The 63,513-nt window shown below is 34.9% G+C and overlaps 5 protein-coding genes and 1 non-coding gene across 7 annotated transcripts in view; 3 read left to right on the forward strand and 3 right to left on the reverse strand.

Annotated features, from left to right (window-relative positions):
• Positions 1 to 3,883: 3,883 nt before the first annotated feature.
• Positions 3,884 to 9,780, reverse strand: LOC127860688 (uncharacterized). Its single transcript, XM_052398928.1, has 2 exons — positions 9,480 to 9,780; positions 3,884 to 9,376 (listed from the first exon to the last, which is right to left on the reverse strand). Exons 1-2 carry the CDS (start codon positions 9,778 to 9,780, stop codon positions 8,256 to 8,258), a joined length of 1,422 nt encoding a protein of 473 aa, XP_052254888.1. The 3' UTR covers positions 3,884 to 8,255.
• Positions 9,781 to 9,815: 35 nt separating this feature from the next.
• LOC127859698 (uncharacterized) lies at positions 9,816 to 12,792 on the reverse strand. The gene is made up of 3 exons (XM_052397205.1): positions 12,041 to 12,792; positions 11,229 to 11,932; positions 9,816 to 9,844 (listed from the first exon to the last, which is right to left on the reverse strand). The coding sequence occupies exons 1-3, from the start codon at positions 12,790 to 12,792 to the stop codon at positions 9,816 to 9,818; spliced, it is 1,485 nt and encodes a 494-aa protein (XP_052253165.1).
• A 2,185-nt stretch (positions 12,793 to 14,977) lies between these two features.
• Positions 14,978 to 25,205, forward strand: LOC127860691 (uncharacterized). The gene is made up of 6 exons (XM_052398930.1): positions 14,978 to 15,085; positions 20,552 to 20,749; positions 20,941 to 21,047; positions 23,038 to 23,161; positions 23,380 to 23,505; positions 24,352 to 25,205. The coding sequence occupies exons 1-6, from the start codon at positions 15,025 to 15,027 to the stop codon at positions 24,573 to 24,575; spliced, it is 840 nt and encodes a 279-aa protein (XP_052254890.1). The 5' UTR covers positions 14,978 to 15,024; the 3' UTR covers positions 24,576 to 25,205.
• A 400-nt stretch (positions 25,206 to 25,605) lies between these two features.
• On the forward strand, positions 25,606 to 25,695 carry Trnaf-gaa (transfer RNA phenylalanine (anticodon GAA)). Its single transcript is given in 2 exon segments — positions 25,606 to 25,642; positions 25,660 to 25,695. It is a non-coding gene; the product is annotated as a tRNA-Phe (tRNA).
• A 4,987-nt stretch (positions 25,696 to 30,682) lies between these two features.
• On the forward strand, positions 30,683 to 36,250 carry LOC127860630 (uncharacterized). 2 transcript variants are annotated; one of them, XM_052398843.1, is made up of 2 exons: positions 30,683 to 30,849; positions 31,623 to 36,250. In XM_052398843.1, the coding sequence occupies exon 2, from the start codon at positions 31,807 to 31,809 to the stop codon at positions 32,764 to 32,766; it is 960 nt and encodes a 319-aa protein (XP_052254803.1). In that variant the 5' UTR covers positions 30,683 to 30,849; positions 31,623 to 31,806; the 3' UTR covers positions 32,767 to 36,250. The 2 variants fall into 2 exon arrangements, with proteins under 2 accessions (XP_052254803.1, XP_052254804.1); XM_052398844.1 differs by having other exon boundaries at positions 30,689 to 30,849; positions 31,824 to 36,250.
• Positions 36,251 to 62,512: 26,262 nt separating this feature from the next.
• The window catches only part of LOC127860184 (uncharacterized), a 6,558-nt gene continuing 5,557 nt past the window's right edge, over positions 62,513 to 63,513 (reverse strand). The window contains exon 4 of the mRNA XM_052398074.1: positions 62,513 to 62,903. Within this exon, the coding sequence (XP_052254034.1) occupies positions 62,745 to 62,903 (159 nt within the window). The 3' untranslated portion in view covers positions 62,513 to 62,744. The remainder of the gene's footprint in view (positions 62,904 to 63,513) is intronic.

Below are 63,513 nucleotides of genomic sequence, written 5' to 3' on the forward strand. Positions count from 1 at the left end.
ATAGCGCCTTTATTAGTAACTAGGTGGTTGCTAGGATAGTGGAACAAAGAAGATTTGTTTTTATACAAAACCAGAAAGTTTCACCGGTTCGCATATTTGCCCAGTCCCTGTGATCTTTTATTATTGCCCAGTCCCTGTGATCAGTTATTAATTAAAAGAATTAGCTTTGCATTATTGGCAATATATGTTGTAGTAAATGTAATAGGCACAAATGCAGTACTTATTTACACTAGTTTACACAAAAAATCACCACTATGCAAGATATTTTGACAACAAAAATATATACATTGATCCGTAAAATAACTTCTCCTCCCATAAGCGAACAAAAACGTATAACATACTACTCGTCGCACTATAGTGCGACGCCAATAAGCGTAACATGCGTCTTAGTACCAAATAGTTGACGATAATAATCTGAGCCTCGCTCGGAGAAATTAATAGAAATTACAACAGCGAATGATTCAACACTTGCGTTGTCATAATTCATGCTTCTCACAGGATTGTATATATGTGAAAGTAAAACGACATAGGTTGCGTAGCCTCAGGTGTTATACGCTTTTTGCAACAAATAGAATGTCACCCTGACATGTCTTTCGTTCACTCACACACGAACAACGATGCATGTGGCAAGTATACAATACAAGTATTTTAGATGCATTTGACAAGCGACGAGTATTATATGTTGCTATCACGTTCTTGTCGTTTTGTGGCTAAACGTTTCATATTGAAAATCAAAGAAAACGATATTGCTGAATGTAGAACTTGTCTGATGTCGAATTATAGTAAGAATACATCTATGTTTTGACGTTGGTTTCACAGTTATGTGTTTGCTTATCAGCTCCAGTTAATAATGCAATACTCGCGCACTAGGTGATTTAAATCCTTATGTAGAACAAGAGTTATTGGTATTAAATAATCGTTATTATCTGCAATAAGTCAGCACCATTCTATATTTCAAAACCAATAATCTACATTATGTGAGCATGCATTTTCTTGACGAAATATAGTCTGACATATGCATGATTCGCCGCGAAACTGACCACAACGAGAAAACAAGCCATAGGTTTATCATGCTGTAAATTTCAGCTTGTTATCGATGATCACGTGTTCATATATTAGCAATGAAGCTAATATAACCAATTATACATACATGTGTAATGAACGTGTCATCATAAGTATTGTACGTATCTTTCTAAAATTGCGTTCGCATTTGAATTTAAAGAACTCTAAGATTTGAAGATATGTAAGCATGAACTTGTAAATTACAAGTAACAAACGGTTACACGTTTTGCAAACAAATACATAAGTTAACATTCAAAGGCCGGTCAAACAAAATTTGCGACACTCCAATATATACATATTAAGAAGCTTGCGTGTTTGAGAAGAAAAGTTAAATTTATTGTCAGCCAAAGAGACAACTGCGATGACATCTAATACTACAACTACCTAATCTTTAAACACACCCACTAATGGCGGATTTTTCGATGTCAACTTAATCTGCTTTATTTGAAGTCATAAACACAACTTTTGGCATTGTTGTTACCAGCACACATATAACAATATTTAACACAGCAGATGACACGATGTTGAACACCATCTGTGTCATAATTGGTAACACCTCAAATGGTAAACAACACAGATTCATCAAAGATTAACATTAGAGTTTGTCAAAGGTTACCACCAAAGATGACCCTTGGGCCGATTTACGTGAAATCTGAACTTCAACCACGTATCGAAGTATTGTGTATTAATTCGTGTTTCTTTTAATTTCCTATCATTTAAACCAAGCAGTTTGTTTTTTATATCTACATGTTTGGCGAGTTTTTATATGAAGTTTTTTTCCCATTTTAAAGGAAAAATCTTAATTTGTTTACAAAGATTTTAGCTATGGAAGGAGGAGTTTGGGTGGCAATCGGCATCATGTTAGCGATTGGAGTCGCAGCTATCGTCGTAGAAATAGGTACGGCGAAATTCATTTCTGACAATATGTTAATTCGTGCATTTTATATTTGACGTACATGCTAATTGATAATGTGACATGTATGTATACATTTTTTATTCAAACCTAATTTAAAGTATGTAAGTATTATATATCCGACATAAGAACATGCATATGTGGGTATTTAATTGCAAAAAGGTTACACTTTTATAAAACATATATATTTATGATATTGAACATATAATATCATAAATGAAAGACAATACGTTATAGGTGCCCGTGACAGCCAAATTCGCTATTATATAATAAGACGTTGGATGAGCATGCACACAATGGCAATTTTGATAGCGATTCCGTGAACACCAAAAGGTTTACAGAGCAATTATAGCTGCTGATGCAACTTAATCAATGCACATACAATTCGTGTGTTTTATTGTTATTTTTTCCGGCAGTAAATGAGCAATGAGTTTGATGGAAAGGTCTCTTTCTGGAAACAGATTAATACATTAAGACTGTTTCTATTGCTAATATATATGTTTATCATGATATGTAAAGAAGTTGAACACGATGTACTGCCTAGTTTTTGAGACAAAACATTCGACATTAAAAAAACACTGTTGAAATTTGACCTTCAAAAAACAAGAAACTATGGACATTGGATCAATATTATCTGACTCAAAATGCGGATTGATATAACATTCATTTCAATTCTAAATAAGGCATTAAATCGTGACACAATCACTTATTACATTAGAATGTTGGCTTTCCAAAAGTCAATGCCCATCACTGTTTTACAATTTAAAAATGTTGTTAATTAGGCAATATATTAAGTTCAGTTTACACCTTAAGGATGTGTTGGGATTATATTAGTACACGTTTGTACTAAATTATAGCACTATAACTGAGTACATGTATAATAAAAGCATTATACAATGTCAGAAACGTGTATATGCAAAAAGAAGATTCCAACTTTATAAACGCTCGCAAGTTAACGACGCTTTATTGAACGTAAACAGTTCATCGCTCTATGGCAATGCCACTTTCCGAATGACTTTTTCGTATTAGACAAATAAAAAGTCTACTAACTGATATCGCAATCTTTGATATTCCAAACACCTCAAATTAGCTGTGTCTTAGAAAAAGAGTACGCAACAACGATTAAAGAATAAATGACCGAGGGAAACGCATGGTTTGTTCTGAACATACTAGGTGTGATTTAACAGAATGAACTTTAAGTTTCAACCACGGATACTGTATGTACTATTTATGAAAAACAGTTAAAAGTTTATGAGACGCCGCTGTCTGTTAAGCGAAATAGTTTGTTACAAAACAAGTTGTGTGCTACAATCAATATATACGAATACAAACAAGATTGAATATTCGCGAAATGATTACAGAAATATTGATTATATAAATGAGGCATTCAAGGATCCGAACGATTTAATCGCGACAAAATTAATAATACACTTAATTAGAAGGCTGGTGATAACGATCGCATCCGTGGTAACACACAAGTAGCAGACAATTACTATGAGGAAATAAATAGTAATTGAAACACAAAAGCATTGCGGACAATAAAGCAGGGTCACCATTTTTATATGTTAACACAATTTTGTTGATCGTAAGAACCGACTTTTTGCCCGGTTGATATTATGTTTGCAAAAATTGCGTCCATTTGTTCAAATCAAGGATATCTAACAAACAGTTTACTCCTTCTTCGTGTATATGTTGCATAAGGTGACCTTATCATTTTTTTGTGCAAATGCACAACATTGCTAAGCACATATATCAAACAGAAAAGTGCAAGGTTCGACAATTTTTGGAACATAAGAATTTTAGAAAAATACAATTTAAAAAGTTGTGCATCAAAACGAGGAAGCACAAATGGCATATCAACATCGTCTCGTAAACTTAAAAACAAGAGGACAAATATAACCCCAGATCAAATCAATCACATTTATTTATTTTTTGTAACAGAAGCAAAATATTCAGAATTAATTTGGTTATATAATATATGCAAACTTTGTGTCTCCTGGTTTCAACCAGTTTAACTAGTAAAGGCATGATTTAATACACACTACAATATGTTTAATGCAAAATATCAAACCTTTTAGTTTCAAAAAATATGTAAGTCATTTTGCTAAAAGATATTTGAATAACCAGGATACCAATCGGGCATGATTTAATGTGAAGAAAATACATTCAAATACCACATACACCTTAAACATACACCACATACACCCTCTGTGGTTTTAGATATCACGATTATTTATGTAAGTCTGCTTTATAAAGTAATATAAAACATTTGCCAACATCAGCATGGTCAATTGTGATCACTCTTACATGTTTGGGATATAATAAGTATAGCATCAAATGTAAAATTGCAAACTTGACAATTCTGGGAAAAACTGTTTTAAGTTATTTCGCTTATTAACTATATATGCAATCGCTTTGAGGTGTACAGTTGTGTACCCAAATGAATAATTAAAACAGACCTCGTAGGGGATTACTATCTAATCTCGCTTATTACATATCAAAGCTTATGACATTTTAGTTGCAGAGAAAGAAAATCAACTAGTTCAATGCAGAAGACTTCATAAACTCTTTTCACCACGCTAAGCATGTTTAAACATCGGCGTTCTGATTTTAACGAACTTGATAGATTTCCGCAATATGATAATATACAAATCAAATATAAAAGCTCAATTTCAGACAACAAGTTGTTTTTGCCCTTCAACTATATACAAATCATAAATCTTCCGTTTCATGGCGAGTTAGACCCAACAGGATTGATATGAACAAATTAAATGGAGGCCCACTTTATTATATTATATACAAACTGTCACGGCTCAGGGCCGAGTTGTTTCATAAACCTCTAGTAATACACATCAGCTTCGACATTTTTGACAAATCATTTCGCGTTAACTGTTACGCTTACATGTATCTGGTGACACGTCGATCATGTCCTAACTATGTTTCAAACAAACAAACAACAACACTGTTGTGCGATTTGCGAGAGACGCATATAGCAATTACAAAGTATAGTGGATAAAATATCAAATTCAAATTCATACATAGTCATACATAATTTCATCCGTTGTACAAACGAATACACAAATTGTAACAAATTACAAGTTTAAGGTTTTTGTAACTGATAATCTTTTATCTATAGAATCTTGAACATAACCGTCTTTTGCTATGTCCGTTTTCCATCTCCCATGTATCTTAAGACATCTTTCAGAAACGCTCGAAGCGTTTGCCACATTAGTGGCTCCACTAGCTCGCAGTGAGTGCGTACCAATATCAAGTTCGGGACCAACTAGTTTTAATTTTTTAACAATACATTCTCTTGCTCTAGTGTAACTTAATTTTTTATCTTTCTTAATTAAGGAAGATACAGCTTTAGAACGAAAAGCTGGTTTAAATAAATACTCATTTGATTCATTAGACAAGTTTGCTAATGACATATATTTTGTTAAAATACCATATGGGCAAGCTGAAGTCGTGCCTTTTGCAATAATAATCTCTGAACCATTCCTATAAATGTCAGTTTTGCTATGGTGCACATTAATAACAAAATGATCTGCTTTGCATTGTACGTCATTACAACGAAGCTCACTTATTTCATTCATACGCATGAAACCAGCATATCCTAAAATGATCATAGATAAATCTCTAACATCAATGACATCAGTAGAATCTTTATACATCAAACATGATGTTTGTATCATTTCTGATGAAAGTACATCTTTCTTGTGAACAGGTTTTGAACACACACGTTTTGAAGCTTCTAATAATTGCTTAACAATGTTATTTTCTGTTGGATCATTTACACCATTTATAGAATGAACCCATTTTATACTGTAGAACACAGATGAAACAACGTTGTTAGATTTTCCGTGATCCATTAATTGAGTCATGTACATTGCCACTGATATGGGTAAGGCTGGCATGGCGACTAATGAATTGTCTTCGCAGTAAGTTTTGAAATGTTCAAAAGAAGAATTATATTTCTTCACCGTATTGTCTGCTCTTGACTGCATCAAATATCCAGCCATTCTGTCCGCCATTTCGTCTCTGTGTTGCCCATGCAAACCTGCGTCCTCTAATCGCTAAGTCAGAGTTCCTCTCAAACCAATACCTGTCAAACATATGTGATATATGCATCAATACATGAATTATGGTATGCATCTTAATGCTATCATATCAAATGATAACCTAGTTTTGCCAAAACAACCGTTATTTCCCTTCCCAGGAATCGCACAATCTCTTCCAATAATGTTACAATCTTTTACAAAATATCTAAATATGCCGTCGGACGAAATAAGCATTGGCCAATAAGGCGAACTGACCCATTTTGGGACAACAAGGGTGCATTTTGCTTTCTCCGATATCATCTTATCGATACAGTTCGGAACCAACCTAGGTGGTGGAACTAACCAATTTACATAGTTTCCCCAATATTGAACTAAGGCATCTACTGCCTCTGTTCCTGGAACCCACCATCGGGAATTAAACCTTCTGCATTTATTGTTTGCATGCGATGCAAATCTGTCAACTGAATGTTTACCCCATATGTTATCTAATGCTATAAAATAACATTTATTTATCTGCCAGTCGTCTGAATCGAAACATCGACTTAAATAGTCGCTCTTTTCATTATCTGCTCTTGGAATCCATTCCGGACATAATGATATCTTATTTTGATCACAAAACATATTTAAATATAAAGCTATGTCATGGATATCTATTTTTCGACTACCATTCAGTAATATAGATTTTACATTTTTATTGTCTGAATACACTTTTATGTACGAATTTTGTAAAGTATTTCCAAAAGTTTTAACAATTCTGTTAACTGCTTCCGCTTCCCGCCAAGTGGAGCTGCGTGATTTTTCTATATCAGACCAAATGCCAATTACTTCTACATCTTTAACCGCATTATCATCAACCTTTATACAAAAAGGATAAATCTCGTCATCTGTGGTTTTACCATATACTCTACAAACCATCTCTGACAACCGTCTATTATCTTTACCGTCCTCTTCTACGGGCTTACCATATTCGCTATGGCTCCTTTGCGGGAGCCATGTATTGCGATCTTTGTCCACTTCCGGGGACCAAATCATACCTTTTTTGCTCACTTCCGGGAGGCATCTTACTGAATCTGTGTCCACTTCCGGGGATAATAACATACCATTTCTGCTCACTTCCGGGAGCAATCTACTAGGCTCTATGTTCACTTCCGGGGACCATAGCATACGCTCTCTGCTCACTTCCGGGAGCAGTCTACTAGGCTCTATGTCCACTTCCGGGGACCATAGCATACGCTCTCTGCTCACTTCCGGGAGCAATCTACTAGGCTCTATGTCCACTTCCGGGGACCATAGCATACGCTCTCTGCTCACTTCCGGGAGCAATCTACTAGGCTCTATGTCCACTTCCGGGGACCATAGCATACGCTCTCTGCTCACTTCCGGGAGCAATCTACTAGGCTCCATGTCCACTTCTGGGGACAATAGCATACTCTTTCTGCTCACTTCCGGGAGCGATAACATACCTTTTATATCCGTATGCAAAGTTTTATCTTGATAACCAACTTCCGGTGGATACGTGTCTTTACGTAATGTTACAACACAATTTGTTGTCTCATCTTCAGGACTCAGAGACCGTGAGTACATACCTTTACTCTGTTCGTCAAGTGATTACATCAAATTGCTCAAATTTTCTCGTTTATTTCCATGAAAGTCGTAGACTTGACTATCATTTTGTCTATCTACCTGAAAGCTACAACTTTCTATAAAACCTCCATAACCTGTGCTACTTGCATCAGCAAATATATTAAACAAACACACTTGATTGTGTTTGAAATATTTTCCACTGCTGTTTAATTTCCTAGCGTTTTCTTTCCAGAACGTAAGTTCGGAAATAGCTTGCTCTGTCACAATAATGGGAGCTCTCCAACTAGCTCTGGTATTTATGCAATTGAATAAATGTCTTGTTAACAACCTAACTTTATTTCCAACAACACTCTGAAGTGAAATTATCTGCCCTACAATGCTAGCTACGAATCTTACTGGCACTGTTTTTTCTCTCGTTTGATGAATTTGATAGATCATCGAATCAATACTCTTTTCTAGTCTAGCCACTCTGTTTTCAGTAATGAACAACCGATTTGTATGCATATCGAGCACATGCCCTAGCCATTCTACTCTCTGAGAAGGAATCCAATTACATTTATCTTCGGCTAATAAAAACCCCAAATCTACCAGGGTATTTCTCGTTAATTCACTGGCACACAATGCTCTCTCATATGCTACATTTCCGCTAATACCATCATCCAAAACATAACTATTTTAAGTCCTTTTGATCTAAGTAATGCTACTACAACTCTAAGCAGTTTAGTAAATATATGACCGGCTGTTTTTATGCCGAATGGAAGCGAGTTAAACACATAATAACACTGTTTGCTATTGTCTTGATAGCTAAAACCTAAATATTTTCTATGTTCCATGAATATATCAATGTGATGATATGCTCCTTTAATATCGAAAGCAAATAAAAAGGAATTTTTCTCAAACAAAGTTTCAGCAACTTTAATGTCTTCAAATTTTACTTTAAACTGGTGCAAGTGTGGATTAATATACCTACAATCTAGAACTAATGGTGGCTTCCCTTTCTTATTAAATGCTACTCTAAGCGGATTAACAATATGTGGAATCTCGTTACATCTTGAAACAATACCTCTGTCTAATAAAGCTTTTATTTCGCTTTCTACAAATACGGAATTTACTCTCGCTGAGTAATTATTTTTCATCTGAGAATGTTCGTGTACAGTTATAAATGGAAGCTTGTACCCACCACTTACTACATCTAAAATATACTTACTATCAGTAGCCTCTTGCCACTTGGCCACGTGTGCCTTCAGTCTACAAACCGGAGAACTTCCGGTATCAATCTCTATAATAGGATCCTTTAGATCAATTTCTGTGTTTACATGTTTAAGTACGATACCTTTTTCCGACGGAATAGGAACTACCCATTTTATGGAAAGCGGTGTCCCAAACATAAAACTACTTATCTTATTGTTAGAGCTGCTTGCTGGACATTCAGCTGCCCCTTTCCAATGCCCCGGCTTGCCACAAGCGAAACACAGCCCTGGGCGTCTCATCGGCTGTCTCATCGACATCCCCTGGGTTGCATTGTTTTGTGCAACCATCGGCTTCCGGTACGGCCCGTTGCGCGCGCCTCGTGATTTTTTCGAATTTTCCGCTTTTAACTTCTTGTTTGCCCGCGCCTCTGCCCTGTACATCCTCTTTTCGTCTTCGGAGTCAGATGCCAGCGGGTTAGACTCGTATTCGCTTACGAACCTCCACCCCAACTCTGATTCGTCAGCTAAACGTATTAGCTTCTGTCGGTGAGCCACAAAAGCTTTGACTGCAAATAGATTAATCTCATAAGACTCGTCAAACGATTAAACATAAATATATGTTATGTATATGACGCAATAAAGTAAAGAAAATTATTTTCCAATACTGACCTTCCGCGATTTTGTTTCGCGTTTCTTCAATATTTCTATTCGACAACGAACTTTCTACTTCCTCTAATGCCAAATTTACTTTCGCATTATGCTTAAATTGCTCTTCACTTGATTTTCGTTTAAAAGATGGTATACCTGATACAATGTTCGAAATTTGAGTTAACTGAGTAACATTAGTTTTTGAACTTATCTTTTCTACAATGCGTTCCAGGTCATGAAGCATTGCATTCTTATGTTCAGTTAAAGAAGATTTCAACTTTTCATCGACTATTTCGCTGATCAGGTGTATATGTTCCTCCATTTTCGGTGCACGATCTTGCCACGTTGACGCCTTCGCTAGAACTGATTTCTTTCGCTATTTATTTCTATAAATAGCAATACACAAAACAAACTCGCAAAACCGGTTTGTTTTCTCATGTCCGTCAGGACAAAAGTACTCCGCTATACGATGTAACGCGGAGTACTATAATTACAAGCTGATGAAGTTAATACAACCTGACAGACGAATACTTTATAGCCAATGACCATTATATATGCTTTATTGGGTAAATAACTATGTATAACGGTAATAAAACAATGGTTTCCGACAACAGCTTAAGGCAAAACTTATTAAAACATAATGTATACTATACATCATGGTATTTTACAAACACGTGCTTTTATTCGTTGAAACAAATAACGCTTTACATATTGCATACCCGTTTTCGATCGTCCATGCACTTTTTATGGAGTGTCTCTAAAGTCTTTGATCAGATGTATTTTTGTCACTAAATTTTCGGACACCCTCATTTTTTCGGACACCTTCATTTCTTGAATATTTTTTGTATCTAAGTTTTGCGAAAAATTAGAGTAATTACGGTATCTTAAGTTAAAATGAAACGTTGAAAAAACCGAAGAAAGGAAGACCAACATACCATCATCATGAATACTATATTCTATATATATATATATATATAAATAAAAAAAATTAATATATATATATATATATATATAATAAAACGCATTTATTAAATTTGCCGTAGCTTTCGACCTCTCGGTCTTCTTCAGCGGCGTTTATTTGTGAATAAGCATATCATCTTTAGCGGAAGTGACGTTATATTATCACACGTTAAATTGCGCGCCAATTTTAGTCTTTTGTGTTTAGTCCATATGGTTTGAACGTCCTCAGTTTGCGCTTCCAAAGTTGTTCGATGGTCTTCCGGTATTCGTCGGTTCCATTTAATTTTTCGAGTCCCATGACCTTGAAGTCTGCGACGCTGTGGCCGTTTGTGTAGAAGTGCTCGGCTACCGGGTCGTTGTGTCGAGTCCGTATGCGGGACAGGTTAAGAAGATGTCGCTGGTACAGGGTATCTCCCGTTTCTCCTACGTATACGAAGGTCTTACACCGTTCGCAGTGTACAGCGTAGACTACATTGGTGGATTTGCAGGTGACCTCGTTCCGCACATTGTAGCTTTTGCCGGTGGTGTCGCTGAACTTTTCAGCCTCCATCATGTATGGACAGATTGCGCACCTCTGTGCCCCACAAGGTCCGCTCCTGTTGTGAACTCGGAAAAACATCCGGTTGTGCTTTTTATGAACCAATATGTATTGAAGGTTGCAGTCTCTTCTGAATGCTGCTAACGGGGGTTCAGGAAAAACGTTTTTCATATGATCTGAAATGTGGAGTGTTGGCAGGTGTTTCCGGAGGATATGGCCGACATTTGGTAGCGCTCTGGAGAAAGTGATAACGAGCGGTACCCTGGAAGTACTTTTTGAAGGCACTTTCGTATGCAGCAGATTTTCTCGCTTCTTGCTATCAACTTTCTTCAGCTCTGTCTCGAAGAATCGGCCATTGTATCCTCGCTTCTGTAGTTGCTCTTTTATCTCATCTCTGTGTTTTTTGTAGTCCGTCTCTTCCGAACATATTCTTTTCAGCCTCACCCCTAAGCCGTACGGAATGGCCTTCTTCGTAGACTCGGTATGCGACGAGTCCATGTGCAGGTAGAGGTGCCGATCTGTTGGTTTGGTATATAGGTCTGAAACCAGCCTTCCTTTTCGAATAGACGTCATGGTGTCTAGAAATTCGAGCTGCTCTGTGGAGTAACGGAGCTCAAGCTGTATTCGTGGATGGATTTCACTTGCAACCGCATGGAATGTCTTTAGTGCCTCCAAACCATGTGTCCACAAGCCCCAAACATCATCAACAAACCGGAAGTAGGCTATTGGATGTTTACTTGATTTTGAAAATAACTCTGTCTCCCAGGCTCCCATGTAGGTCGATGCGTAATTCATTCCTAAGTGCGATCCTATAGCAGTTCCTTCATTTTGCATGTAGTGGTCTCCATTGAATGAAATGGTGTTGTTATTTAGAACAGTGTCCATCATTGTGATCATGTCGTTGGTTGGTACTTCCGGTTGCACTCGCCGATTGAGAGCTTCAAATACTGCAGCACGGGCTTCTTCTCTTGGTACGCTGGGGTAAAGAGCCTTTACATCCAAACAAAATATGATGGTACCGTCTGGTAACGGCTGCTGTATCTGTGTTATTTTGTTTAGGAAGTCGGTTGTGTCTCTCACAAACGACGGAAGTGACGTCACATGATTGCGTAATTCATTCTCCACTATTTCCGCCATCTTCTCTGTCGGGTGATTGCGGCCGTTTACAATAGTGCGGAGAGGCATCCCAGGTTTATGAAGTTTCGGGTTGCCCTGAAGCTTACCGGAAGTTCCACCGCCGCTGGTGAGATACCTTTTAAGGTCACTGTCGATCGACCCCTTCTTGTATAGGGTATCGGCCACTTTCTTCACTTTGTTTTCCACAATCCTTGTTTTATCATCCGTCACCGCGACGTATGTCTGACTGTCCGACATTTCACACTTCAGCTTCTTGACAAAGTCTTCCCTGTCCATTATCACTATCCCCGACCCCTTGTCGGCAGGGCGAATTACTATGTCATCGTCGTGGAGTAATTCTTTGATTGCCTGTTCTTCCGCTTTGCTTAGATTATATTTAAATTTTCGTTTTAATCCGCAAATGATGTCGTCTTTGACCGCTTGTATATATGTGTCCAGCCATTTGTCGCGGCCAGCCTTTGGAGTCCACGTCGAGGTCTTCTTTTTGTATTGATGCTCATCTTCCCTGGTTCTATGTTCAGCGTCTTCTGAATAGAAATATTGTTTTAAGCGCATACGGCGTTCCCACGCTGACAAGTCTGTAAGTAATTTTCCTTTGTCTATTGTTTCTCTAGTCGGTATGAACTTCAGTCCTTTCGACAGCAGGGATATCTGAGCATCAGTTAACGTCTTCTTTGACAGGTTGGTAACAACACTCATTTTGTTTTCGTCATGTTTCGTCTTTGTTTTTGCCATGCACCTTGTGGTTTGCATTTCCTCCGAGGAGAGTGTTGTTTCTTTTGTAATCACGGACGTAGGTCTTTCATGCTGCCGAATAAAGTCAAAGTGCTGATTTTCAAGCCGCATACAAATGAACTTCCGGTTTGGCGATTTTCTTTCGACAGGAAATCGCAGCCAACTAAAGCATCCATTGCTGTATTGTTTCACGTATATGTCTACGTCGTATAATGTTGAAGCCGCTAATATTTCCGCCTCTGTAGCCCAAGAGCGAGAGTTGCCATCGCTTTGTTTCATGCAGTTTATGTGTACACTGTAATCACCATCAATATAGTTCTTGTAAGTGGATTCGTTGTCCAGCATGTGATTAGTTACACAAGTTCTTACAAGTTCATGTTTCTCGGGATCATCGAATATTCCTGCTGCAATACACCGGAAAAAGCAGTTTCCATCTTTTTCAATCAAAAGAAGACACTGATCGTCTGCACTTATCTTCCGAGTTCGGAGTAATTTAAGTTTTCGTTTTTTAGTTCTGAGGAGATCAATTTTCATTTTTAATGAAAAGTCTGTAAGTTCACAAAGTTTCTTGTCAAATTGCGGTTTACTGATAAGCGATGAAAGCTTAGTTTCATAGTCCATTTTCAGTTGTTGAGCTTCTTTCAGAACACGGTCACAGACGGCGACACTTTCGGACATCAGAGAAAGCGATGCTTTGTGTAAAATGTCTGATACGCTGGCGGCCTCATAACTACTGGTTTCAAGATCCATTTTCCATTTAATGTCGAATCCCGTAGGAATTAGTTCTGAATTTATACAATCAAGCAGGAACTGTTTATGGCTTTCATATCGACAAATCTTTCCAGTTACTTTCTTCAGTCGCGCAAATTCAATATATTCCGTTTCGGGATATGCCATCACGTTGTTGCACATAATAAGGTCGCTTTTAGCCGTTTATATAAAATAAAACGCTTTTATTAAATTTGCCGTAGCTTTCGACCTCTCGGTCTTCTTCAGCGGCGTTTATTTGTGAATAAGCATATCATCTTTGCGGAAGTGACGTTATATTATCGCACGTTGCATTGCGCGCCAATTTTAGTCTTTTGTGTTTAGTCCATATGGTTTGAACGTCCTCAGTTTGCGCTTCCAAAGTTGTTCGATGGTCTTCCGGTACTCGTCGGTTCCATTTAATTTTTCGAGTCCCATGACCCGGAAGTCTGCGACGCTGTGGCCGTTTGTGAAGAAGTGCTCGGCTACCGGGTCGTTGTGTCGAGTCCGTATGCGGGACAGGTTAAGAAGATGTCGCTGGTACAGGGTATCTCCCGTTTCTCCTACGTATACGAAGGTCTTACACCGTTCGCAGTGTACAGCGTGGACTACATTGGTGGATTTGCATATATATACATATGAAACGTTACGAAATAAAACTCGATAACGTTACTTGTTTTATGTATCAGTAAACACTCGATAAACATGAATCCTTTTTAACACAAGTTACTATCTCTTCCCACGCTTTTTTGAGAATTTTGATTTCTTCCCTATTTAAGATTTAAATCAGTTGTCAAGTCATCCTTTAAATTACATTTCACCATTATTCAAGTGTTCTATTGCAAACCTAACACGGATATTAAGATCGTATCTTGGTAATATTTTCAAAATAGATTGTGTGCGTTTGAAGAAGCCGGTAAACAACGTCATACTTTAAAGGTGTTCACGATACAATGAAATCGCACGTGTACCGAATGAGGTTCGATCCCATCCTAGAGCGGAATAAATAACCACTAATTCATGTTTGGTTTTTAACGCAATATGCACAATCTTAACGAACGGAAGGAATTAAGAAATTCTTATCCCTGCATTTCATGTGTATTAGTGGGATTTATTAGTAACTTATTTTCGGTAATAACTTTTGCAGTTTGTATTTCAGTGATTATAGTGATAATTTACATATTAATATCCACCGTTCACCCACTCTACGTGACGTAAATAAAATGTAATTAAATGTACAGCAGTGTTTGCACAAATCACTAAAAAGTATAAACCGATTTAAAGCCGTTTCAATTGTCCACTTTAGCATTCATTTAATTTTGCTCGCTACATGTGACACCGTGAATAATCTTCCTTGTTTAAAATTTCATCCTTTAATATGCGGTCATGTCGTTACCATATCGCAGTTTTAGATGAACATGTAAGCTAGAATGTATCGAATAAGTTAAAATGGCAATTTATGTACACATTTTGTTTTGGATCTGTATTTATACATGCCTGTTTACAGAAGGTAATGCAAATTTAGTATTATATATATTGTTTCACATATTTTGATTTTGGTTATGTTAGTCAAGGGGACATCATAGTGTGTACAACTATCCTTTTGTGAAGTAATTGATTTATATATAAAACACAACTTGAACTTTTAAATAACAACATAATTTATATACAATATGAAACCATCCGATACATTTTCTATGCGAACTGACTATTCATTCAACATGTTCTTTATTGTTAAACAATTGTGCAACAGGTGGAAATATAATACCTTAGCAGAATCAATTAAATAACACTTCATTGTAAATGTTTGTTGTTTTTGGAAATCATAGCCTTATAAGGTTTGTTTTTATTTGATTTGAAACCTTTACTAGTAGTATGAGAATATAGTATTATATGTAAAAGCTGTTTTTCAATCGTTAGGGTGCATAAAGATTAATGGCAAGCTTGGGGACAAGAAATGTTCGTGAAGGTTAGAAGATAAATATTTGCTACACGTTTACACATGCTTATTTCTATTTATTCAGGAGCATAACTCAACAATTTCTGTAAAGACTTGACTGATTGATGAATGTATCTCAACAAATTCTTGTGAAAATAAGTAAGCAAACACTACCCAAGACAATTTAAGATAATTCAATGGCTATAACTAAACACGTCTTCATTCACTGTGTATGTTAATAGATAGAATGTTATTAGCAAATGTTATAACTATAAAAAGACTATGAACATTCTGTATATTTTCAGTTTAAAAAGCTACATTTCAAACAAAAATTATTTGCTTGAACAATGTCAATGATATTTTATAGATATTATATAATTTGAGTTGTTTCACACACACGTTTACCGATTTTCTAATTACGACAGGGGTATGATTCAGCTTTATAACATGGCAGATTTAAGGGCCTTTGTCAGTGACATTGCATGATTGCCCCAATTACATGCGTGAAGTTTGAATGTAGTAGTTACAGAGTTCTTGTTGCATGCAAACTTCAATCTGAATGTCTACTTTCACGCAATGTTTAACCTAATTTCATTTGTTCAAAAGGGGCAATTCTCCTGTTAAAAAGCATTAAACAGTGATATGACTTGTCAGTGTGAATGTAAACATGAATGAACTGTGTACTATAATTTCGTAAGTACAAAAGGGGTTAAAGTCTGCTAGGTAGGTTAGCGTTATGAGACTTTGTAATTGACGTCATACATTGACCCCGTGCATATGTGCAAAGTTCTTTTCGGATAAAAAACTGTAGTAGTAGCACTGATATGGAGGTGTTAAACGTATATCATACACACATAATAACGCGGACGCCGACGCCGTCGATGACACCGAATAGTCAAGCTGAAAATATTGAATTAGGATTTAAACATTTACTGTTCTTACCTACCCCCGGATAAGCTTTTCAATAACATATTTATAGAGGACACACACTAACATCCGTTAAAGTTGTCCACGCGCTTTACAATGTCTTCACAGAAATCAATGTACTGCAAAGTAATAATAACGTATTAATTGACTGAAGTATAATATCCGTGTTCATCCGTATAATGACTAGATATGTGAAGCTGATATTTGGCGCATCTTCATAGGAAAGCTTCTTTTTTTATAATAGTTCACTAAACACAGTAATTATTATCTAAGATTTTATTAATATTTCAACATCAAACTTATATTGGTTTTTAACTGAAGTGATTTGTAACCAGAAATAAAGTTGACCTATATTTATTTAAATATTTGAAAACATTAATTAAGTTACCATTTAGAAACAAAGTTTGTCCAGAGAAATAAGATAGGCCATAACACCGTTCATATTATAGCGTACCATGTGTTTTTGTAAAAGATCAAGTTACTTAATTAATGAACCATCCCTACACGATGACAATAGATAACCGACACAACCGGGGAGGGACTTATCGGCAATAAAACACGCTCACTCCTTACATTCCTCGCGATCTTCCTCTATAAACACTCGCAAAAACTGAACATAAGTTATCGTTTCATATGACAATTTTTGGAATGTCGGGATTTATCTTTGTTTATTATTGTTGAAAGACAGAAGAGAATTTGTTAAACATTGCCTCTAGCTTTTAATTAGCGTTCCTTATTTTATGTCATGTCGGTTGTTTGTCAATCCTTATTTCGACATGTTCTGCTTGTAGCAATCAAACCCACTAGGCGTTATCATATTTGGTAAATAGCCAGGAATATAAACGATAAGGATTTGTTTGTAGACCGATACACCTCGATAACATGAAATGTATTTGTTATTTTGGAAACTATTTAAAGAGATCGAAATTAAAACAACCATATTTTGAAGGCTGAGATAAGGATATGGCTTTATTGTTTTTGTTTGTCTTGTTAAACATATTTTGGTAACAATGAGGCAGTACATGTATTAGTGAGTATCACGATATTATACGTTTACAAAGAAATATAAATGTCTCATATTATAGAAAGCAGGCTATTTAATTTGTCTGTATTGACTACGAGGTCGTATTGGTGTTTGGATTTATTCACGGACAACAATCACACTTCATATTTGAAGAGTGTGGGTATGCAGTCCAATTCGTAGCTAAATTGGCTTTAAAAACACACAGACATTAAAAACATCTTTAATTTAACACCTATCATGTTACAAATATTATTATAGTTTTTGTAATGCGAAGAAGTTAATGTATAAATATGGCCTGCCAAACATAACCGTTTTTCATTTAGTGCTAATGAATAATTGGGTGTGTGTCCCACAAATCATATATACTTATCTTTCTAAGCTCAATAAAGCTGGGTTTAAATTTGAAATGCAGCTGCAGTTTCAGTTTTATATTATTTCCTGGAGTACATTTTATTTTGGAGAGGTTTTGTGTTTGGGTGGGTGGAGGGGGGGCGGATGCATGCGTTGGAAACACCACGTCATCAATATGGAGACCACAAAAGATACTCACAGCGCCTGGATATGAGTTGAATTCGTAAAATACCTATTTCGTTTGCTTGTCAGTCGAAAACGCTTTAAGATGTTGCAAATAAACCTAAGCTTAGCGACGTGTTCGTATATAAGATATGTACATCGATATGAAATAAACTCAACAATAACCGATGTAAAACACAATTGTCAACTAACTGTTCTCCCACTCTTACATGATTCAGAAATTAAAGCAGCACTCTGTGTGCATAGTTTTAATTAATTGCGAAGTATTAACCGATGGTAAGTCTTAACAATTGCTCAATTAAGTTTAAATTAAGCAAGTAGTGGTATCAGATCAGGTCTAATCACGTATATGTGTTTATTGACATAACGTAATTTATTGTTCAATGTTATATTTAATTGTGATTAACATATTTTGTTAAGTTTGTTTTCACTCGCGGAAACTAACCTTTAAAGTTAAAATACTTATAACGTTTTGAACTAATTCATTTATATATACAAATATCTGGGATCGAAATATTTAACTTAATGTATTATAAAGAATAACAATTGATATCACATATTGAACTACACAAACTATGAAGTATTAAATCTGGATGTGCTTCCAATATCTTATTTGATGTATGATTTTGGTTGGAAATATAATAACTTTGCCAATTAATTAACTAAACATTTATGTTTACTGTTCATTTCTTGGGCATTTTCCTACACAATGGCTAGCTAAATCGAAAAACTTCTAAAAATTTAATATATTTATTATGTTCACATGTATTTAGATTAACTTTGCATTCACATTGCAGAAAGAAAAGTATGCTGCTTGCATAATATATTTAAGGAAATAATAACTTTATTGAGGCTGTATTTGTGTGAGTTTATACTTGTTAGTGGCATATATGTGGGTATTATATGATACATGTATGTAAGAGCTGTTTCGAATAGTTTGTAAAAATCGGAATGCATATTAATGATAAATCAAGCGGATGTCCGAAACATCCACAATATTAATGTTGCACGAATTTTGTGAAAATAAGTAAAAGAAACCTGCTTATTTGGCAATTTTTAAATCATTTATTGGCTACAAATAAACAAATCTTCAAACAGTATGTCGGTTTATAGACCTTTGCTTTAATATCATGTTGACAACCTGCTTTAATAAATTTTACTAAATAAAGATGAAAACCGTTTGTCGTAGTACACGAAATCGTTAATTATCAAATGGATTTTAGACAGACCAAATAACCGACATCAGCATATCAAAATACCCTGATATATTTAATCGTAGGGGAATAACTTGCTTCGTCAGTAATAACAAAGAAGAAAAACACGATGTCGCTTAATCAACTTTACTAAACTCTACTGGACACTCATTTTTCGAGATTTACTTGTAGTCACCATTAGTAAAAGAACAAACAAATTCAAATTTTCCATAAGTGCTGAAATAAAGCTCGTTTGTTTGGTATAAACCATTAAAAAGATCGACCGTTTGACTAAATGATTATATGACTAAATGTATCGCATCTTATACCTATCACATCTTACTGCAACTCGCACTGTTGAACCTGAAACTTATTATTCATCCCACGTCAGACATGCAAACGGTAATTATTAAAAGAAAAACCACACATGCATTCCCAACACTCGAATAAACATAGATATATTTTATTTTATTTAAAGGGGCATTTTCACAGATTTTGGCATTTTTTAACTTATTCATTAAATGCTTTATATCGATAAATGTAAACATTGGATCGTAAAAGCTCCAGTAAAAAATCAAGAATAAAATTAAAAAAAGGAAAAGAATATTGCCCGGACCAGGTTTCGAACCAGTGACCCCTGGAGTCCTGCCAGAGTCCTGAAGTAAAAACGCTTTAGCCTACTGAGCTATTCCGCCGAGTACATATACATGAAGTATTTTATACCTTATATAAGCAATCTTCGTAGTTTCACAAAATTTAAGGACAAAAACAGAACTCTCCAAATTATTCAATCGTTTCGCGTTGCAACGCTTTATAATTTTTAGGTTTTAAAATCGTCAAAAGATGCATATAATGGCTATATTAGACCATGGTAAATGTTCAGTATTACTGTTTCCTCACAAATATCATAACTAAAACGAAAATTTGCGAATCTGAAACAACTTTTTTCAATTTTGTCAATTTACCAAAGCGTGAAAAGATCCCTTTAAAGCCAATATGTCGCAAATGAACATGAGGAGACATATATACAGAAGGAACAAAACCATACATACATACATACACAACATTAAATCATAAACAGCGGAGAATGAACTTTTACCAAACCAGGTCATTCATGTTAACATTATAAACAAATAAACGATATATGTTTATATTTTAAGATGTTTTGGGGTGAAAATGAACGCGATGTATGAGTAACAATATATCTCTCTATATATAGTATAGGACTGTAGATACTGATGAATTACATGCAGACGGAATATAGTGAGTTTTATGTCAAAACAAAACACATATGGGACTGCATCTTAAACTTAACAGGGTGTTTTACTATCATTGTATTGTTGTTTTACTTTTTTGTAGGCGCTGAGTACTACATTTCAACTAGCATCAATACTTGGAATAATGTTCCTCAAGACTGTAACTTGGCACAACCAGAATATGTGCATGAATATGCCACAGGAACAATTAATCTGAATAATAGTATCCCTCTCAATGAGACGCAACAACATGACGTTTGGATTGGATATTTCAAAGCTTTAACCGAATTTAAATATCATGGTATTTTATTAATCGCTTAATGATTTCAAAACAAAATGCTGTATAGCATACATGTTGTTGTAAAAAGAGCATACAAGTATTGTTAACACATACGTTTGCTTTAATTAAATTATGATTAACTTTTTTGCATCTGTGAATTGGCATTATCGTCTTCTTAGTGTTGCATTTATATATAAATATTATGTTTACAGGCTGTTCAAACCTATCGATATCTGATTTAACACACGTAAAGAGCCTAGTTGATTGCAAGTATGCGTGCAGTGGAAATTACTTTGGACTTTATTGTTCGGATGATGAGGTAAATATACTCTTTTATTAGATGTTGCTTCATTCATTATTATCAGTATTGTGTTTCCTGACGACTCTGTTGTGTACAGAATATTATGGTTAAATTACGCAAAAGCTACATTCTCATATTTTCAATAGTGTAGTCAAATGTGGTACATCATCAGTCTTCGTTGTCAACGAGCACTTTTCTATTTCAAAACCTCTCAGTTGACGATAGTAAAATATTGTATGTTATAAATTGACTTTTACGGCATTTTAATTAAACAGTCGCAGAGGAGCTAACCAGTGGAGAAGTGTTTTTGTCAGAAACACTGTTTGTTTATTAAGATAACTATTCATTGACTCAAAATATTAGTATGGGACGTATACGTAGTATATTGTTTGACTATTGTAATTTCTTGGGTGGTCATATTATCAATATAATAACGTGCAACAGCGTGAACGAACATTTTCGACCGAACTACTTTGCTTTAAATGAGCACAAATGTTGCTATAACATGTCTAATTAAAACACGTACGGCAAATTTAAATGTCGCACGTAAGAGATACAATTTTTATAGAGCTTTACAGTGATATTACCTAAGCACGTTCTCTTAAAGTTGGATATGTTCCTGTAATTATGCTCATGCTCCATCAATCTTTAGAAAAGCCCGCATTTTAGTTACATATTTATCATACTTACAGGTTTTCACATTTTAAATGAGTCATATGATCGTTGATCAAAAGGAGACCAGGCCGCAGTTATTAAACTTTGTAAATTGCTTCTTATGGATTTCATTAAGATACGTGTACATAGTTCTTGGTATCTGAGAAGAAATATAAATTTGGATTTGTTAAATGAAAACGCTCATTTGAAGGTTTTTATGTCGCAATTGAGCATTTTTGTACACGTGTGTATTTCCAAGCGAAAACTTGTATCACAAACTATGATATACTTATATCATGAACTATTGGCATGCTGCCATAAAAGCTTCACACGAGGACTTTACCGTCTCTGACGCAAAGACATAGACGAATAGTTAGTCGTGAATTTTTTGATAAATAATGCATGAATGTGCAATGTGTTATGTTCGCTCGCTACTGCAAATTTAAGCAAAACCGTTTTCGAATGGAACATCAGTGTGCGTTGATAAACAAAGCTTATATATAAAACAAATAAACACATAAGAATGACATGATAGAATGCGCATTCCCGCATAGTATACAAATCTTCATTTATATTAGTAAAATGTCCATTTACTTTTGAAGAATTTGGATTGAAACGTAAATATAATATTTTGAAATGTTCTATTTTGAAAAATATCTACCTAGAAGTAAAATAACTCCCAGATTAGCCATTGGAGAGCAGAGACCTTATACTATTGGCCTGACTATCCTTCAATGATATTAAACATAAATCTTCATTTTCCGATTTAAGGTTTTTGATTTATTGATGATGTATTAAACAAAGACCCTACAACTTCACCAGTAAACCAAGTGGAGTATAGCGCCCAGACAGTATGTTCACCCTATGGCGATAGAGTGATATTTCTTGAGATCGCACGAGGAAACGAAAGGAGTCTTATAACGTTTTATAAAAAATACAATTGCTTAATTCTTTGAAACGTGTCGAAGCGAAACGACTTGATGAGCTTGGTATGGAAATGTCATGATCATCGGGTCAGCAGTTCTATTAAATTGTGCGCGGGAGAAAATTCCTTTCACACAAGGACACACACAATCGAAACAAAGTAAAGAGTGTGTAACATAAATAGAGTTCCGACCTGTGTACAACTCATTTTGTGAAGCATACAAACAAAAACGCCAAAGAAGACATAAACCACAGGCTGCCGTGACGCAATTAGCTCGATTATTTAGTAAAGGTCGAGCAAAAACAAAAGCATCCATTGATGCATTGCCTTAAGTAACAAGTAATATAAATTAGTATTTAGAATGCTAATACTTTTCAATTTAAGACATATAATAAATACATGCACTTGATGTGAAAATCTCCGTTTCAGTTGCAATGCCAATGTTTGAATGAACTACCAGACGTAGACGACCTTAAGAGTAAATATTGTACAACACTCGATGATTTCGTTTGTGGGACCAACAGCAGACTAGCTATATACAGTGTTGGAACGGGTACACTAATCTCTCACTAACAACTGTACTTATTTGCATTATTAGATCGTCAATGGAATCAAACTTTAGCTTAAGCATGGTTCTGCATATTAATTACAAGCGCACATGAAAACAGTCTTCGCGAAAGTAAGCATGACTTTGAATGTCGGATCGAGGATGCTACACTCATGTATTCGATTATTATCATTATTTTAGCAAAACATTCTCATTCTTTGCAGACAAATCTTCAAGAAACCAAAACATCATCTCTAATCTGTGCAAGGCATCCCCTTTCAATTCCAATTATGCCGCTTGGATTAAGTGTGATGATGAAAACAATGCAACGAAAGTGTGGTGTCGAAACGGTATAAATATTGTATTCAATTATTGATTGGGAATCTGTGTATTTTTGAGATCCAAACAACGATACTGCAATAGGCTATGTCAGCAAATTCATCTGGCCATGCATTACGCTTGTGTTAATTAGGTCAAATTTCTAGATAGAACCAATACTCTTTGGAGGATTATTTGAGAACCTATCAATCAGGTTAACAATTCAATCGCTTAATTACACGTCATCAGTTGGAAGCATTATACTAAATATTATTTAGATCTACACATTTTATTTAGAACAAACACCAAATATTTTTTGTGAAATTTGATTTAATTAAAATTCGGATAGTATGTATTGTCATATCGTAAAAAAATTGCACTTCATATATATATAGGATCTGGTACGAGTTGTCATATCATACCATATTTCAGTAAACGAGTTCAGGAATTTCCTGGACAAGTTTTAAAAATACGGTATCAAATGACAACGAGTGTCAGATCTTTTTTTATCACATGCTTTTAAATGAGCAAATTAAATAAATATTTACGCAAATATAATGATAAATCCAGAATGTTGTTTACATTTCGTGACGTCATTTGACGTTACAACGTAATTTCAGCAAAATAACAAATTGCGATTGGTCAATAAACGAAAACTAAGCCAATGAAAACGCTTAAAAAGTATATTACACATGTGTAAGATAAAAATATATGTAATGGTTATATTACATGGGAAACAGGGTATGGCATGTGATAAAATATGTTATATATTATAATTTAAAATATCGGGGTTTTATTTCAAACAAAGCTGTGCATTCACATGACGTGTTATTTGCATTCCTTTGACAATACACGAAACACACACTTACAAATTGTAGACGAAAGCAGCGAGCCCTTTCTATCAAGTGATGAGTTTGCTGCCTGGAATGAAGCTAATGACGACTGCGCTAATAAAGATGCATTACCGTCTACGGCGGTAGGCTACAACGGCGACAATTTGGAAGACATGGCGTTCACAAATATATTTCGGAGCTGGACTACCCAGAAAGGCAACGGTTCGTGTTTGTTCACCATATTTGTTAGACCTTTCGTTACTATGTAATTACCTGTTGCAATGACGGACTTTTAATTTAGATGTAAATATTATAATTATTTATAATTATATAAGTGATTAATTTCGTATCACTTTTCTTTGTTTATTGACATAGGGAATATAAGCGACGTGTTGTTTGGTAGTCATTTATTATTTATTTTTCAATAACGCAATTAATTTGTTTTATCAAAAGTATTCAATCCTTTATAATTTAATAGAGGTAAAAGTGTTTGTATCGCATGGAAAATGTGTACATAATTTGAAATACCTGCTTTCTTGCGAATGCAAACGAAACGAATAATTAGTAATTGTACTTTCACTTTGTTATGTTATTTGGTAAAATGTTGTTAAGTCGTACTGTTGTACGGTTCCTTAAAGTCAGTATGGGTTACGTGTCTTTACAAAAAAATCTATGATGGAACAAAGAGTCACATTAAACTTATTACTCCAGTAATCAATAACCGTCTACAATTTGTGTTTCATTCCCAGCAACTGTTTTAATTGGCATTTGTTTGAACATTATTGGCGTCACTCCGGAGAGCGGCGACTAGTATGTAATGCATTTTTTTTCGCTAATGGGAGGAGAAGTTATTTAACGGATCAATGTATATATTTTAGTTTTTAAGAATATCTTGCATAGTGGTGATTTTTTGTGTAAATTAGTGTAAATAAGTACTGCACTTGTGCTTATTACATTTATTACAACATTTATTGCCAATAATGCAAAGCTTATTGTTTTAATTAATAACTGATCCACAACTGATCACAGGGGAAAGATCACAGGGACTGGGAAAATACGCGAAACTTTCTGGTTTTGTATAAAAAAAAACATAATCAAAATATATTTATTTTGTGGTTTTTCTAATTTGCTTATTTAGTGGAGAATCAATGTAGTACGATATTTGACGACCTATCGCGCAAGCAAGTTTATTGGAAGGCGTAGTGGTACGAAAACGTACAATGTATTAGTTTATTAATAGACATATAATAACGATCGCTTTACACAACTTCACCAAATAGCAGTACATAAATGATGTCAGCCGGAATAGCTCAGTTGGGAGAGCGTTAGACTGAAGTTGATTACGCAACAATCATCTAAAGGCCCCCGGTTCAATCCCGGGTTCCGGCACGAACGGAACAGTTCGGCGGCTGACAATTTTTTCAGTCAGGTTAATAAATATAATAAAGCTTTATTTTATGTAGACATTTTAAAATCCATTTTACTACAATTGGACATTTTTATGAAAATTAATGGATGCCGCGTGGTGACAACGTTAATTTAAATTTCTTAAATCACTTAAATATTTTATAAAAAAATACACGTGTTTTTATATTAACAAATAAATGCAAACAACACATCTATTATCCATGTATTTTTATGGTTGTCTATCATAGGCCCTAAGTACTATCCCTACCACATATAGAGCGCGAAGCGCGACACGTATTATTGATTGTCACAATGAGTTGCGATAAAGGAAGCAGCCGCTTATCAAGGAGGAGCAGTGTCCCAGCAACCCGTTTCCCTAGAGTCAAGCACTCCTCGGAGTTTTTTTTAAGAACCACATATAGAGCGCGAAGCGCGATACGTATTACTATCCAGGTGGTATGGGCCCTTTAGGATTATCCGACCATTACGTCCATAGTTATCTTCCTTAGAATTTGAGAAATTTTGAAATCGTTGTTCGAAGTCCAAAATTTTCATCCGATTGTTCCCAAACTTGCACAGGTTTTTTTTTCTATGAGGACCCACCCCAAACTCTCTATATGAGCAATATCGGACCATAAGTCCAGAATTATGTCTCTTTGAATTTAAAAATAAAAGTGAAAAACTTCTTGGTAAGGTGATTATGTCAACATTTTTCATCAGATTCTTTCCAAACTTACAGTGTCTTCATATCAATGAGCATTTTTATCTCATTTAAAATGAGAAACATCGGGACAATAAGTCCAGAATTTGTTTCTATTAAATTTGACAAAATAAACAATTTCCACTTGTTTAAAAGATTTCCCAACTTTCGTCTGAATCTTTCCAAACTTGTTAAGTGTTTTTATATCAGTATTACTCGAACCTTATTGAAAATGATGAATATCGGTGCAATAAATCTATTATGATCTTTAACTGAATTTCAAAGTATTGTGAAATGCAGCTTCTTTATGCAATTTACAGTTTTCATTAATTTTTTTTTCAAACTTTTACAGTGTTTTCATATCAATGAGTACTCAACCCCTATCGTAAGAATAAGTTCAGAATCGTCTCCCCTTGAAGTTGAGAAAAATATGAAATTACGCTTACAAGATGAAGCAGATTTTTTAAAACCTACACAGTTCTGTTCAATTAATGAAAACTGCACACGGATGCCAGTAAAAAAAGGAAACCAATGTAAATAAAATGAACTATGAAATATTTGGGGGTTACAACACAAAATCATAGATAATGGTTATTTGGGGGTTATAACACAACATCATAAATAATGGTTATTTGGGGGTTATAACACAAAATTATAGATAATGGTTATACCAGTATCTTTTTCTATTTTGTCTAAAATAATCGGCCAATATATTAATATTTACAGTAGAAAAAAAAATCGTTCCATGTAACTTCATTGAGTGCCTTTTACACTGAAATTCCCGACGCCCTTTGATGCTTTGCATCAATACTTATCTTGTTTACACTGTTAAATGATTCGCTAGTATTTATTAAGTTTACATGTAGCACATTAGAATGCGTACAAATAACCAATTTTTGACGATGCTGCGAAGCAGCTCGTCTAAGTTATCATACCATGAAAAAATTCTTCACAATGGCGACCTATGTAAAAGACCGAGCCAGTCCGATTGAGATAGCTCGATTTTTCTAATCGACATACCTCGCTGATTATAATTGATAAAGGTAAAGGAAGCTCAGCTATAAATAGGACAGCATAACCTGGGAAAAAGATTTAATAATAGTTTGAAAACATTAATTTTATATCCATCCTTTTCAAAAGCATCGTCACACCAGTACTGTCAGTACTTTGATTGTATAGTGTATGCACGTATTAAACACACGTCAAAGTAACGTTACATAAACATACATGCGTATGGATCTTTTTTATTTTTTATAGGAAGTATCAGCGGTGGTCCGATGAAGTTTGCTTACGTAAGACCAAACTCACAAGAGATAAAGTTTTCTGCCATTTTAACGGATTCAAAGAATTTTCTATGTTTAGGGCCTAAGCCGACTAGTAAGTAAAAGTTTTTATACAAATGCGATTTAAAACACAAACACGGTTAATAACAATTGAATGTAAGACTGGAGGTACAAGCAATATCTTTAAATTAGGTTAAAATCGTAATGTTGATTTCCTTATGTCGCCAAGATGACGTTTATAAAAACAGAGTACAAGTGAGATCTTTTGTGTATACAAAATACTATGCATATAAAATGTATTGCGCTGTATCAAAATAATTTGACAAATGTTTCCTACACTGAAAGCAATTTAATATCAGCACATATTGCATGAGAACCCGTTCTAACAACCACGGAAACAACAATCCTCGACACCGCAACGTCACCAAAGAATATTCAATCAACAAAATATTATTCGACAACGGACGGCCATTCCGACATCTCAAACAACAGACATCTCAAGGGGGTATACTAATACACTTATTTACTCAGTATGTAACGGAATTATTCACAGTATTTGCTTTTTTATCATTTATGTTCGTTTCGTTTGTAATGGACGATCATACACAGCATTTTACACTATTAGTTGTATTTGACTCGTGAACCACAAGTATTTTTTTTCATGCACACACATCAAGTTATATCTCATCCTACCCGTCACTTGTTTTCTCTAGACAACGACGGAAAATAAGTATGGTTTAATAAGCAACAAGCTATTGGCGGAGCCAAATTCAAAGAAATAGATCATTATTGTGGACGTTCTTAAGTTTGCGATCAATCGTACTTTGTTTACAAACAAATAATGTCAGCAACATGCAGCGCAGTAAAGCCCCTTAAGTTGTGTATAATAATAAACTCATCATCAATCATCATCATCATCATCACCATCATCAATATTTTAACTGGATTGACCGTTGGGGCAAATTGAGGAACGACGATACAGAAATAAAGTCGGGTCTGCTGTGTGCTGCTGAGAGTAATTCATCTATGGGAAGGGAAGTCTTCGGAGACATTTATGTTAAATTTTCTGTATCCTGCGTTCTGTGTCCGCGTCCAGGTCTCGCACCCGTAGAGAAGGATGGATACTACGAGGGACTTGTAGAGTCTGTACTTGGTGGGAAAGCTGAACTTCTTGTTCACAATCTGCTCAGTCTGGCCATCGCTTCGGTCGCCATAGCAAATCGTATTCGGACCTCAGCGGTACTGGTACCATCCTTGGTCAGGGTTGCGCCCATGTACTTGAAGCTGGTCACTATTTCTAGCTTCGTTCCGTTCATATATATATATTAGCAAATTGAATATGAACAAATTGTGATATTTGATTTAAAACACGATGTTACACATTTTTACACAATGTCGGTTAATACATCTAAACAAACACAACATAGGTAAATTTGAAACCATATTCTATATAGAACCTGATATTTCATTCGGATTATATGAAAATTCACAAATCTTGTAAACAATTCACGATAAAATACATTCAATCAGTTGAAAGAATTATTCTTAATAGAACTTCACATTTCATTTAAACAAACATAAAAACACTCATTTTGAAATTTGTTTTAATTCCCATCTGGAAAATATGTGTCATTATTTGGTAACACATCCTCGTTTCATGTCTTGTGTTATATTTCATAAATTCAAAAATCGGGGCTTTAGTTAAAACAAGCTGTGCATCAATGCTATCTAAATTTTCTTAACAATAACGAAACATCGATTACAAAATATTAATTGTAGACGAAAACAGTGATCCCTATGTATCTGAAGATACACTTGCAGCTTGGAATGATAAAACAGTGTACTAGTGAGATCTTTTGTGTATACAAAACACTATGAATATAAAATGTATTTCACTGTATTAAAAAAAAGAAAAATATTTCCTACACTGAAAGCAATTAAATATTATCCTTAGCTCAACATTCGCCATGTTTGTTAAATGCACAATGTTATTGTTGTTATATATCCGGTGTGTGTTATCCTTTTTATCAAGTAGACTAAACGTTCGAATAATCACTTAATAGTTAATATTCTAGTGTTGTAAATACTAAATGAATATGCATTCCGCTTTCTTATCGAATACATCAAGATCCGCCAACAATACTCGACAGCGCAACGCCACCCAAGTATATTAAATATTAAACAACTATCGTCGCCATTGTGCGTAATTTGTTATTGCCATTGTAGATGTTGTTGAGATTAGGTTGAAGTTAGTTTACACCAAATCTGATTTCCCTTATCTGTCCAAGTATTATTCGGCCAACGTGTAAGGCAGACAAAAGTTTGCTGTCACAACTCTTTGTAGAAGATAGCTCTTCAATATTCCCAGAGACAACTTTTATGGCAACTTTTATCGAAGTGGTCGTTTTCAACTTTTTCCGCGCGACAAGGTGTCCTCGTGCTGTCATATACTAATGGTGAAACTGTTTACCTCTTAGATTTTCTGCTACCAGTAGTGTTCGGAGTTTTATCTTTTGCAGGCATCAACAGCTCAATATTAGTATCTACTTTATATCAAACAATAAACAGCGTACTTCATTGGGAAACATTTTCAATCAATAAAACACTGAGCTCGAAAACGTGTGTTCTCCTCCATTTACAGTTTATGATTAACATAACATTGCAGATATGATCTTTAATATACCTACATCGTAGACTTGCCTGATAAAACGTCAATACGATTGTACAATTAAACATAGCTGTTAATTTAGAAATTAGAGCAATGCTCTTGAGTACACAATTAAATTCATTCAATCTAACATATGTTTAACACCAAAATGAAAAATGAAATATCCATTTGTCTACTGTTCACCCAATCTATGTCATGTGATTACAAAATAAAGCTGCGGCTGTTTTTGCACTCTTACAAAAGCATTTAAGATTATAAACCGATGGTAGGTCTCTGCAAGTGCCCACTGAAGTGTTTATTCAACATGACACAACTTATAAAACTTCCGTGTTTAAGGTTTCACATGTTTAAATATGCGGGTATACCATAAACACAATCGCAGGTTAAGGAATGTAAACTAGATGTTTTAAACACAGTCAGAATGACGATTTATGAACGAATATTGGTGTTTGGATTATGCACTAATATAGGCATGTTAACAGAAGGTAAATTCAGTTTAATACTTTAATTTTGTTACACATATTTTGTATATTTTGTTCAGGTCTCACTCACGAAAGTTTCATAGCGTTTACAACCACAAGTCATTGAATTAATGTATGTATATGTATATAATACATATCCGGGATCAAGAGATTTAACTCAAACTTCATGTTGTATTCAAGATCAACATAACATATATAAAATTAATACTTTAAATAATGCAAATGATATATGTCATTATTTCTTTCAAAATCTTCTTTATTTTTATGCGGAAAGAAATATAGTTTTGCGTTTGTCTGTGCCTTCACTTTTTTTTATTCAATAAAAGACATACAATGTATACATGTGTACGATCATAAGACCATGATACCATGTAGCAGCAATAATGTTCAAACATGTTATACAATATATGCTAATATATACTTTTTTGTTTTTGTGGTTTCTTTTTGATAAAAAAAGAAGGTTAATATGTTGTTTTTTTCTTTTGGTTGGTTGTAAAGAAAAACAGAATAGTTATGAATAAGGATGAGTTGCATAAAGCGGGTAGAAAGCATAATGGACTTGTTTATGAAAGTTTAATGTGTTTCCATTTTGTTCAAATATATGAAGTGTATCATTGTTTAGGGCAATTACTTTTTAAATTTGAATCTTCAGTTTTAAATAATTGATGAAACAGTTCATTGTAGGTTTTTGTTTTCCGTATTTCATGCTGAATATAAAATATTTAATTAATATAATCATGTTATTCACAGCATTATTAACCTCTTGTATTTTGAAGGTATTTACCCCTAAACTGATGTCTATCTGTGCCTTCACTTGTGTACCCTTAACTGGTCGTTTTTACTGCTGAAGAATACTTGGAAGTGGCTTTTACGTCCGTTAAATATAAAGAGATATCCGACTAGTTAAAATAGTGTAATTACAATATCTGCCTATTGATGATAAGGTGGTAAATACAAAGGATGGATATATTTTGTAGAAAGAAATTGTGTTTCGCAAATACAAAGATGTCCAAATCGGAGAACAGAGATGATGACAACCACATAACTTTATCGAAGGTTGAATCAAAACCGACCGCCTTCTACGAATTCCCGGTTGCTCCTGCGTCAAACCAAACGTACGACGGTGGTCTGCAGAACGCAAGCACCAGTATCAAGGACGCTGTTAAATATTATACAAAAGTAGACAACGGTTATGCTAATGCTGAGTCCAAACATATCGATTTATATCATGCACCCTATGATCCAGTGGTAAACCATAGTCATAGTGGACTAGATACCGGCAATACAAAGTCTAAGGAGCATGAAGCCTCAGCGGCCACAGACGTTACTCATCAAAATACGACTACAACACATGGAAACCATGACTCAGACACCCATGCCTACTTTGTACTAGAGAAAGACGGATTTGAGAAACAGAGAAACACCATCAGGACTATTTCATTAGACGCACACGATAATTTTGTTCTAGAAAAACAACAACCAAATATTGGCAACAACAACGGTGTTTCAACAAATGAAGTGCATCCATACTTTCTGCTGGAGAAAGAAGGTGCTCAACCGGTACATGACATACATAAAAAACAAGCAAATCCTTATTTTGTATTAGAAATACAAAACACTGGTAACGCAACACCAATAAGCACAGCGAATGTCCTTCAGTTGGACAACGATGACGGAGATATGTATCAAGAGATAGATACAAATGACACATACGCGGGCATTGATGATTCACGAGAGGACAACAACGACTACGATTACACTAACAAGGCATTCAGGGACTCGAAAATGGAAATCTCAGACAACGTTTACAACCATCTTAACTCTGTTGGCGACGAGTATGATCATGTGGGCAAAGGGCAAAACAACGTTAAAGCGATGGAAAATAACTATGATATTATGCCTAGTGCCGTTAGAAAATAAAAACGGCTATGGCAAAGAAACTTCCCGGATGTGTACATAGTATTTGCATAGATATCTATTCTCTATTTCTGTTTGATTTACGTTAGTTTGTATTGAAAGTATATCGTAACGTGCAATTTTAAATTGTATGCATTATAAAATGCGCCCATATTTCTATATCCTGTTTACGTCGTTATTCTTAAATTTATCGGATATTTATCATTAAAGCAAACCGAAATACCATTTGCTCGTATGCATATATATAATGTGATTTTGGCAACAGTACATGTTAAAATTAGACGATAAAAAACACAAAGCTATAATTTAGTAATTATTATTTCAGAAAACACAAAACAAAACAGAAAGCTCAAAATGCTATGTAACTGATGCTAGTCACACTGGGGGCTGACGAGGTCAAAGCGTAGTCCGTTTCGCTTCGACGTCGGGTATATGTTTTACTACGAAAACATTGTTTAAATACACATGACATCGAGAACGGATTAGTCGAAAATTGTGTTTAAAACAGCTAAGACTATATGTATTTATTATCGTTGTGTGAATGAATAAACTGGTTATACAGGTTTTTGAAGGTGATATATGTCCAATGGTGCGGAAATCAAGATTTCCTCGTGCACAGATTTGTAGGTTTAGTCATTCGACAGGCAAGCAGGGTAGAGCGAAGACTTGATTTAAATCGTTTTATTTATTTTCTCAACCACATTTCATTGTGAAATTTGATTTATTTTTGTGTCGTATTGGCGTTGGTAATTTATTAATATGGACAGTCAGGATGAGAGGAGAGATCGTCTCGCCGGCGGGGACAGGGCTGGCACAGTAAATGGACACACGTAGCGACCACGTGGTAGCGGTCAAGAAGGTAGGCCCTCGGGGATAGAGGAGAATTGTTTGACGTGTTTGGTTTACATATAATACGCACATTGTGAACAAAAGTATCATTTCTCACGTTTTTCTCTTGTAAATTGTAGTTTAAAGAGAGGCATGTCCTTTTTTCGGAAAATCATTGGTGCCAATCCTGATATAATTGACTGTATTGTCGGCGCTTACGCATTACCATTCTTATAATTACCTGAAAAATGTGTATCTGTAAATAACCAATCAGCTTTAAAGCAGATAGATTAGCAGATATTAACGAGTCGGTGCAGGATATGTAAAATACTGGCTGTATTGAAGAATTAAAGGACATCCCTCATGTTGTTAGTCAATCAAGTGTAGCCGTGAATGAAGCCGGATGCTGGATTTGTAATCAATGAGGACAAGTCAATATAAGTACCAGTTCAGAGGCTAGAATGGGTAGGATTAATCTGGGATAGCCAAATGTTTTCTTTTGAAATTCTCGATAGAAGAATAACTGATTTTAAAAATACTCTTTTAAAGGTATTTTCTTCCATGCCAATGGTTTCGGCAAGGGATTTAGCTAGATGTACGGGGAAAATTGTTTCAATGATGCCTGTTATTGGTAGTCTGGCTAGGTAAAGATTAGATATCTTTATTATGAAATCGTTTCTAGACCGTCAATGCATAGAGTTATAGCCCTTGAACCAGATAGCTTATTTATTTCCGAATTTAGATTTTGGTTAGGTCGCATAGATGGCATACAATCAAGACATTTTAGTAAAACTACATGTGTCGAAGTTTTAAAAGTTTACAGTGATGCAAGTGGTTTTGCCGGTGGGGCTTATATTGTTGATATGTCAGGTTTTATTTTTCACGATATATGGTCAAATGACGATTGCAATACAAGTTCTACTTATAGAATACTTAATGGAGTAGTTCTAGTTTTACGTGCCTATGGGATTTTTTAAGGGTGGGGGGCTGTTAAGAGGTTTTCTGACTCTGAATCACGTGTAAAGTTGGTAAAGGTAGGAAGTTCTAAAATTGAGTAACATGATCTAACACTAAGCATTTTAGTATGTGTTTGAAGATGAATATAGGACTAGAAATACAATGAATTCCAAGAGAATTAAACTCCATTGCCAGTATAAGTAAAATGAGCAATTCAGATGAATGGTAAATCTCACGAGATTTCTTTGAGTATTTAAATGGTAGCTCGGGTCCGATTTTGATTGATCGCTTGGCTACTGTTAAAAATGGAAATACTTAAAGATATAACTCAAAATTCTTTGATTTTGAAACAGAAGCAGATTGCTTTACACAGTTTTGGGGTGCCGATTTGAGTTGGTTGATGCCCCTATTTATCTCGTAGGAAAAACAATTTTGCACTTTCTAGAATGCAACGCATATGGCGTTTTGGTGGTACACAGATGGCCTATTGCAGCATTTTGGCCATTCTTATTTGAGGCTGGTAATGTACAAATGCACTTTGAGAATGATATTATTGTGTTTGACAAAGGGCAAACTATTTGTATGAGTAATAACCACTCTGTTTCAGTTCAAGACCTTTTTCAAGAAATGTTCTTGCTATTCGAATTTAACTATACTATATGTCGTTTATATGTGAATCGGTGATATGAATGGTTTGACTGTTTTGCTATACTTATGGTATAATTGGGATTTTTCACGTGTTTATATGTGTAGAAATGATTAAATGGATGTTGTTTTTGTATAGCCATTAAGTATGTATAGAAACCATGTTGGTGTATGTCCGTTTGCACCTGGTGCTTACGAAGTCGTGTTCAGTACACGAGGAATGGAATATTTGCAAAAAAGAAAGCAAAAACAGTACTTGCAAAAAAGAAAGCAAGGGTTAAAAATAATAGTTTTAAAAGTATAATACTTGCAAAAAAGATAGCAAGGGTAATATTTATTTCAAATTGGAAAATACTTGCAAAAAAGAAAGCAAGGGAAACGGTTTTGTTACAGAAAGTCAATTTAAAATGTTGGTGTGTGTGTTTCATGTCTGTCTGCCTCTGGGATAGACGCGATTGTGTGTGGCATTTCGTGGGCTCATGGGGTTGTGGGATCGTGTGGTCGTTGTAATTCTGGTCTGGTTGTGTTTTCTGATGATGGATTGAAAAGGGCCAATTCTGGGCCGCTGGTTCGGAGGTGCTTAGTGACTATAGCGGATGTGTAGAGGCTTTGATTCTTTGATGTGAGATGTGTAACGGTGTGTTTGGTGCGTTTTTTGGCCATTCTTATTTGAGGCTGGTAATGTACAAATGCACTTTGAGAATGATATTATTGTGTTTGACAAAGGGCAAACTATTTGTATGAGTAATAACCACTCTGTTTCAGTTCAAGACCTTTTTCAAGAAATGTTCTTGCTATTCGAATTTAACTATACTATATGTCGTTTATATGTGAATCGGTGATATGAAATGGTTTGACTGTTTTGCTATACTTATGGTATAGTTGGGATTTTTCACGTGTTTATATGTGTAGAAATGATTAAATGGATGTTGTTTTTGTATAGCCATTAAGTATGTATAGAAACCATGTTGGTGTATGTCCGTTTGCACCTGGTGCTTACGAAGTCGTGTACAGTACACGAGGAATGGAATATTTGCAAAAAAAAAGAAAGCAAAAACAGTACTTGCAAAAAAGAAAGCAAGGGTTAAAAATAATAGTTTTAAAAGTATAATACTTGCAAAAAAGATAGCAAGGGTAATATTTATTTCAAATTGGAAAATACTTGCAAAAAAGAAAGCAAGGGAAACGGTTTTGTTACAGAAAGTCAATTTAAAATGTTGGTGTGTGTGTTTCATGTCTGTCTGCCTCTGGGGTAGACGCGATTGTGTGTGGCATTTCGTGGGCTCATGGGGTTGTGGGATCGTGTGGTCGTTGTAATTCTGGTCTGGTTGTGTTTTCTGATGATGGATTGAAAAGGGCCAATTCTGGGCCGCTGGTTTGGAGGTGCTTAGTGACTTAAGCGGATGTGTAGAGGCTTTGATTCTTTGGTGTGAGGTGTGTAACGGTGTGTTTGGTGCGTTTTTTGGGGGGGTTTGGCGGTTTGGGGACTTTGAATTGAAAGGATGCGATACAAGATTTTTGAGGGATGTGCTATAATTATTATTTTCAATAGTAAAATGGTTCAATTGTGCAAGGGCGAACAGGTTTTGACATTTTGTAAAACAAATGCAGTTTTATGCCCTGTCTTCTACTTGAAAAAATGTATCTTGGTTGAAACTATTCTAGATATTGCAATATATGTTTCGTTTAGAAACATAACAAATGGTAAGAAAATGAATAAATACATTTTATTTGGCTCAAAGCAGATGAGTTACAGTAGACAATTAGATATTTTGCACCACATCTTTAGTGAAATTTGACTTAAACCTAATGTTTACGGGTTGCATTAATTTCAGTCAGGGAAAGCAACTGCTGTTGCAAATAGCGGTGTATCTGATAGTGTTAAAAAAGCATGGGCAGTGGAAGACTGTTGGCGCTTAGGATCACTGCGTGAGAGATTCGGATGAAACACAAACAATTGTTTCTTCTCGTTTGGATTTGTAAATATATATGGTACTCGGTGTTGTATGTTGTTAGTAGTGCGTTGTTTTTTTTGCCCCGTTCTTTTTCTGTCGATAAAATACCCTGCTTGTCATGACACCTAAACAAATGTATTTGTTTTTATTCTAAATGGTTAGATGATAAATAATTTATGTTTGTCATAAAATGTAATGGAATATAAAACATAAGCTTTTCTAATAAAACTCTGAATTTAAGCACAATGACATTTCATAGGTCTGATACATCAAATTATAATCCAAGATGTGTCTGGTTTATGCGGTTAAACATGAAATATACCGCTCATTTATCAAACCGAAGTCAAGTCTCACTTTAAAAAATGCAATTAAGGTTTACAACTGTGTTTAATTGACACAATTTTACAATTTTCATATTGATCTATGTATCGTTAAGTCACTGGTGTGTTTAGAAATGTGTAGGGTGACCCAGTAATCAGAAATAAAGGCTAAATATTATTATTAGGCACGATCATGTCTCTGACAGTATACGTATATGCCTCGCTACGACAACGCTTTAGCGTGTATGCGTTTCTCACAGAAGACGTATTGGTTATCTCTCAAAGGCAAAATAAAGAAAAAAAAAATTAATACAGAGTCATGCAGTGGCTGGATGTATCCTTTGAGGAAGAGGTAGTAACAGCGGCACAACATGATCCGAAGCGCACAGTCGACACGGTAATGCACATTATTATGATATAATTAAATTCACGACAAGGCCAAAGGAAACGATTAAAATCGAAAATCCATATATAAGATGACAGTTGAGAGTCGAGAACCTAATGTCGTCGGTCTCAATAAAAATGACGCATCTTCATCTTGTGACAATCCATTATACGTTCATTTTGATAGAGACCGACGATAGGTGTTCAACATACGGTACTCATAATAAAATAACATTCGATTCTCGTTATCCCTAACTCGCTTATCTCAAAGCTCTGCTTATGTCAAAGTAAATCCCATGTCCCAACTTCGATCATTATTTATCTCATACGGATTTTGATTTTTACATTGTATATATCAAAGCGATTTTCTTGAAAATCGGTAATCGTCAACTAATTTTGAGATGAATTTCATGTTCGTGTACATGATTTAACTGTAAAATCCACACCTGTAACAGCCGTAAGGTGTGGAAAGTAGGACCCCAATGGCACAAATCCGCAATTGCCTAATCAATATATTGTTGTAAAGATGTGGCAGTGGGTTTCTGTCACAGGTTATTGTTTACTGCGTACATGACGGCCGGTAAATTTACCTCGTGTGACAATGCGGTTGAGGCCCAGTTTCACTATGATGCCGGTGGAGCCCCAGTGCGTGATCAGGCATCTACCGGGATGAACCGGGGCCCTACCGGGATGAACCGGTGCTCCAACGGGATGAACCGTGGACGACCGGGGACAACCGGGGCTCCACCGGGAAAGTATTAAAATGTTTAATACCTCCGGGATGAACCGGGAGTAACCGGGTAGGACCGGCAACGACCGGCGTGGCACCGGGAACAATCGGGACTGCACCGGGAACAACCGGGACTGCCCCTTAGCTCCACCGGGGCCCAAACACACCCCGGCAGAGCTACGACAACGCCCCGGTAGAGCCCCGGTGAATGCCGGCAGAGTCCTTTTATAGCTACGTTACATAAGTAAACCGGTGCTCTGACGGTGCCGCCCCGGTTGTTCTCGGTGCAGTCCCGGTTGTTTCCAGTGCCAAGCCGGTCATTGCCGGTCCTTCCCGGTAACTCCTGGTTCACCCCGGAGTATTAAACATTTGAATACTTTCCCGGTGGAACCCCGGTTGTCCCGGTTAAACCGGGGCGTTGCCGCAGCTCTGTCGGGGTCTGATGCCGGTATAGCCCCGGTGAGTGCCGGCGTAGTGACGGTATACCGGGGATCTGCCGGGACTTTGCCGGCTTTCACCGGGCTCAACCTTTTCATTTGGATGTTCATGCGCACAGTTAAGCACGGCATCTTTTGCACTGGGAAATGACAGTCTGCAGTAACTGCAAACTGCATGTGATATGTCCTGAAATGGATACAGAAACTTCGTTGAGCAACCTGTACATTATATTTGTACTTCGTTGCGCAACCAATACATACTCTGTGCGAAACCTATACATAAAGCGACTTGTAATTTCCTTCGAAACAAAGCTCAGGTGGTAAGCGTGTGGCTATGATATTAATTAGTGAAACATCATTTTGAATGATAAATAATCATATTATAACGAAAAAATAAATTTTCTGGAAAAAAAATTCCACTATCAAATATATATATATAACAAGGTATGCAACTCATCGCTTTGAACAGCCATATCTACATCAATTGTGCAGCGATTTTCACGCGCATTTGTTATTAGTTTGTTATTGAAAATAAGTACCTATCATTACTGGATGTTCCGTTCTCTAATCCATAAACACCAGAAAAGATGAAACTCGCCTGATTAAGTAGTGTATTTACACAATGTTTTCGTAATAAAACATATACCCGACGTCGTAGCGAAACGGACTACGCTTTGACATCGTCAGCCCCCAAAGAGTCGTAGTATTCATTATTGCGTCAGTAATATTAATCGATTGCTATGCCATCGTACAGTTCCACTATTAAACGTTTTGCTCATAACGGCAATTACTACGCATGTGTCGGAACAGCTACGACACCGATATAATGCGCTGGTCAGCATTGTGCATTATATATTTAGTAAACTTTATCATTAAAGTAATAATATTTCAAAAGTTTGAACCGAACAAAAGAGCCACAGTGATGCACAATAGTTTGCATGACTCAACTTATTTTGAATGACACACTAAAATACCAACCTGCTAATTGTTGCACATGTATTATTGTGTGTGTCAAGTTAACTCGTTCGAGCAGTAAAATATTTCGGGTAACACTCGACCCAAAATTAAATGGTCAAACATGATATTGGTTTAAAATAGAGCCTTTGATGGGTGTGAGCAACAAAACGTCTGGTATACACGTGTTAAGCGGAATCACAACATTTGTATATGAACTATGACATTGAAAATTTACCGAGGTATTATATGGACAAACATGAATCAAAGTTGCATGAAGAATTAATCTGACTATAAGTGTTAAAGAATACGCATAGTTAATTCTTTTCCCATGCATGAAACTACTTTTTCACATAATATTTCAATATTACATACTAGTAAACAGAATAAAAGTTATTTGTTAAAAAAGCAGACTTTTTTTATAACTTTGACGTTCAATTGTGACGTTCGACAATATCAGATATTCATAAATTCGAAAAATTAAGTGGTCGTGAGACATCAGCATCTTAAAGGGATCTTTTCACGCTTTGGTAAATTGACAAAATTGAAAAAAGTTGTTTCAGATTCGCAAATTTTCGTTTTAGTTATGATATTTGTGAGGAAACAGTAATACTGAACATTTACCATGGTCTAATATAGCCATTATATGCATCTTTTGACGATTTTATAACCTAAAATTATAAAGCGTTGCAACGCGAAACGATTGAATAATTTGGAGAGTTCTGTTTTTGTCGTTAAATTTTGTGAAACTACGAAGATTGCTTATATAAGGTATAAAATACGTCAAGTATGTGTACTTGGCGGAATAGCTCAGTAGGCTAAAGCGTTTTTACTTCAGGACTCTGGCAGGACTCCAGGGGTCACTGGTTCGAAACCTGATCCGGGCAATGTTCTTTTCCTTTTTTAATTTTATTCTTGATTTTTTACTGGAGCTTTTACGATCCAATGTTTACATTTATCGATATAAAGCATTTAATGAATAAGTTAAAAAATGCCAAAATCTGTGAAAAGGCCCCTTTAAGTTATATTTGAGACCCTCAAACCCTGGAGTGTTTCATAGAAACATAAACATTACATTTAAGTACTGACAAACGCGCGCAACTTTTGAAAACATATACGTGTTTATATACTACATGGTGACATATGTATTTTTTGTTTTTTCGTTTTCAGACGCAGTTTTATGTTCGGGTGGCTTCGGTGTTGACGATTAACGAGCGTTAACCAGACTAATCTCGATTTCAAATCAAATTGATGTATGTAAATGAGTACATACTTGGAACATAGTGCTGATTTATATCTTATAATTTTAAGTATGTTATCGCTTTGCATTGACTGAATGATGCGACAAATCTTTACTAGGATCGAAGTATTGTAGCACACGATTATTAGATTGCTAGCTTGATTTTCATGAGAATTGTGTTCAAGGGGAAATTAAACCTTCCAGCCCGTGGCCACTTAACATACAATTAAAGTTTGGATTTTACCAGGCTAAAACTATTAGTGCGACTCGATTACATCGAAATCATCGGGCCTCGTTGAACACACTCAACTCATTTTTCTGGGAAGACATAGTGTCTTTAGAAAGATCATCTGAGTGAATCAAACCAAGGATCTATTGGGTCAAGGCGAAAATCATATCTTTAGCATAATATCAACCAATAATTGGTTGGTGTGAATACCAACGAACCACGCAGTATGTGCCTATTATTACGTTTTGCACGTAAGACAGATTAAACGCGCGAATGTTTTAATAAATGGATCTTCACGCTCATTTCAGAGATCAAAATCCTACGCTTGAACAGCAATGACAAGGCGGTGGTCATCATCATCATCATCATCATCATCATCATCATCATCATCATCATCATCATCATCATCGTCGTCGTCATCGTCATCGTCATCGTCATCGTCTTCGTCATCATCATCATCATCATCATCATCATCATCATCATCATCATCATCATCATCATCATCATCATCATCATTTTTATTTATTTTTTATTTAATTTCTTTATATATTTTGTATTATTTGTACTGTATTATATTAAATGCATATTATGTTAATGCTGCCACGTTAAAACAAAATAAATGTTGAATGAAGTTACAAAAATCAATTTGTGATATCGTCACATAGCAGGAGGAAGGGTGCCTTGGGTACTTTATGACATCTCATGCCGACAGGATGATTGATGTCGGTGTGTCATACTACATTGTCCTGTTTATTGGACCCTTAATGTGATAAAGCCGCTTTTAATAATGGTGATAACTGTAATTTCTATTAAATTCTATTTCTATAGAATTGTAAATGATAGGGATACATACATTTGTAAGCAATAGGGGATGAAGCGTGGTGGACTTTTTGTTATGCAAATATGCTATGTTCAAGAATATTTACATATTTGATATCGATGTTCCAAATATTGTCTCAGACCACTGTTTAATGAGCGTTACATATACATTAGACTCAGTAATCAGTAAAAATACAAGTGATAGGTGTGATACAAAAGAGTTTGAAAGTTTAAACTATAAATATGTATGGAAACCCGACTTGAAAAATACTTATATTGAAAATTTAGAGAGTGAAGAATGTTTAGGAAGCTTAGATGTTTTGACGAATAATATAAGGGCTAGCATGACATGTGATGATATAGATGTGTGTATAAATAATTTTGAAACTATTTTAGACAATGTTGCCTCACCTTTTGTTAAAAATATATGTACAGACAATAGTAATTATGTTGTTAACTCGGAAAGTTCACAGCCATGGTTTAACGAGGAGTGTTTTGAGAAAAGGAATATTTTTTTAAGATGTCTTAATCAGTATAGAATTAGTCAAAATGAAAACACAAGAGTGAATATGGTGAAATCTAGGTCGGATTATAAGTTGACAATAAGAAAATGTAGATAAAATTATAATAAAGAAAAAAACAAATAAACTGTTGAGTAACAGGCACAAAATTGCTCGTTTATATTGGAATATGTTAAAGGAATCTGCTGGTATCAAAAAGTCAAATATATCAATGTCAATGTTTGAAAATTATTTTAAAGCTGTAAATAACCCAGAAGATAGGTATTTTACACCTGATGAAGATATTATATATTTTTTTGAAAGGTACGAAAATGATGAATTTAAAATTATGTTCAGTGAATTAAACACATGTATAACTATTACGGAAATAACAGCAGCCATTAACCAGTTGAAAACCAACAGGTCAGGTGGTCCTGATTGTTTAATAAACGAAATGTTTACTGTCGGTAAAAATGCATTGATGAACGTTTTTTATACATTGTTTAATAAGATTTTTGAAAACGCATATTTCCCTAAGCGATGGTCGGAAGACTTTGTGATTCCACTTCATAAAAAAGGTAGTATAATTAATGTGGATAATTATCGTGATGTAACTTTATTGAGTAGTTTAGGTAAGCTGTTTTCTAGGATTATAGATAATAGATTGAAATCATGGGCCCAAAAGTATAACGTGTATATAGAAGCCCAAGCAGGATTTAGGGCAAATATGAGTAAATATGATTATACTAAAACGTTTGACTATGTGGTTCGTGAAAATCTTTGGTTTAAGCTGATACAGCTGGGACTTAGAGGTAATATACTCAACATTGTTAAATCAATATACGATTCTGTTAAGTCTAGAGTTAAGTATTGCAATAAGTTAAGTGATGAATACACATTCACTCTTGGGGTACGTCAGGGGGAGTGCTTATATCCCTTTTTATTTGCCATGTTTATCAATGATTTAGAAGATATGTTTATTCATAACAATGCAGATGGTATAGATGTTAATATGTTTAAGATATTTAAGTTACTGTATGCCGACGACATTGTCATTTTTGCAAATTCGGCTGAATCATTACAGCGAATTATTGATATATAATATGATTATTGTTTAACATGTAAACTGAAGGTCAATGTTGCTAAAACAAAAGTTATGATATTTAGAAAAGGCGGTTCTATTCCAAATGACATTGCTTTTTATTATAATGGTGAACCAATTGAAATAGTAAACAAATTCTGTTATTTAGGTGTGGTTTTTACTACAGGGGGCTCGCTTAGTACCGCACAAAGTACTTTGGCCGGACAGGTAAAGAAAGTCATTTTTACTTTGAATAAATACTTGTATAAATTTACTTACATACCGCCAAAACACAAGTTGGAACTTTTCGATAAGCTTGTATCTCCAATTTTGAATTATTGTTGTGAAATATGTTGTTTTGCGAATGACTTATCAATTGAGACATTACATATGAGATTTTGTAAAAAACTGCTTGGTGTGAAGAAAACTACTCAGAACGATTTTATATACGGCGAATGAGGCAGAGTATCTTTTAAAACTATACATATGTATAAGGCTATTAAATATTGGTTAAAATTCTTCAAACGAAAGAATATAAGTATATTCTTCTTGTGTATAATTTATTAAAGAATGATTTAGAATTGTATCCCAATAAAACAAATTGGTGCTCCTTATTGAAGAACTTATTATGTTCGCTTGGTTTTGTTGATGCCTGGACTTTTCAAGGTGTAGGTAATAATGACATGTTTCTATATATTGTTAAGCAGAGATTAAATGAACAATTTATACAGAACTGGTACGCCAGATTAACTCAGTCTTGTAGAGCTTTATTCTACAACACACTTTCATCTTTTAGATTTCAACCATATCTCGAATGTTTTAATATTAGTAAGTTTTGTCAATCGTTTTCGAGTCTCATCGCATAGACAGACATACAGACAGACAGATTCTTTATTCAGACTTATACAAAAGTACATCGTCTTAATACACAAATATACACATGATTCTCTGTCACGTGACTACGAATAACAATAAAGCGTTACATAACATATATAGTCAATTTAAAATACAAATGCAAATAAACACAATCGATTGTGAGAACACAGAATTTCTATCTAGCATTACATAACATGTATAGTCAATTTAAAATACAAATACAAATAAACACACACGTTCGATGGTGAGAACACAGAATTTCTATCTAGCATTGCATAACATATATAGTCAATTAAAAAATACTAATACAAATAAACACACACAATCGATGGTGAGAACACAGAATTTCTATCTAGGGGGTGATTAAACGATATTATTAAGGATGGTATTTCTTATAAATAAAGCTTCTTTAATATATTTACATACATTAGAAATAACTAATCTATCACATGATACTAACAACTTGTGGAATTTAAATACCGATGGCTTAACATAAAATGTACGGCTGATATATTTTTTAGCTCCACTGGCCAAAGGCCAGCGGGGCTTTTGTCATGGTCCTGTGTCCGTCGTGTGTGCGTCCGTGCGTGCGTCCGTGCGTGCGTGCGTTAACTTTTTCTTTAAACATCTTCTTCTCCTAAACTACTGGTCCAAATCTGATGAAATTTCTCAGGAATGTTCCTGTGGTGAACCTCTTTCAAATTTGTTCAAATTATGCCCCTGGGGTCAAATTTGACCCTGCCCCGGGGATTCAAAAAATTGAAAATTTGCTTATATAAGGCCTATTTTGTGCAAACTTTATTAATCTTCTTGTCCATAACCATTAGGCCTAGGGCTACCAAATTTGGTATGTATTGACATCTTATAGTCCTCTACCAAGTTTGTTCAAATTATGCCCCTGGGGTCAAATTTGACCCTGCCCCGGGGGGGGGGGGGGTCAAAAAATTGAAAATTTGCTTATATAAGGCCTATTTTGTGCAAACTTTAAAAATCTTCTTGTCCATAACCATTAGGCCAAGGGCTACCAAATTTAGTATGTAGTGACATCTTATAGTCCTCTACCAAGTTTGTTCAAATTATGCCCCTGGGGTCAAATTTGACCCTGCCCCGGGGGGTCAAAAAATTGAAAATTTGCTTATATAAGGCCTATTTTGTGCAAACTTTAAAAATCTTCTTGTCCGTAACCATTGGGCCTAGGGCTACCAAATTTGCTATGTAGTGACATCTTATAGTCCTCTACCAAGTTTGTTAAAATTATGCCCCTGGGGTTAAATTTGACCCTGCCCCGGGGGGTCAAAACATTGAAAATTTGCTTATATAAGGCCTATTTTGTGCAAACTTTAAAAATCTTCTTGTCCATAACCGTATGGCATAGGGCTACCAAATTTGGTATGTAGTGACATCTTATTGTCCTCTACCAAGTTTGTTCAAATTATGCCCCTGGGGTCAAATTTGACCCTGCCCCGGGGGGTTAAAAAATTGAAAATTTGCTTATGTAAGGCCTATTTTCTGCAAACTTTAAAAATCTTCTTGTCCATTACCATTGGGTCTAGGGCTACCAAATTTGCCATGTAGTGACATCTTATAGTCCTCTACCAAGTTTGCTCAAATTATGCCCCTGGGGTTAAATTTGACCCTGCCCCGGGGGGTTAAAAAATTGAACATTTGCTTATATAAGGCCTATTTTGTGCAAACTTTAAAAATCTTCTTGTCAATAACCAATTGGCCTAGGGCTACCAACTTTGCTATATAGTGACATCTTATAGTCCTCTACCAAGTTTGTTCAAATTATGCCCCTGGGGTCAAATTTGACCCTGCCCCGGGGGTTTAAAAAATTGAAAATTTGCTTATATAAGGCCTATTTTGTGCAAACTTTAAAAATCTTCTTGTCCATAATTATTGGGCCTAGGGCTACCAAATTTTGTATGTAGTGACATCTTATAGTCCTATATCAAGTTTGTTCAAATTATGCCCCTGGGGTCAAATTTGACCCTGCCCCGGGGGGGTCAAAAAATTGAACATTTGCTTATATAAGGCCTATTTTGTGAAAACTTTAAAAATCTTCTTGTCCATAACCATTGGGCCAAGGGCTACCAAATTTGGTATGTAGTGACATCTTATAGTCCTCTACCAAGTTTGTTCAAATTATGCCCCTGGGGTCAAATTTGACCCTGCCCCGGGGGGTCAAAAAATTGAAAATTTGCTTATATAAGGCCTATTTTGTGCAAACTTTAAAAATCTTCTCGTCCATTACCATTGGGCCTAGGGCTACCAAATTTGCTATGTAGTGGCATCTAATAGTCCTCTACCAAGTTTGTTCAAATTATGTCCCTGGGGTCAAATTTGACCCTGCCCTGGGGGGTCAAAAAATAATAAATTTGCGTATATAAGGCCTATTTTGTGCAAACTTTAACAATCTTCTTGTCCATAACCGTATGGCATAGGGCTACCAAATTTTGTATGTACTGACATCTTATAGTCCTCTACCAAGTTTGTTCAAATTAAGCCCCTGGGATCAAATTTGACCGTTCCCCAGGGGTCACAAAATTGAACATATGCTTATATCGGGCCCATTTTGTGCAAACTATAAAAATCTTCTTGTCCATAACCATTGGGCCTATTTCTACCAAATTCGGTAGGTAGTGACATCTAATAGTTCTCTACTTAGTTTGTTCAAATTATGCCCCTAGGAACAAATTTGACTTTGTCCCAGGGGTCACAAAAATGAACATATGCTTAAATAAGGCCTTTTTTGTGCAAACTTTAAAAATCTTCTTGTTCTTAATTATAGAGCTTAGGGCTACTAAATTTGGTATGTAGTGATATCTTATAGTCCTCTACCAAATTTGTTCAGCTGTTTGGCTGTGACCAACAACAACATCAACATCTTGTAAACATGAGATAAAACCCTGTCATTTAGTGCCATTTTAGGTCAGATGGTGACTGCTTACAAAGGCATTGAAGTAAGAACATGTGTTATGAATGTTTTTCTTATAAACTGAAAAAAGTCGGGTTTTATTTAAATATGTCGAAAGTGAACATATATCCGGATGAAATGTTTTGGATGACATGTTAATTTCATGTCTTTTTTATAGTGTTAAAACCAGTTTAATAATATATTATTGATTTTAAAAACACAGCTTCCATGAACATAATTATTTCAAGGAAAGTCAATATATGATACTGCACGGTAAACTCAAACTTTGTATCGAAGAGAAGGTGTTGAAATTAATGAAGTGCAATGTCTTAACTATCGTATTTGCTGCTTTTTAATAACTAATGATTCATTGTTCCATTTGTGAATCGTGACTGATCATGAGTTGTTGAAATGATTGTCAATTGCTCAACAATCCATATATATTTCTGACCATTTTATAATTTTCTTAATATTAGTTATGAATTGATCTTAGAAGTCAAATGTATTACTTAATTAAATACATTTATAAATATAAAGAAATAATCTTTAGATTATCATAATATTCTCAGGCTTGTTGGTCTTAGGGATGTGTGGGTTGATGAGCAATTTCTCCTTTTATCACAATTATTTCTAACCTACCTGATCATTTCCTTCATATTCCATTTTAATTCAATTGACGTCTGCAACCTCTTTCGAATTGGGAAAGTCCAAAATGTGTTGTTTGGTAAAGGGTTAAGGAATTTTGATTCCTATGGGTCTTGTGAATCTGTTTCAAATCAAATGCGTAGATTTGATCTTCAGCATCTAAAAATATGTGAAATAGAAAGAACGACAATATATTTTGGAGAGATAAATGTACCTACGTTATAAGCAAAGGACCTGTGCAACAATTCCCGGGCTTTTTTGTCTGTTTAGTTAACACGGTAGTAACTTTTTCCATATATAATGAAATCTCACAACGTGGCCCTGATTCAAAAGGAAACTAAGTTCATTTAGAAAAACATTCAAGTTTCTGAACCCTGTCTTCGCCACTGCGATGTTTAGTGTGTTACTAGTCTCGGACCAGCTGGTGAAGAACACGTATTTTACTTACGCGCGTTTGCGTGCTGCTGCATACACAGAAGAGGCTTTTGTGGCACGCTCATGTAAATCTTTATTTTGATTTGACCATGTGAGCTAGTTTTTGACCCCACAAGACCCAGATTCGAACTAGTTCAAAGTATCATATGAGGCAAATTGACCAAGTATCATGAAGATTGGAATGTTAGATAGACTGAACGTTAAAAAATAATTGGGTTTGTCATTTTGTTACTACATATCCTGAAAAAGAAAAGCTTAGCAAAACATTGTGTACATGTTAACCCCGCACTATTTGACAACCTATTCACCGTTAAATAACGGAAATAGCCGATATGATAGGCTATTTCCGTGCATTTTCATATCGGCTATTTCCGTGCATTTTCAATGCGCATGTACTAACATTTTCACAACACCCAATCAAATTGCGTTAACAGAGAGTTAAGTTCTGCGGCGTAGACAGAAGTGCTCCGAAGTTTGCAGTAATATGCAAATTAGGCTGAAGATTGGCTACTGTGTATTATTGCCGCTTTGCGTCAATAATCCAAAAATGCTCATCCTTCCAACTTTAAGCGCCCAGTGGGACGAGGGATAGAAAGAGAAAGTCACAATTTGCTTGAGTACATTTCAACCCATGCGCATTACACGTTTTTTTCGCAAAGAAAAAACAGTGGAGCGATGCAGGGCCATCATGGCCCTCTTGTTTCTTTAATCAGTGTAACAGCGGCATATACAATTATACATATAAAATGATATTCATCTTCTAAAGTCGTTACAACATAAACAATAACGTTCATTTCGTGGGATGTTGTTATGTGCATATCTGCCAGTTTGGATCCTCAACGGATGTGCAGAAACTCTTAATCTTACGAAAAATAAACGAAAACGTCTAAGGAGTAAGTCCAAGTATTCTTCATATTCCAAAGAGGTTTTATATAGTTTATACATATCTCATACAGGACTTTTATTTATTTTACCGAACCACTCTTGTTTAAAATTGTCGACAAGTCTACATTTGAATTCATTTACAAAACTATTTATTTGCACAACATTTGGATTTTCAAATACATAACCAAATCCATAATTATTTAACATATTCTTGACATTCGTGAGCCAATTGTTATAACCTTTATTACAATCGTTTAAGGCTTGTCTGCATACAGTTTGCATAATAATATTGTTATTGTTTACAACTTTAAACCAATATTTTATAATTTTAACAAACCTATTTATATACAATGGATATCTACCTAATTCTCCATAAACAGCAACATTACATGTATTTATTTTAACCTGAAGCAATCGTTTGCAAAATTTTAAATGAATGCGTTCAATATCATCTGACTTCGTGAAACCCCATAATTCCGAAGCATAATTTAATATAGAACCCACAAAGGAGTCAAACAACTGGCAAAAAAATTTTGGTTTTATGTCAAGGTCGTGGCATTTTGTCAATAATGTATTCGTGGCTTTAAGGGCTTTACCAACCAAATGTTCTTGGTTTAGTTTAAAACTTCCAGTATAATTAAGCACTGTACCTAAATAGTTAAAATTATCAACAACTTCAATAACATTACCATTGTATGTCCATTTTTCATTTTCTTTTAATCCTCCTCTCTTCCTAAACACCATTATTTTCGTTTTTGCAGTGTTAACACTAAGACCCCAAGAGTTACAGTATAGATATAATTTATCTAGATGGGATTGGACTTCAGCAGGTAACTTGCCTAAAATAGCCATGTCGTCAGCAAATAATAGTAAAATCAACACAATATCATCTATAATCAATCCAGAGTTAATATTATCTTGTAAGAAAGTTCAAGGTCTTCGACAAATAAAGAAAACAAAATCGGCGACATTACCCCCCCCCCCCCTGCCTCAGTCCAACCGCATTACTAAAATAATCTGAATAAGATGAACATGACTTAACACATGACTTAACATTTGCATACATATCCTTCACAATTCTAAGCAATTTGCCTTGAATAACAGACTTAAACATTTTCAACCATAATGCATTGCGGTATATGCTATCAAAACATTTCAACATATCGACGTATATAACATAAAGACGTTTATTTTCATTTAAATAATTTTGTACAATCGACATCAATATATAAAAAGCATCAACAGTTGAATATTCTTTCCTAAATCCGAACTGTGCATCCGAAATAATGGTATTCTCATTGCAAAAAGATTCAATACGTTTGTTTAAAATCGTGGTAAATAATTTTGAAAAACAACTCACTAAAGTTATCCCTCTATAGTTATTAACATCATTTACATCACCTTTTTTATGCAAAGGGATTATAATTCCTTCTGCCCATTTATCGGGAAAAAAGCCCGATACAAAAATACCGTTAAACAAATCACACAAATGTGCGGACAAAATATCGCTACATTCAAGAAAATATTCATTCAAAATACAATCACTACCTGATGATTTATTTTGTTTTAAATGTTTAATCGCATTGCGAACTTCCTCAACAGATATAGGGACGTCAAGTTCTGGGAATGTAGAATTTTCAAAATTAAAATCATTATTTAAACAAAATTTTTCAGCTTCATTATTACAAAAATCAGACATGTTGCTACTGAGGTTTTTAAAAAAAAAACATTGTAAATTCTTCTAATGATATTTTATTTGATAGCACATTATTTTAAGATTTGAAAAAACGCCAAAAGTCTCTCGGTTTTTGTTTACTTAAATTTTCAATCTTTAACATCCTTGCCTATAACAACATGCTTTTTTCTTGCGGATTAAGTCCTTATAATACTTTTTACGTGTACACAAATGTTCTCTTTTTGTATCTGTTTTACTGGAGTTAAAATACGTAAAGCGTCGTGGTTCAATTTTTGTGCACCATCGCACTCGTGATCAAACCATTCTGCATTTTTTATACAGCTGTTAACATGAAAACTAGGATCTGTTTTATACACACATGTTTTTGACAATAACGGGTCAGCAACACTGCAAATAGTTTCAGTAAATCTAATCAAAACTTCATTAATTGACGTTCTACTTGAGTAATCAATATGTTGTACAATATTGTTAAAAACAGGTAGCATACAAATAATCCCTGAGCGAAATTGCCCACATAAATCATCATTCCATTTATATTTGACATCGGTGTAAGACTGATACTGAGTCGATGCATTGTTACATAATAAAGTAAACTGTAACGGGCATGATCACTAAATACGTTAAAATCGTGCAATGTAAAATCTGCTATAGTTGAAAAGTTGTATTCGTTTGTCAATAAGTAATCAATGACACTGGTACCGTTATATGAATAAAAAGTTTGCTTACAACTATTACCAACTCTACCATTAACAATACGTAGGCATGTGGATTTACATAAACCAAGTAATTTCACACCATGGTTATTAAGAACATTATCTACTGAGGTCCTAACAGAGGCAATATCTGGATAGTAATCAATATCATCATTAACAGTATTAATTTTAGCATGCACAATATAATCGCATTTATTACTAACTCTACTATTGAGATCGCCAGCAACAAAAACTTTACCAAATTCAGAAAAATAAGAAATATCATTTTCTAATAATTCAAACAAATCTACATTGAATGTGTTATATACGGGAGAATTATGCCCCCATATATACGTTGCACAAATATACAAATCATCTGATATATTAAAAAATGTATGGTCCAGTTTTAACCAGATAATTGTGTCATAATGATTTTTTACAATAACAATTCCTTTAGCTACTTCTTCTTGTATGTATATTACAATGCCACCACTATTTCTGCGAGATTTTCTATTCTGGAATTTTCTAAAGAAGTTAAAAGACAAGTATCCACTCAAATCAATATCACTACTACTATTCGTCCAAGTTTAATACAAAAAGCATATATCATTAGTTCACAAAATATTTACAAAGGAATGGTTACTTTTTTTACAATTCGTAAAGCCATTCACATTCCACGAAAGAATGCTGATTTCTCCCCCGTCGTGCCCCTAATCGCGCACTGGTCGCCCATCGACGTTAAGAGTGTCGTAAGCGATCCACGACCGCTTGCCCTTGGCTCTGGCCTCCTTCATCTTGGGAAGCAGCTTGCGACGCTTAGAAACCACTTCCGGTGGGAACTGTTCAAACACATTAAATGCGGTGCCGGCCAGATGTTTAATCTGACGCCGCTCCATTGATTGTCCTTGAAAAATGTAAACTTCGCTATGATTGAGAGAACCTTTCCACGTGAGTGTTCCGCAAGCGATCGATGAACCCTCTCAAACCTGATCCGCAGTTTCCTGAGCAATTTTGAGGGCATCGCTCAAATGTTTCCTCAGAATCTTCTCGGTGGTCTCAGGTGACTCGTTCTCTGTTTCCGGTACACCAGTAAATACAAGGTTATTTCTCATGCTTTAAGCTTTCATGTATGTCAAATCGTCACGAAGACTATCACGCTCACGCTCAAGATCATCTAACCTACTGCTAACCTGTGCGGCTGCAATATACGCCCCATCGGAGATATGTTCGAGCTTGGAAACGCGCTCTTCAACCGTTTTGACTTTATCGTCAAGAGCCAACCACAGAGTTTTCATATATTTCTCCAATACTGCCATGCGGTGGTCCATCTTATCTAGGCATTGTAGTTTGTGTTCTACTGCAGAAAGTCGCCCACTTATGCCTTCCAACAAATTCATTACGTCATGTAATGTTGGCTGCGCTGCCGCCATGGTGTTAACCTTCGGTGGATCGTATGATTCCTGGTTGTTTGTAAAAACACTAGACTTCGATAATTCACTGTCTTCCTCGCCGTATAACACAGAGTTTGTATGTCCAAGTAAGTCACTAACGGAGAAAGAAGTGTCCGAAATCTGATTCTCACCGGACGGGTCTCTTTGTTTTTGTATCTTTTTACTGTTTGTATTTACACAGTCATTTTCACTACTGTTCCTTTCTTTTCGTTTACTATTTCTCTTCCGACCCATCAGAATATATATAAGGGAATAATTATCCACATAATTCCAGTAATCTAAACACCACTATATTTATTTAAATTAAAATTATTTCCAAAATTCGACACAGAACAAAAACACGACCGCTTTCCCGCGTAATCACGTGATATTCATAGATTGCATATTGAGGCTGGTCGATGAACCAGACCTTTGAGTACCCCAATAAGTGATAGAAAATGTGCAAGGTGCAATACAATTGAGGATGAATATCATTTTGTTATGGAATGTGTAATGTATACTGACATTAGGAAAAAATATATTGGCAGAAAATATTGGTTTAGACCTAGTATGGCTAAATTTGTAGATCTTATAAAGTCAGAAAATGAGAATATACCTAGAAACTTAGGAACCTATATTCATAAAGCATTTATTATTAGAAATGAGGTAATGTATAGAAATTGACATGGTAAAATTGATGCACAATGTGTTTCGTGTGATACTGTTAATACATGCTTTCCATGTGTTTCTTTGTACTTGAATTGTATATATTTCATGTTTTCTATGTGTTTCTGCTGAAACTGTTAATATGTCTGATGTACTATATATGTTCTTAGGTATATTACAGAAACCATACGCAAACTATGTTTACATGTTTGTTGGTTACTGTTACATACATTTTGTAATACGGATAATAAATATGATATGAGGCCTTTATGCCGTTTTAATTGTTAAGTATACCAGACTATGATAGCGTTGCTATTTACAACTGTAATGTATTGTAGTGAAATACGATTACATTATAACATTTACATGCATTTTTCTATTACGATTAATAGATAAGACATGTTGCCTTAATACCCTTTGTATTATTATATTTACCAGGCTATAATAGCGTTGCTCTGTACAACTTTAAAGTATTGTAGTGAACTAATCTGAAATTGTTAAAGCAAAGTTAATTCTGCTGTTTATGTTAATATCATACCATATAAGCGTTCTATCGTATGAATAGATATGACAAAACATCTATAATGTATGTCATACTCGTTAAATCATAATGTAGTTCAAGATCTTACAATTAATTTATTATAACGTGTCATTATAAGTCTAGTTTCCACAATATTTGTCTTACATGTTACTTTCGGTAAGACAAATATATGAAAAGTGGATATAAATTGTTAAGTAGTTAGTGATAGCAGTTGCCTATGATATCAGTCTTACATTTTCGTTTCGGTAAGGCATATATATCTATGGCACTCTTAATGTTAATTCCATAGATGTTAGAATACCATCTGTGATAGATATATAATTCATACAAGTTAAATGATTAAACTATATTATATTTTTGTATTTAAAGGTTTCTTTGCGATTGGTTATTTTACTTGTCTTTCGTAATAGTAAAACTGAACTAAATTTATAAACATATCCGAAGAGGCCGATGTAGAGAAACCATTTAATGCAGGATAAAGTGGTGTAATATGGCATATTTATGTAAATGTGTATATATAACTACTCTTTTGTCATTGTTTGTTAAATCGATGTATATGTTTAGAATACAGCCCTAAAAGGCTTCTTTTAAACAACATACTATCATGCTTATATGATGATATTTGATAGTACGAAACAAATTAGGATAAATGTATGCTTCATTTTAAAAGCCAATTTCTATGTTTCTAAATTGTTAATAGAATATCATCCAGTAATCGGTACAAGGACAAAAATAAATATAGGCAGCTATACTACCCAAAGTAGTTGATTGAAGAAACCTCTAAGATAAGAACATATTGTATTATAGTTTAAAATAGATTGGTTAGAAAACGTTCCAGAATTATCTTGCATGTATGTTTTTTGAAATATTGTTCTCAAAGTGATCTTCTCCAAATGTTGGAAACATACAACTACAACTTTTGTTAAAATTTTGTATTCTAGTCTACACTGTTCGTCAACACTTGTATTGTATATATGTCCTCGTGGGCTTAAATGCCTTATTGGATTGAAATAAACTGTCTGTTTGTCTGTCTATTGCTTAACAACACGAGACTGCGAAACAAATGCCACGGGTTATTTATTTGACTCTTTCTTTGTTTCAATTTAATATTAAAAGTATATTGATTATCTTAAGTGTGACTGTGTTAAGTTTAAAGATTTAATACGAAATTACATTTTTTTTAAAGTTGTTAATTTACCAAAGCAATTGACTCCTTTGCTTGTGTTTATTTTTTTATGAAACTACGATAATGGTAGCAAGAAATATCCTTTTTAAAGATGCTCGGTGCATATCCCGATCGTGAAAATTAAGGTTGAAATAAAACGTTTATATTTAAATTACTGATTTTTTAAAGTTTTAAGTCGCATTTCAAACTCATCCCATTAAATACAAAAGCATTCTGCGTTTATTTCACTACGATGCATCTATCGCTAGCAATTAGTGACCCCTATCATAAAAACACCATAGTGTGAAAGCTCGATAAAATCAATAATTTGCCGATAGATCGCCGATCACTTGACTAGTAGATATGGTTTGTTATTTGGGGGCAATAAAGGGATTAGCAATGGTAATTTAAGCCATACAGAGCTTGATCAGCGAATTTTATTGTTAACTCATAGAAAATAGGTCGTTTTTTACGAGTGTCGGGAAAAATTGTGCCACATCGGGTTAAACACCTCAAAAGCAGGACTGTCCCGCCAAGATCGGACCAAGATCGGGACGTCTCGCATGTATGCTCATATGGCATATTATGTATGTAGCATACGTCTGTTCTCAACGATTGAACTATATGATATTTAAGTATTGCATTTAGACGCAGTTGTCTTTCCACACATTCTAATCACACATTTATGACTACTTGCGTTTCTTAATTGGACAATCTGACCACAATACTTTACGACAGAAAATTTAAGTCAGACTAATATATAAGAGAGCCGGCCGATGTCTGATCTATATGAGATAACTTGACGCTAAAATGGATAAGAAAGGGATCACCACAGCAGGTTGCTAATTCACAATGTAGACTTCCGCTGTTTTATTGATGTAACATGTTTGTTTAGAAAGCATAGGCAAAATAATATGGAATCCAATTTTGAAATAAAAAATCGTCTGAAAATAGCGCCGTTGACTTTTTAATTGAAGAGAATAGATGACATCAAAGTCGAAGAAGTGATTTTCTAGACACCTGGAGATAACTGAGGACGACACATACAATAAAGTAAATAATAAAACAGCTAATAATCATCCCATGGAGGCAGATAATAAAATGGATAAAAGTCAACAGATAAGTTCAGACTAAAAATCGTATTTTATAAAGGAATATAATTGCATCTTTGTCCAATTAAATGTCTTGCAAGTAAATGTTTATTTCAAATGTAGTATGTGCTGTGATAGAAACCAACTTTGCGCATAAATTATTAAGTTATTTAATAACGTGCCTTGATTTTTTTTCTCGTCTGTGAGAGTTTAAACTTGTATTAAACTGTGAAAAGCACCCATGGTACTTCACCGATGTTATTACCCTGAAGACTTTTACATACGGACAAGTTTTGAATGGACACATATTCACATAGACATACATTATGGCAAATAATCGTATCAATTTAATATTTAATGACCAGGATGGTTTAATCGCATTTCTATTAAATACATACTTTTAGTAATTTACACTATTTCAATTTACAACGTTTTTTATAATTTTATTTTATTTTGTATGTTTGTTACACCAATATATTTAAAACGAAAATCAATGCATTTAATTAACTAAAAAAAGCCAAAAAGTTGAACACAAAATAAGTAAATAAATTATTAAATACATTAAAAAATGAATGAATGAATGAATAAATGGCTGGCTGGCTGGCTGGCTGGCTGGATGGACAGATGGATGGAAGGGAGGGAGGGCGGGAGATAGGGAGGGAGGGAGGGAGGGAGGGAGGTAGGGAGGGAGGGATGAATGAATGAATGAATGAATGAATGAATGAATGAATGAATGAATGAATGAATGAATGAATGAACGAACGAATGAATGATTGAACGAACGAACGAAAAAAAAGAATAAACCAAAGAACAAGGCTTAGAAAATCTGAACCACGAGCCTTGGCGAGTGGTTCAGATTTTCGGGCCAAGCAAAATATACTTCGCTTTATTCGGCACCGACCTAGTATTCGATTTATCCCATCAATTTGATATTATTTCTTTAAAAATAGAATAGGAAAATAGAACTACACGGAAAATCACAAAGTTATTTTAGCAAACATTGTTTTATTATCTTATTCGTGCCGAGCCTAATATATAACAAAGAGATCAGACACTATCCTGTTTTTCTGTTTATCATACCTATACGTCGACTCCCCGATTAAAAAAAATATACTTAAAAAAAACTGCAGCTTAAGCGGGAAAGAATATGACTTTTGTCGGTTGACGTGTTAATAATGACGTAATGAGTACGCGCATTTAATATTTGTAAAAAAAATGTTGTTTTTTTTTTGCTTTTTGTGTTGCATTTTTTGTTGAAAATATATTACATCTTTGTATCAAATTGTTTGTTTTGTTGAATCTGATTCGATTTTACTAAAAATGATTACTTTATAGTTGATTCCGAGTAATATGACCGTCCTCCACATATGACTGGTATAAGAGTCCGCCGCGCGTGACAGCTATATTTCAGCATTGCCGAAATTAACGAAAATATATTCAACAGTGGATTATTTCGACAATGCACGTCCGCAAATGGGATAAAATGCTTTGTTCAATGATAACAATAATTATTAAGGTGATGCTGAAAATGATGTCGATAATATAAAGATGATTCTAGTACTGGTGATGTTTAAAATTATGCAAACTATTGTGTTAGTAATTGCTATGGTGGTGCTGATGATGATGATGATTTAATGAGTTGATTTAGATACTTTACATGAAGTTTTTCATAACGAGTACAATGATTATTATTAATATAACACGAAGTGTGTATTTACAATTAAGTACTCATATGTATTTATAAGCTTGAGTTTTAGTATAAATACTTGTAAAACTTCAGTTAAAATGCTACCATTTTTTACCAAATTCGCTACGTTTATAACCAGTATAATTAGCAACAATTATCGGGCGTTTTACTTCAGGTTTGCAATTATAAGTAAAATATATAATTGTTATATAAATAGTGTTTGAATACCTGTCAATAAACAACTTCGTGTAGTGGTTTACAATGTCGTGAAACGGGCCTCTTTGGGGTTTTAAGTTTTGTGGCATCACCAGTACGATGTGTGCTGTGTTATTGCAGTAGAGCGTGTAATATATATATATATATATATATATATATATATATATATATATATATATATATATATATATATATATATATATATATATATATATATATATATATATATATCATGACTTTGTATCAATGTGTTGTCGTAATGAGTTACCTTCGGCAAATAAAGAGATTATTATTATTATTATTATTATTATTATTATTTTTATTATTGTTATCATTATTATTATTATTATTATTATTATTATCATTATTATTATAATTATTATTATAAAGCAGTTTATAATAAGGGTAAACGGGGAGAGCACGCGTTACGTCACATGTTTTACTTGTATTTCCCTTATTCGACTCTTCGTCTTTGCGATTTCACATTTGCATTCCAATTTCATGTTAAATCTAACAATCAATCTGTTCATGTGGTCAGTTCTGTTGGTGCTGTTGTTTTAGTTAAACGCCGCTTACAATAAAACATAAGTTTTTGTTAAATGCTTACTTTCGACGGTGGTCCACAAACGATGTTTTATATTTCAATTGATAGTCCGGAAAAAATGATCTCCCACATTAAATACACGGTTAGAGTCACAGTAAAGAAGCATTCATAAACTTTAATTGTAACTTTGTTGTTGAAAATGATCGAAACGAATTATAGACCTACATGTATTTGACGCATTCTTGACTAGGACAGTTACTGATCTGGTCGGAAACCAATCGGAGTGTTGCATCGCCACCCACCGTATAAATTATACAGTGCCAGTCATATCAAAATTGACTTCACAAAATTTCGTATCTTTAAAAAAAAGCCATTAGATATGTTAACCAAAATTATATAATGTTTTTAAACACAAATTAGAATAGCAAGAAAAAAAAATGAGTAAAACATATTGCCGTCCACGGGATTCGAACACGGGTCCACTAGGAGCTTCTACAACGCAACCCAGCTATTCATGTTTTTAGTAGCGAAACATAGTGTTCTACTTAACGTATTTTCCAAACTTTTTTTTCCAATTTTGAATGAGGATTTATGTTAATAAACCAATTTTTTAAAAAACATTTTTCTCAGTGAAGAGCGTTATTTTGCTTGTTTGAACATAATGCATAAATACTTTTTTTTATTATATGACACATATTTTGATAATCGTCATTTTGCCAAACTGTAAACAAGTCCCTTTGATTACTGTGTCGCCCTTTTTTCACATTGTTGTCCATTAACTAATTGTGTCGATATTTGTAAATATGAACACAAATGGTATATTTGACCTCTATTTTTAGCTCATCTATTTTTTGAAAAAAAAATTATGAGCTATTGTCATCACCTTGGCGTCGGCGTCGGCGTCGGCGTGGGCGTTGGCGTTGGCGTCGGCGTCCGGTTAAGTTTTTCGTTTAGGTCCACTTTTCTCAGAAAGTATCAATGCTATTGCATTCAAACTTGGTACACTTACTTACTATCATGAGGGGACTGGGCAGGCAAAGTTAGATAACTCTGGCGTGCATTTTGACAGAATTATGTGCCCTTTTTATACTTAAAAAATTGAAAATTTTGGTTAAGTTTTGCGTTTAGTTCCACTTTTCTCAGTAAGTATCAATGCTATTGCATTCAAACTTGGTACACTTACTTACTATCATGAGGGGACTGGGCAGGCAAAGTTAGATAACTCTGGCATGCATTTTGACAGAATTATGTGCCCTTTTTATACTTAGAAAATTGACAATTTTGGTTAAGTTTTGTGTTTAGGTCCATTTTATTCCTTAAGCATCAAAGCTATTGCTTTCATACTTGCAACACTTACTAACTATCATAAGGGGACTGTGCAGGCAAAGTAATGTAACTCTGACTGGCATTTTGACAGAATTATGTGCCCTTTTTATACTTAGAAAATTGAAAATTTGATTAAGTTTTGTGTTTAGGTCCACTTTATTCCTACAGTATCAAAGCTATTGCTTTCATACTTGCAAGATTTATGAACTATCATAAGGGGACCGTGCAGGCAAAGTTATGTAACTCTGACTGGCATTTGGACGGAATTATGGGCCCTTTATACTTAGAAAATTGAAAATTTGGTTAAGATTTATGTTTTGGTCCACTTTACCCCTAAAGTATCATAGATATTGCTTTCATACTTGGAACACTCACAAACTATCATAAGGGTACAGTAAAAGGACAAGTTGCATAACTCTGGTTGTCATTGTTACGGAATTATGGCCCTTTTTTGACTTAGTAACTTTTAATATATGGTTAAATTTTGTGTTTCGATCCACTTTACTTCTTAAGTATCAAGGCTATTGCTTTCAAACTTCAAATACTTACATGCTATCATGAGGTTACTGTACCTGGCAACTTGAATTTTTCTTTGACCTTTGAATGACCTTGACTCTCAAGGTCAAATTATTAAATTTTGCTAAAATTGCCATAACTTCTTTATTTATGATTAGATTTGATTGATACTTTGATGAAACTACTCTTATCTGACATACCACAATAGACTCCACCCAAACCATCCCCTGTGCCCTCCCCCCCCCTCCCCCCCTCCCCCTCCCCCCCCCTATTTTTTTTTTTTTTTTTTGTTTTAAGATCATCTCACAAATGACCACCACACCCTCACACTATACCCCCACCCCACCCCCCCCCCCACCCCTACCCCCCCCCCCCAATTTTTTTTTTTTTTTTTTAAGATCATCTCACAAATTACCATCACACCCTCACACTATACCCCCCCCCCCCTCCCATTTTTTTTAAAAACTGTTATATTTGAAATACCGTCCAACCATCGCACCCAAACCCCCCCCCCCCATCGCTCCCCCCCCAACCCCCCCCCCGATTTTTTTTTTCGCTTTTTTGGAAGATAATGTAATAAATGTCCACAACCCCACACTATACACCCCTCTTCACTCCACTCCTCCCTCCTTTGTGATTGAAAATGAGAGTCCCTTCACCTTTAAAAAGAAAATAGATGAGCGGTCTGCACCCGCAAGGCGGTGCTCTTGTTTAAATAATGAAATATATGAACATATTTTAAGGATTTTTTTTAACATAATATAAAGTGATAATGCCCATGTAATGTTTGGTTCAATGAAAGGTTGTTTCTGAGTAAGGTTTATAATAATAACATATTTCAGTATATGTTACGCTATGGAATGTATAACCTTTAGTTCCAGTGGTGTGATGGATATGTTGTCCACCTTGCGACGGGGATATCATAGCTTCGATCACCACTTGGGAAGCGTTCTCATGATCTTTCCAAAATACACAGAGTATTGGTTCTACCCAGGAAACGGACTCAAGCGTGTCTCAGTACTAGTAAGCCCAAGGCGTTCGATGGAATCGAACTAACCGAAATATACATCAAGTAAATGTCAAAATGCCCGTCGCAAATTTATGTCTTCACCTTATGAATACATAAAGGTTTTGACAATATAATTCCGTCATATGGTCTTATTATGTGTTCGTAAAAGGGTAGATACATTCAATGTTTTTTAATACTTTAATTACGTTAAATTCAAATTGTGTAGCATGCCACATATTACCAGTGGACAGACGTCTATCATTTTGTCTGGCTGTGTGTGCATGTGTTTAAGTTCGTGTGTAATCAATTGAATTGTGATGCAATAAGTAGAAATAATACTCCGATTTTATTAACCATTGACATATCTACGAATAATTTGTGATTAAGGCGTATCTATGGGTCAATAAAAATGTCACTCTTCCAATATGTACTAATCGTAATGTTCGTATAAGCCGACAAGGTGTGCGACCAACAGGTCATACAGTGTCGGAAGCGCCAATTAGGTGCAGGAGAACCTTGTTGCCAAACGTACAATTGCGTCATAACTATCGGGTGTAGAGTGCACTTATTGTCCTTCGGCTAATATGAACAGGTCATATTTGCCGTATGCGCCGACGCGGTAGTTGGCGCGCTTCGTTGTGCCTTTGTCCCACGTGACCATTACCTGTTGGTTGGCCCGACTCCCTCCGTACCAGGAATCCACGGTGCCCGGACCCCCGCCGTCCTGTTAAAAAATTACCACAAACGACTTACATAATAGCACGATTGATTTGTATTATTCAATAATACATCAAAGCTGGTACTGTTAGTGAAAAAGATAGTTTGTATACATGTTATCAGGATACATAGCAACTTGGACATCGTTTATGGATAAAATCTAGCTTAAATTCTCAATTCGCCGACGCCATTATAATATGTGTTTAGCGCTATTTTGGGTTACTTTCACTAATAGTGTTTCGTTTAAATGTCACGACATTTTCATACAGCCATTGTGTGAAATAAAAGTAATGCAACAATCTTAGATCTCTAAGTAATGCGAGTAATTCTAAATTCCGATAAAATGGTAATTCAATGGAGACGTGCAGCATTCATCAGATTACTAACATTATATGAGTACTAGTATTCTCCCTTGCTGTTTCTCGCTATCGGAGACACTCGTACACGATTGATACAAACATGATAAAGATAGCAATACTAACGATCGGGCGCGTCTGTTAGGTATGTATGATAATATTTTGGATTCCAGGGCGACCTTTCATTTAATACGTTTTTCCACTCTAAATATTCGGACTGTCACAACACTATTAATCGAGAGTCGAAAAGTGAATAAATAC

The sequence above is a fragment of the Dreissena polymorpha genome, chromosome 15 (genome assembly GCF_020536995.1).
Source record: "Dreissena polymorpha isolate Duluth1 chromosome 15, UMN_Dpol_1.0, whole genome shotgun sequence".
In the NCBI taxonomy this organism is placed as follows: Eukaryota; Metazoa; Mollusca; class Bivalvia; order Myida; family Dreissenidae; genus Dreissena; species Dreissena polymorpha.

Excerpts from the sequence above, each read along its gene's own strand:
- LOC127860688 (XM_052398928.1), bottom strand. The coding sequence starts at position 9,780 with ATGGAGGAACATATACACCTGATCAGCGAAATAGTCGATGAAAAGTTG. Across the intron at positions 9,377-9,479 it reads GCGAAACAAAATCGCGGAAG|TCAAAGCTTTTGTGGCTCAC; the intron begins GTCAGTATTGGA and ends ATCTATTTGCAG.
- LOC127860691 (XM_052398930.1), top strand. The coding sequence starts at position 15,025 with ATGGCAATTTATGTACACATTTTGTTTTGGATCTGTATTTATACATGC. Across the intron at positions 21,048-23,037 it reads TTTATTGTTCGGATGATGAG|TTGCAATGCCAATGTTTGAA; the intron begins GTAAATATACTC and ends TCTCCGTTTCAG. Across the intron at positions 23,162-23,379 it reads TATATACAGTGTTGGAACGG|ACAAATCTTCAAGAAACCAA; the intron begins GTACACTAATCT and ends CATTCTTTGCAG.
- LOC127859698 (XM_052397205.1), bottom strand. The coding sequence starts at position 12,792 with ATGAGTGTTGTTACCAACCTGTCAAAGAAGACGTTAACTGATGCTCAG. Across the intron at positions 11,933-12,040 it reads CATGTGACGTCACTTCCGTC|CGTACCAAGAGAAGAAGCCC; the intron begins GTTTGTGAGAGA and ends TCTTTACCCCAG. Across the intron at positions 9,845-11,228 it reads TACGAAAGTGCCTTCAAAAA|AAATAAATAGCGAAAGAAAT; the intron begins GTACTTCCAGGG and ends TGCTATTTATAG.
- LOC127860630 (XM_052398843.1), top strand. The coding sequence starts at position 31,807 with ATGGATATATTTTGTAGAAAGAAATTGTGTTTCGCAAATACAAAGATG.